The sequence below is a fragment of the Carcharodon carcharias genome, chromosome 1, assembly GCF_017639515.1.
Source record: "Carcharodon carcharias isolate sCarCar2 chromosome 1, sCarCar2.pri, whole genome shotgun sequence".
In the NCBI taxonomy this organism is placed as follows: domain Eukaryota; kingdom Metazoa; phylum Chordata; class Chondrichthyes; order Lamniformes; family Lamnidae; genus Carcharodon; species Carcharodon carcharias.
Window position 1 is genome coordinate 72,710,821 of NC_054467.1, and position 63,146 is coordinate 72,773,966.

General features: G+C 44.5%; 2 protein-coding genes across 2 annotated transcripts in view; one reads left to right on the forward strand and one right to left on the reverse strand.

Moving 5' to 3' along the window:
- fgb (fibrinogen beta chain) overlaps positions 1 to 470 on the forward strand; it is an 11,891-nt gene extending 11,421 nt beyond the window's left edge. The window contains exon 8 of the mRNA XM_041178949.1: positions 191 to 470. Within this exon, the coding sequence (XP_041034883.1) occupies positions 191 to 470 (280 nt within the window). The remainder of the gene's footprint in view (positions 1 to 190) is intronic.
- A 7,844-nt stretch (positions 471 to 8,314) lies between these two features.
- LOC121272376 (fibrinogen alpha chain-like) lies at positions 8,315 to 53,332 on the reverse strand. The gene is made up of 6 exons (XM_041179067.1): positions 53,315 to 53,332; positions 48,258 to 48,374; positions 47,986 to 48,169; positions 47,548 to 47,693; positions 9,445 to 10,579; positions 8,315 to 9,021 (listed from the first exon to the last, which is right to left on the reverse strand). Exons 1-6 carry the CDS (start codon positions 53,330 to 53,332, stop codon positions 8,315 to 8,317), a joined length of 2,307 nt encoding a protein of 768 aa, XP_041035001.1.
- Positions 53,333 to 63,146: the final 9,814 nt, after the last annotated feature.

Sequence of the window (63,146 nt, forward strand, 5' to 3'; positions counted from 1 at the left end):
GGGGTGGAAGGGGGAGAAGCAGTATGTGCCCCCTCTATAAATGCTATTTCTAATAGCAGCGTTGGTACATTGTTCTTCATAACCTTGTCCTTTTGTGTTTCATTTCCTGTGTGTAACTTGATGGTAAATTGTAACAAATAAATGTATTTCAATACAAGACAGGTAACCAAAACTGTTTTAACATTGACAGGGAGCCTGGAAACCCAACCAAACAATGTGCTAGAGAAGATGGTGGTGGCTGGTGGTATAATCGGTGTCATTCTTCAAATCCAAATGGTAGATATTATTGGGGTGGAGAGTATACAAAAGAAGTGGCAAAACATGGCACAGATGATGGAATTGTGTGGATGAACTGGAAAGGATCATGGTATTCTATGAAGAAGATGAGCATGAAAATCCGGCCGGTGTTCTCAAATATACCAGGACAAGGAGCAGGACAAATCCCTCAATCATTCCTTGACAAATCATAGGCTCAAAAATACTATGAACAAAAATAAACTTTATGGCAATTTTCATAGTTTTTCTTTTATTTTTAACCTATTACTGTATTACACACAGAGGATTACAATTTACGTATTCAAGTCGAATATGTATGTGGATTCCTGAATATATTAAAATATGAAATTTACTTAAACATTGTGTAGGATTTTACCCTGAGCCCTGACGTTGGGCCAAAATGAGGGCCCCGAGCCCACACTTGTCGACAGTGGGACCAGCTCAACAATTTTAGCAAAAGCAGTCTTTTAACTGGCCACCTATGGGCGTGTGTCCAATTGAGGGTGATGGGCAGGCTCCTGATGGCTGATGGTCCAATTAGAGAGCCAGCAACTCTAGACTCTTGGCAGTCCAACTGGGAAAGGTGGTGCTGCAGAGGCAGGTTGAGGACCACAACAGTGCCTCAAAATGGAGGTGCCTTCGAAAGATAACTTTAAAAAAACAGCTCTGAGAGGCCAAGAAGAAAGGTGTTTGGGAGGAATGTTTAGGCCAGAGAGGTTGGGGGTTGGGGTTGGGGTTGGGGGTGACCCTTTCCTTCATGCAGACCCTTCAATGGAGCCTCTGGCTGCTATGCCCCCCTTGTCTACCAAAGAGGGACACCTCTATTAAGCTGGCAGCCTCCACACCGCAACAGGGTGGGTCAAAAGATTTGATCCTAATTGGGCCCTTTAAATATTTAATTTGGTTGCCTGCCTCCACAGTTTAGGCAACTGACCTGAGTCCCTGCTGTAACTGGGAAACTTCCACTGTGGTGGGAATGAGTCAGGGAGATGCCTCGATATGGATATCCCTATTTTCCTGGTCTCCTTGCTTTCAAGCTCTTCACCATGGAACTGGGGAAATTCAAGCTATTAGGTCGATAGATTAACTTTCAAAATAATCTAGTTCATTGATTTACAACAGCCCCATTTTGACTGAACTCACACAGCAAGGTTTGGGTAGTCTTGGGTCTACTGTTCTTTTCATATCAGCCTGATTTTACTCCCCATTGAGTTCAATAAAATTGGACAGCATGAAAAATAGTCATCCAACCTGAATCTGCTCCATTCCTTTTGCATGGGCTAGGTTAAAGTTATACTAACATTTCTCAAGCAACCCCCCTTCCCCAAATGGACTAGCTTCCAGTTTTGTATTTTTAATTCTTTCAAGGGATACGAGTGCTACTAGCAAGGCCAGCATTTATTGCCCATCACTAATTGCCCTGATAAGGTGGTGAGTCACCTTCTTGAACCGCTGAGATTCAACTGGTGTAGGTACACCAACAGAGCTGTTAGGGAGGGAGTTCCAGATTTTTGGTGACAATGAAGGAACAGCAATATAGCTCCAAGTCAAGATGGTGTGTAACTTAATGGGGAACATGCAGATGGTGGTTTCCCTATACATCTTCGGCCCTTGCCCTTCTTGGTGATAGAGATCATGGGATTGGAAGGTGCTGCTGAAGGAACCCTGGCAAGGTGCTGTAGAGCATCTATTATATGGGACACACTGTTGCCACTGTGCATGGTGGTGGAGGGAATAAATTTTTAAGCTGGTGGATAGGGTGTGGATCAAGTGGGCTGCTTTGTCCTGGATGGTGTTGAGCTTCTTAAGTATTGTTGGCACTGCACTTATTCAGGCAAGTGGAGAATGTTCCATCACACTCCTGACTTATGTCTTGTGAGTGGTGGACAGGCTTTGTGGAGTCAGGAAAATTCTCAGCCTCTGACCTGCTCTTGTAAACACAGCATTTCACTGGCTGGTCCAATTCAGTTTATGGTCAATGGTAACCCCTAGGATGTTGATAGTGGGGATTCAGCGATGATAATACCATTGAATATCAAGAGGAGATAGTTATATTCTTTGTTTCAGGTGTATTTGCTTAACACTTGTGTGGCATGAATATTACCTGTCACTTATCCACCCAAGTCTGAATATTGTCCAGGCCTTGCTGCATATGGACATGGACTGTTTGAATATCTGAGCAGCTGTGAAGGGTGCTGAACATATTGTGCAATCATCATCATAGAAAATCCCCACTTCTGACCTTATCATGGAGGAAGATCCATTGATGATGCAGATGGACCTAGGACACTACCTTGAGGAATTCCTGCTGCGATGTCCTGGAGCCAAGATGTTTGGCCTTCAACTATGACAGCCATTTTCCTTTAAGCTGGGTATGACTCTAATCAGTGGAGAATTTTACCCCTAATTCCCAGTGACTTCAATTTTGCTAGGGCTTCTTGATGCCACACCAGGTCAAATGCTGCCTTGATACCAAGGGCAGTCACTCTCAGCTTGTCACTTGAATTCAGCTCTTTTGCCCATGTTTGGACCAAGGTTATAATGAAGTCTGGAGCTGAATGCCCCTGATGAATCCCTGAGCATTGGTGAGCAGGTTATTGCTGTGTAAGTGCCACTTGATAGCACTCAATACCGGTGACATCTTCCATCATTGTGCAAATGATCAAATGTAGAGTGAAAGTAGGGGCAGTGAAAGTCTAGAGTGGATTTGACCTGCATTTTGTGTACAGGACGTACCTGGGCAATTTTCCATATTGACAGATAGATACCATTGTTGTAGCTGTACTGTACTATATATGTTATTATAATGGCTGCATTGAATTGGGCCCAAATTCTTTGACCTCCAGGTTGTCATAGATAGGATGTACATTAGGATATGTGTGTCAGGACTCTGTGTAAGTCCTAACGGTGAACATGTGCAGAAATTGCCCTGGAAGTTTAAACTTGCGATGGGCTGATTCTCTGCTGCCCAGGACCCTCTGTGAATGTCTCTGATCCTGAGCTTGGGTAAGATAAGTGGGACTTAACAGGATATTTACCTGGGAAATGTTAGACAGTTTAATACCTGGTCTAACAGCTGTGTAACTCAACCCACATTACCCTCCCACCAACCACCCAACTCCCCCCATTGACCAGACCCAAATATGCCCCCAAAGACTATCCCACTGAATACCCATCTAATGCTCCAACCAGACCCGGCTACCCCTCAACCACCTAACTCCCCCGACTAATCCCGACTACCTCCCTACCCAAATACCCCTCCAAACAGACCCAATGACCCCCCTCCCCACCTGACTATCCCCCCAACCAGACCCAACTACCCCTGACCCACCAATCCATCATACCCACCTACGCCCCTCACCCACCTAACTGCCTCACCCACCTACCCACCTCATGCCCCTATCCATTCACTCACTCCTCCATTCATTCATTTGCCCACTCACCCATTCATTAACACATGCTCATTCATTAAAAGACACAAGACCTTTGAAAACTTACCTGAATATGACAGCTACTGTCATAAAAAGGAAGTGTCTCCTCTCCTTCCCCTGACTCTCCTACACTCAATAGACTTAGCCTGGAGAAGCTGCGCTGCCCATTTCTGCTTCAGATCAGAAGATCCCGGAAGAAATGGGTCGTATTGGTGGGTCAGGAAAAGCTTCATGGGCAAAAGCAATGCCCCCAACATTACCACAGAATGGAAGTTCAAGGCCATAGTTCTTGAGCCAAGTTGCACACCTTATCCAGACATAACCTGAGATTCAACTGTTTCAGGTTATAATTAGGATGAAGCAGGTCAATCTGTCTCTGGGCCTGGAGTCATTGGATTATCTGGTGACAGAGAATATTGAAAAATTGGACAGAGACATCATAAAGAGTGTGGGACGGAGAGAACAGCGAGACTACATAAAGAGGTGTGAGCGGGAGAGAGCAGCGGAACTTCATAAAGAAGGGACTAGAGGGATGAAGTAGCGAGACTTCATAAAGAGGCGTGAGAGGGAGTATCAGCAAGACTTCAAAAAGAGAGCGAGAGGGAGAGGGCAGCGAGACTTCACTAAGAGGCAAGAGGGATAAAGCAGCGAGACTATATAGAGAGGAACAAGAGGGACAGAACACCAAGACTTCCTGAAGAGACAAGAGGGAGAGGGCAGCGAGACTTCATAAAGAACGTGAGAGGGAGAGAGCAGAGAGATTGATAGATAACACAAGGAAGGAGAGAGCAGTGGGACTTCATATAGATGCACGAGAGGGTGAGAGCAGCGAGACTTCATGATGAGGTATGAGAGGGAGGGAGCAGTGAGACTTGATAAACATGAGAGAGGGAGAGAACTGCAAGGCTTCATAAAGACGCACAAAAGGGAGAGAACAACGAGACTTGATAAATGACACGAAAAGGAGAAGCAGTGAGACCTCATAAAGAAGCCCAATAGGGAGAGAGCAACGAGAATTCATAATGGGTGAGTGGGAGAGAGCAGCAAGACTTCATAAACAGCATGAGATGGAGGGAGCAGTGAGACTTCATAGAGAGGCACAAGAGGAAGGTGGCAGTGAGTTTTCATAAAGAGGCATGAGAGGGAGAGAGCAGCAAGGCTTCACAAAGAGCGCAAGAGGGAGAGAGCAGTGAGACTTGATAAATAAGATGAGAAGAAGAGAACAGTGAGACTTCATACAGAGGCATGAGAGGGAGAGGGAAAGCGAGACTTTGTAAAGAGCGTGAGAGGGAGAGAGCAGCGAGACTTCATGAAGAAGCGAGAGGGATGAAGCAGTGAGACTTCATAGAGAAGCGTGAGAGGGACAGAACACCAGGACTTCCTGAGGAGGCAAGAGGGAGAGAGAAGCGAAACTTCATTAAGGGCGGAGGGGGAGAGAGCAGTGAGACTTCATAAAGAGATGAGAGAGATAGCAGCGGGACTTCATAAATAACCCAAGAGAGAGCAGTGAGACTTCATAAATAACACGAGAGAAAGGTAGCAGTGAGGCTTCATAAGGAGCTCGAGAGGGAGAGAGCATTGAGACCTCATAAAGAGGGGAGAGGGAGAGAGCAGCAAGAGGTCATGAAGAGTCGCGAAAGGGAGAGAGCAGAAAGACTTTATAAAGAGGCACAAGAGAGAGAGCAGTGAGACTCATAATGGGCGAGAGGGAGAGCAGCGAGACTTCAAAAAGGTGTGAGAGGGAGAGAGCAGTGAGACTTCATAAACAGGTGCAAGGGAGAGAGAGACTTCATAAAGTGCAAGAGCGGGAGAAAGCAGTGAGGCTTCATAAGGAGTGGAGAGGGTGGAAGCAGCGACACATCATAAAGAAGCACGAGATGGAGAGAGCAGCGATAATTTATAAAGACCAGAGAGGGAGAGAGAAGCAATACTTGATAAATAACATGAGAGGGAGAGATCACTGAGACTTCATAAATAACGCAAGAGGGAGAATCAGTGAGACTTCAAAAAGAGCACAAGAAGGGGAGGGCAGCAAGAGTTCATGAAGAGTCACGAGAGGGAGAGAGCAGCAAGACTCCATAAAGAGCAGAGAGGGAGGAAGCAGCGACACTTCATAAAGAGTGGCGAGGGAGAGAGCAGTGAGACTTCATAAAGAGCAGAGAGGGAGGAAGCAGCGACACTTCATAAAGAGTGGCGAGGGAGAGAGCAGTGAGACTTCATAAAGAGCAGAGAGGGTGGAAGCAGCGACACTTCATAAAGAGGCATGAGAGGGGGAGAGCAGTGAGTCATCAAGAGCTCGTGAGTGAGGAAGTAGCGTGACCTCATAAAGAATGCATGAGGGAGAGAGCAGCGAGACTTCATAAACAGGCGGGAGAGTGAGAGAGCAGCAAGACTTCATTAACAGACAGGAGAGCGAGAGAGAGCAGCGAGACTTCATAAACAGATGGGAGAGTGAGAGAGAGCAGCAAGACTTCATAAGGAGGCAGGAGAGGGAGAGAGAAGTGAGACTTCATAATGAGGCTCGAGAGGAAGAGAGCAGTGAGACTTCATGAAGAGTCATGAGATATAGAGCAGTGAGACTTTATACTTGACAATGAGAAGGAGTGAGCAGCGAGATGCCATAAAGAGACGTGGGAGGGAATATCAGCGAGACTTCAAAAAGAGTGCGAGAGGGGGAGAGCGGCAAGAGTTCATGAAGAATCGTGAGAGGGAGAGAGCAGAAAGACTTCATAGAGAGGTGTGAGAGGGAGAGAACAGGGAGGTTTCATAAAGAACATGAGAGAGACAGAGCAGCAAGACTTCATAAAATGCGAGAGCCGGAGAAAGCAGTAAGGCTTCATAAATAATGGAGAGGCTGGAAGCAGCAACACTTCATAAAAAGGTGCGAAAGGGAGAGAGCAGCAAGACTTTATAAATAGCGCAAGAGGGAGAGTGCAGTGAGACTTCATAAAAAGAGCAAGAGTGAGAGAGCAGTGACACTTCATAAAGAGGTGTGGGAGAGAGAGAGCATCAAGATTCAAAAAGAGCGTGAGAGCAACAAGACTTCATAAAGAAGAGGCTAGAGGGATGAAGCAGCGAGACTTCAAAAGGAGCACGAGAGGGAGAGGGCAGTGGGTCTTCATAAAGAGTGTGAGAAGAGAGCAGTAAGACTTCATGAAGAGGTGAGGGGGCTGAAGCAGCGAGACCACATAGAGAGATGAGAGAGGGACAGAACATCAAGAGGCAAGAGGGAGAGAGAAGCGAGACTTCATAAAGAGGCGCAAGGGCAAGAGAGAGCATCGAAACTCCACAAAGAGCAGAGGGGGAGAGAGCAGCAAGATTTAATAAATAGCATGAGAGGGAGAGAGCAGCAAGACTTCATTAAGAGGCGAGAGGGGGAGAGAAGCAAGACTGCATAAGTAACATGAGAGGGACAGAGAAGTGAGACCTCATAAAGAGGTGAGATGGGCAGAGCAGTGAGACTTCATAAATAACGTGTGAGGGAGAGAGCAGAAAGATATCATAAAGAGGCATGGGAGGGAGAGAACAGTGAGACTTCATAAAGAGGCATGAGAGCAAGAGAGAGCAGCTAGACTTCAAGACTTCATAAAGAGGGCAAGAGTGAAGGAGTAGCGAGACTGTATAAAGAATGTGCGAGGGAGAGAGTAGTGAGGCTTCAAAAAGAGTGGAGAGGGAGAGAGCAGTGACACTTCATAAAGAGGTGAGAGAGAGAGAAAGCAGCAAGGCTTCATAAAGCATGCGCGAGGGAGATAGCAGCGAGAATTCATAGAGAGGCGAGAGGGACAGGGCAGCGAGACTTCATAAAGAGCACAAGAGGGAGTGAGCAGAAAGGCTTTATAATGAGCTGAGAGGGCGATCGCATTGAGCCTTCATAAAGAGGCATGAGAGGGAAAGGGAGCAGTGAGATTTCATAAAGAGTGCGAGAGAGAGCAGCTAGACTGTATAAAGAACGTGAGAGGGAGGAAGCAACAAGACTTCATAAAGAATGTGAGATGGTGAAGACTTCATAGAGAGGGAGAGAGCAACGAGACCTCATAAAGAGGCACGAGAGGGTAAGGTATTCAAAATCATGAGAGTTCTGGACAAAGTAGATAGGGAGAAAATGTTCCCACAGGTCACAGATTTAAAGTAATTAGCAAAAGAAGCAATATGAGGAAAAAAATGTTTACACAATGAGTGGTTCAGTTTTGCCTGAAAATATGATGGAGGCAGGTTCAACTGAAGCATTGAAAAGGGAAATAGACTGTTATCTGAGAAGGAAGAATGTGCAGGTTTATGGGGAGAAGGTGAGGGAATGGCACTAGATGAGATGCTCATTCAGAGAGCTCGTGCAAACATGATGGGCCAACTGGCCTCCTTCTGTGCCAAACATTTCTGTGATTCTGTGAAAAATAAATGAGTGAACAAGATATTGTTCATGGTTAACTATTAGATCACATATTATGATTACCCATTTATTCAGTGTTTGTACAGGTCTTCCAACAGTTTAATCAGAAGTTCAAACATTACAGATGAAACTTATGAAAAGAGGTAGATTTTTTTCTGCAACCAAGACAAACATAAGACTTGAAAAAATCTTTAAAAAACTATTGATAGAAATTCTTTGCCTAAATTAAAGCAATTGGTCGGATTTTCACTTTTACCACCTTAAGGGAGTAGTCGATACCTTTGAAAGGGACCCATATCACTCCATTTTCTATTTCATATGGCATGTTGTTACGAGGATCATACAGGCCACCATGGTAGTAAATTCCATTTAGATTAGCTGACTGACAACTATTGTACCACCAACCCCCTCCATAAAACTGTGCACAGTTCTCCTCCCATTTATCATTGTCTCTGTCATAAGTGCTAAATTTCATGCTTGCATGGGAAGTATGTTCCCCATCCAATGATAGTCCTGTTATTAATGCATCCCCAGCATTCCCAACATAATTAGTGATATTTAGCATATAGCTGTCTGATTCGGAGCCCACAGTTACAGTATATTCAGCAAACGCCTCATTCCCTGACCAGTCCTCTAGTTCTACACGAAGGATACTTTCCTTCTGTGTGAGTAAATGGAGAATGTCATTTCCCAGCCAGATATCTCCTCGGCCTCGATCATCAATGCTACCAAATCCCCTCTTGTACTCATCCCAGGATCGGTTAAAATGAACTGATCCATCCATTCGCTGCTGAACCAAGACCCAACCACCCAGTCCGGTGCTCTGATCACAGTAAGCTGTCACAACGTTGGCTGAGCCAGTGGGTTTTATCTTGAATAAACCATCTTCATCACCAAGTGGATGTTTTTGAATGATGTCATCACAATCTGAAAGAAGGGGTTAAAAAAACATGCGAAATTAGAAATGCCATATAGAGTATCTTAACAGTAGTTTCAGCTGCACAAAAATAAATAGGCTACTCTTGGAACTAATACATATATTCTGGGCATTGACTGTAATTGTCACAAAACACATTCCCCAGGAGACCTCTTGGAAAATAAACAAATCAAATTAGAGACTTAACATTTACAAAGACATATATCTTCCATCTTACTAGCCTTTGAAAGGTGCCTATATTAACATACTTTTAGATTACAAACTATACCTGAGAAACAAATTACAGCCACCTATCAGAAACACCTCTCTGTGGAACTTTGTACAATCCCAACCTATGGATTTGATCTGCATATTGAGTCTACTTTATCTTAAAAAAAGTCAATATTTTTAACTTAAATTATGCTTAAACATACCTTTCCCAATGTAGCCTTTAATCTTCTGTACTTTATCTGTATTAAGTATGCGAGCTCGTACATCGGGAAACCCCTCTCTGGTTTTATCCTCAAATAACATGTTTGAGTCAAAAGCAGGTTGTGTGGTATTTGAGACTTTTGGAAATCCCTTAGAATCCTCTGAACTAGTGAGCTGGTGACTGCTGCTAATGTTAAAAGGTCCTGTGTGAAATGCTTTGCTTTTGAAATTTGTCTCCTCTTTGGTTGAAGGGAAGTCATGTTTTCTGCTGTCAACTGTAACAGAGTCATCAAAATGCCCCAAATTTGAATAATCGGTGGAATCACCAGAGTTGTTGGTCTTTGTGTGAGTTGAATTACCAGAAAAGCCCTCACTTGCTTGCGGCAGTGATAATTTCTTGAAGTCTATTTGTTCTGAATTGAGGAACAGTGCATCAGGAAAAATGTCTTGATTGGATATCTGCATGTCACTATCTTCGGTAAAAGCTTGACTTATGACAGTTTTAGAACCAGTTATGGAGTGGTATTTTTTTGTGCTGTTAGAACTATATAAGGAAGCTGCTTTGACTGAACCTTTTGTGAAATGTAGCTCTTCAATTCCACTATCCACACTATCATACATTAGAGATGTTTCTGCTTTCCTTGTGCTGTTTACTTCATGGGCTAAAGGCACATCAGTATTTCTTGTACTATTGATTCCATCAGGAGCAAAGGACACACCACCAGCCTCCATGCTAACTGTATGGATGTCTACACCTTTGTCAGTGGATACAGTATTTGAAGTTGTAGGGGTAGGAGTTAAGGATGATCCTTCATAATTGTCAGGAACGGGATGTGAATTTGCATGTGGCACATCATTTTCTAAGGAAATTAACCTAGTGTGTATTTCTTCCCAGAACTTAGGATATTCATGATCAACATTATGTGCAGATTTGAAGCCAGTTACTTCATCAGAATTCTTCACCAAACTCATTTTGAGTGTATGTGTTGGCTTGTTATATATGATCCTATCCAGTCTAATGCCTGTCATTGATTGAAGGGATTTCTCCATTTGGGCATTACTTTCTTTGTTGATATCATAAACAATTGACTTGGCACAAGATCCTTTGCAAGATTGTATCTTGATGTCAATATCAACCTAAGAAGAAATAATATTATAATCAAGTAACGCCAGCCACTATTAGAGAAAGAAAAGAAATTTGGTGAGTTTCTATTTCACTCCCTGCCCACCACCACCTCCTCCTCCCCCACCCGTACCCCCCCACCACTCTCCAACCTCTACATCGTGGTTCCCAAAGAGACAAGACAGGGTGATAGTTTGCATTAGATAACCCTCATGGATGAACTGCATTGTTCAGACATTAGTAGAGGCATAAGTACAAGGAAGGAAAACCTGGACTGAATCTGGGGTTATTGGGTGAAATTATTCTTTATCAGTCATATAAAGTAGGTGATAGTGAAATGATAGCCCATTTACACAATGACCAATGCTCTTTTATGTTAATTGGCCCCAAGGATGAGGGGCCTTCGCATATAAAATTGAATGCAAGCAATTCCGAACAGAGAACGAAAGAGACTTCTTTGCACAGACAGCTGTGAGGCTATGGATTTCACTTTCAGGGTTAACGGCTGCAGCAGAAACTATGTCAACATCAAGATTAGGTGGATCAGGGATGAAGAGAAAGGAGATTAAGGGTATGGGAACAGGGTGGTAAAATGTGATTCAGACTCACATGGAAGATAAATGCCATCACAGAGTTTTTGGGCTAAATGGCCTATTTCCTTGCTGTAAACTTTGGGCCAGGTTTTCACGGAGTTCTCTGGAGCCATTTAAAATTGACGGCTGGACGTGATTCTGGGATTCCCACCCCCATTACCTGCACCCCCAATTTTTACTGGCATGGGATAAAGGCGTAGGTAGTGAGCCCACACCTTGCACTCCTGACATGGTGGGCTCCATTGCAAGGGTAGGTATCTCCTAGCCCATTGCAATTTTCATGGAGTTGAAGTAGGTTCTTCATGACTCTTGATTCATGACCCCTCAGAGGAGATGCGAACCACAGTTCTGTTTCAGGAACCTTTTGAAAGATAAGTTCAAAAGGTCTTACCCATGCCCCCCAAGCCACCTCCATTCCAATGCAGTATCACCCATCCCTATGGCCCCTGAGAGCTCAATGCCATCTCATAACACCCACCCAATCCAATGGCCCCTTATAGCCCCATGCCAAATCAATGTAAACTCATGTCCCCACCGACTCCCATGACCTCTTATAGCCCCCAAGCCATGCCCATTCAATCAGTTTACATTATGGAGAGAACCAATGAGCCCTATTGTAGCTGGCATGTGTGAAATTGCTTAATAAATACCCATTCATAATTTTTCAAAAAGGAGACTGGAAATCCTACAACCCTATAAATGTGTCAATCAAACATATAAATGTATCAATAACAGAATCTTTAAGCATTCGACAGCTCTAAATCTTAAGCAAATAAACATTGAGACATTAACAAAAGAGACCACAGAAAAAATAACATTTTAACCTCATATAGACATCAATTAAGCAAAGTCAACAGTTCTCTCCACCTATATAGACAAATCACTTACATAATCCTTTTATAAGAATCTGTGCTCTCAGCCAAGCCTCACTATGTATTCTTGGCTGAGATTAATTAATAAATAAAACATGTTTATATAGTGATGGCAGTGCAAGTAGATGTTGTGTCACAAATGCAGCATGCAGGTGACTGTGGAGAGTTTGGGGATCATAAGACCATGGCCCAGATCTTCCAATCAGCTTTGCTGTTGAGTGCATTGACGCTGTCAGCGAAGATTTCTGTGACCCAACCCTTTCACAATTTTTCAGCCACAACCTCTGATCCTCCCTGTAGTATTTAAGGATCAGCTCAGCCATCACTGAAGAAGATTAACAAATGCAGGAAGAGACAGAAGAAGGGAGGGCAAGCCTCCATTTCATGACATCAGCTGTCGTATTCAGGTATGCTTTAAAGGTCCAAGCCTTTCAGTAAGTGAGTGAGTTAGTGAATGGATGAGTGAGTGAATGGGTGAGTGGGTGAAGTGGGTAGTTGGATAAAGTGGGTAGGTGGGTGAGTGGGTAGCCGGGTCAGGGATAGTTGGGTTGGGTTGGATTTCCAAAAGGCTTTTGATAAGGTGCCACACAAAAGGTTAATAGGCGAAATCAGTATACATTAGAGGTCATATATCAGCATGGATAGAGCATTGGTTAACAGATAGGAAGCAGACAGTGGACATAAATGGAACTTTTTCAAGTTGACAGGTAGTGAATATTGGAGTACCACAAGGGCGGGTGCTGGGGCCTCAGCTGTTTGCAAACTTTATTAATGGCTTAGAAGAAGAGACAGAATAATGCATCTAAGTTTACTAATGATACAAAGTTAGGTAGAAAGGTTTGCTTTTGGGTGGGCACAGAGAGGCTGCAAAGAGATAAAGACAGGCTAAGTAAGTGGGCAACAAGATGGCAGTTGGATTATATTGTAGGAAAGTGTGAAGTTATTCGCTTTGGTTGAAAGAAGAACTGAACATTTTTTAGAGGATGAGAAACTTGCAAGTGTTGATGTTCGAAGAGACTTGGGTTTGCTCGTACAAGGAATGCAAAAAGTTAACATACAGATACTGCAAGCAATTAGGAAGGCAAATGCCATGTTGGCCTTTTGATTGGTGATTGGAGTACTACTAGAGTTGCTGGAGTTGTACAAGGTTTTGGTGAGGCCACATCTGGAGTACTGTGTACAGTTTTGGTCTCCACATCTAAAAAAAGATATACTTGCATTGGAGATAGTATAGCGATTGTTCGCTGGGATGAAAGGTTGTCCTGTGATGCAAAGCTGAGTAAGTTGGGCCTGTATTTTCTGGAGTTTTAAAAAATGAGATGATCTCATTGAAACATACAAGATTCAGACGGGGCTTGAGAGGGTGGATGCTGAGAGATAGATTCTGCTGAGAAATAGATTCTGCTGATTGCGGATCTAAAACACGGGGTCACAGTCTCAGGATAAGGGGCCAATCATTTAGGGCTGAGATTAGGGGAAATTACTTCACTCACAGGGTTGTGAATTTTTGGGATTCTCTACTCCAGAGGGCTGTGGATGTTCCAACATTGAATACATTTTGCAGAATCACAGAATTGCTACGGTGCAGAAGGAGGCCATTCGGCCCATCGTATCTGCACCGGCTCTCCAAATGAGTGTTATGACTTAGTGCCATTCTCCTGCCATTTCCCCACCCCTTGCACATTGTTTCTATTCAAATAATCATCCAATGCCCTCTTGAATGCTTCGATTAAACCTGCCTCCATCACACTTCCAGGCAGTGCATTCCACACCCAAACCATTCGCTGAGTGAAAAAGTTTTTCCTTACATCATAGTTGCTTCTTTTGCAAATCACTTTAAATCTGTGCCCTTTCATTCTTCATCCTTTTACGAGCAGGAACAGTTTCTCCCTATCTACTCCATCCAGCCTCTCCATGATCTTGAACACCTCTATCAAATCTCCTTTTAGCCTTCTCCTCTCCAACTTCTCCAATCTATCCTCGTAGCTAAAGTTTCTCATCCACGGAATCATTCTTGTAAACCTCTTCTGCACTCTCTTCAATGCATTCACATGTTTCCTATAATGTGGTGCCCAGAACTGTACACACTACTCCAGATGAGGTCTAACTAGTGTCTTATATAAGCTCAGTGTAACCTCCTTGCTCTTGTATTCTATGCCTCTATTAATAAAGCCCAGGATACTGTATGCTTTATTAACTGCTCTCTCCACCTGCCCTGCCACCTTCAACGATCTATGCATATATACACCGAGGTCCTTCTGCTCCTGCAGCCCCTTAAGAATTGTACCCCTTATTTTACATTGTTTTTGCATGTCCTTCCTACCAAAATGCATCACCTCACACTTCTCTGCATGGAACTTCATCTGCCACCCATCTGCCCAGTCCACCAACTTGTCAATGTCCCTTTGAAGCTCTATACTGTCCCCATCATAGTTTACAATGTTTCCAAGTTTCGTATCATCCACAAACTTTGAAATTGTCCCCTGCACACCAAGATCTAGATCATTAATATATATCAGGAAAAGCAAAGTCCTAATATTGATCCCTGGGGAATCCACTATAAACCTTCCTCCAGCCCGAAAAATATCCATTGACTATTACCCTCTGTTTCCTATTACTCGGCCAATTTTGTATCCACGTTGCTACTGTTCCTTTTATTCCATGAGCTATAACTTTTCTCACAAGTCTGTTGTGTGGCATTGTAGCGAATGCCTTTTGAAAGTCTTTGTACAACACAACAACAGCATTACCCTCATCAACTCTCTCTGTTACTTCTTCAAAGAACTCCGGCAAGTTAGTTAAACATGATTTAGAGATCCATGCTGGCTCTTCCTAATCAAGCCATATTTTTTCATGTGACTATTAATTCTATCCCGTATAATTGTTTCAAGAAGCTTCCCCGCCACTGAAGTTAAACTGACTGCTCTGTAATTGCTGAGCTTATCCTTACAACCTTTTTTGAACAAGGGCATAATGTTTGCAATTCTCCAGTCCTCTGGCACCTCCCCGAGTCTAGAAAAGACTGAAAAATTATGGCTAGTGCCCCTGCAATTTCTACACTCACTTCCTTCAATATCCTTGGATGCATCTCATCCAGTCCCCGTGCCTTGACAACTTTAAGTACCAACAGGTTAACCAACACTTCCTTATTTTCAATTTTGAACCCTTCTAGTGACAGAGTTTCCTTCTCTTTCGCTATGACCTCGTCATCATCTGCTTCCTTGATAAAGACAGATGCAAAGTATTCATTTAACACCTCAGCCATGCCCCTTGCCTCCATGTATAAATCTCCTTTTGGTCCCTAATCGGCCCTACTCCTCCTTTTAGCACCCTCTTACTATTTGCGTGCCACCAGAAGACTTTGGGCTCCCCTTTTTGTTGGCTGCCAGTCTTTTCTCATAATCCCTCATTGCTTCTCTTATTTGCTTTTTCACCCCCTCTCCGAACCTTCTGTATTCCGCTTGGTTCTCAATGTATTTTCTACCTGACACCTGTCATAAGTCTTCTTTATCTTAATTTTTATCTCTTTTTTCATCCAGGGAGCTCTGGGTTTGTTTGCCCTACCTTCCTCTTTCAATGGAATATATCTTGACTGTGCCCAAACCAATTCTTACTTGAATGTAGCCCAATGTTCAGCTACGGTTTTTCCTGCCAAGCTTTGCTTCCAGCTTTGCTTTTCAGACCAACTCTGTTCATGCCCCAATGAATTCGGATTTTCCCCAGTTAACTATTCTTACTCTGGATTGCACATTATCCTTTTCTACTGTCACCTGAAACCTTACAATACAATGATCACAGTCTCCTAAATGTTCCCCCACTGACACTTAAACTACTTGGCCCACCTCATTACCAAGAACCAGGTCTAGCATCCTTTCTTGTTGGACTGGATGCATACTGCTGTAGAAAATTCTCCTGGTACAATTTGGGAACTCTGCCCTTCATACTACCGCTTTCCCAGTTTATATTCAGGTAATTAAAGCCCCCCCCCCCCCATTATAACTACTCTATAATGTTTCCATCTGTCTGTAATTTCCCTGCAGATTTGTTCCTCCACATCCTTCCCACTAGTTGGCAGTCTATAGACTACACTGAGCAATGTAATTGCATCCTTTTTGTTCCTTAGCTCCAGCCAAACTGATTTTGTCTTTGAACCCACTGGGACATCCTCTTTCTCCAGCACTGCAATGCTCTCCTTAACCAATGCTACAATCCCTCCTACTTTTCTTCCTTTCCTATCTTTTCTGAACACCTTGTACTCGGGAATATTTAACACCCGGTCCTGCCCTTCTTTGAGCCAGGCCTCTGCTATAATTTCCATGATTTCATATTTCCACATGGCAATCTGCACCTGTAACTCCCCAATATTATTTACTATACTCTGTGCATTCACATACATGCACAGTAACTCTGATTTAGGTTTCATGACATTCTCCCTTACTCCAACTCCATCTATTAACTTACTATTCTCTATACTAGTGCTATCTGTCTCTCCCAGTGTTTTGTGCTCCCTGGTATTCCTCTTTAACACTCTCACCTGGTTCCCACACCCCTGACAAGTTAGTTTCAAGCCCTCCCAACAGCACTAGCAAAACGGCCCATAAGGAACTTAATCCCAGCTCTATTCAGGTGCAACCCCTCCGGCTTGTACAGGTGCCATCTTCCCCAGAATCAGTCACAGTGTCCCAGGAATCTAAAGCTCTCCCTCCTGCATTATCTTTCCATCCACATTCATCTGTCTTACGCTCCTATTTCTGTACACACTTGCACATGGCACTGGGGGTAAGCCGGAGAGTACTACATTTGAGGTCCTGCTTGCTAATTTTGAACCTAGCTCCCTAAATTCTATCCGCAGGATCACATCCCCCTTCCTACCTAAGTCTTAGGTACCAATGTGGACCACAACCTCTGGCTGATCACCCTCCCCAGAAGAATGTCCTGCAGCCGCTCGGTTATACCCTTGACCCTGGCACCAGGGAGGCAACTTACCATCCTGGAGTCATGTCTACGGCCGCAGAAACACCTGTCTATTCCTTTAACTAATGAATTCGCTATCACTATTGCTCTTTCTTTCTTCTTCCTCCCCTCCTGCACAGCCAAGCCACTCGTGGTGCCAAAACCTGGTTCTGACTGCACTGCTCTGAGGAGCCAACACCCCCATCAGTATCCAAAATGGAAAACTGATTAGCGAGCGGGACCCCAGCGAACTCCTGCACAACCTGTCTGGTTCTCTTGGACTGCCTGGTGGTCACCCATTCCTTTTCTGTCTGCATGCCCCTAGCCTATGGTGTGACCACCTCTCTGAAAGTGCTATCCACGTAGCTCTTAGCCTCATGGATGTGCCACAGTGACTCTAGCCGCTGCTCGAACTCTGAAACCCGGGACTCAAGTTGCTGCAGTTGGTGATACTTCTTGCACATGTGGTCATCTAGGACACCAGCAGTGTCCATGACTTCCCACATACTACAGGACATGCATTCCACATGACTGAGCTGCCCTGCCATGTCTTAACTTTACTTCCCTTATGTTAGCTTTTAATTACTTTGGTTTACTTATTTTACTTTATTTTACTGGCCCTGACTTTAATTTACTCCCCTATTCCTAGTATTTCCTAATTAAATCCAAGTGGCAACTTCTTTAAAAATAATACGCTTTTCTAATTTACAGCTATTTAAAGACACTCCCTAACAGCCATTTCTTACCAACCAATGAACTTAAGCTTTTCCTGTGATGTCATGCTTGGTTTTCATCCTTCAAATCCAGTGTTCTAGAGCTGAAGCTGAAGCAGCTGTCTCCTGTGCATTCTGCAACCAGTTTTGCTCTCTGCCTTGTTCCCAAGTAAACATAGGCCCCGAGCCCCGCTCTCTCTTTATATCCTCACTGTGTCCTGTGCGTTCTGCAACCAGGTTCGCTCTCTGCCTATCTCACGGGTAAATGTAGGCCTCAATGTCTGTTCTCTCTTTAAATCCTTGCTCTCTCCTGTGCATTCTCAAACCAGGTTCACTCTTTGCCTCTCTCCTGGGTAAGGCTGGGATAGACAGATTTTTGGTCTCTCAGGGAATCAAGGATATGGGAAAGGGCAGGGAAGTGGAGTTGAAGCCCAAGGTCAGCCATGATTGTGTTGAATGGCAGAGTAGTCTTGAAGGGCCACATGGTCTACTTGTGCTCCTATTTTTGTGCTCTTTAGGGGTCTGAGGGTATGGGTAGAAGGGCAGGGCCTGGCATAGGGGCCATGAGGGAGAACTTTTGAAGGTACCTTTTAGAAGGTACCCTCATGCGTGCTAGGGTTTATAACTTCTCTGAGTGCTGTGAACTATGACTCTTTAAAAACCTGGCCCGAATTGATGAAAATTGCAGAGGAGTTGGAGGTGGCAATCTCCGCAATGGAGCCAGCCAGGTTAGGAGTGCCAGATATGGGTTTCTGACTGGAAGCAGCCCACACCCTTTCAAGGCACTCCTGGAAATCCAACAACCCGCCATTTTTAAAGTACTCTCGAGTCACCCCGACTTGTCGAAAATCCAGACCATGGTGTCAGGCAGAGTATAATTCAGGGAATTAGAGGTGCATGTAACAAATGTAATGCAATAATCATGGGGAACTTTAATCTTCATAGACACTAGGCAAACCATGTCAGGCACCCTGATGTGACAATGGAGATCTGCATCATGGTGCCATCGTCTTTCAATGTTCAATGAGGACTCCAGATTCGAGTCTCACATCAATGAAGAGTCTGCACTAGTATGGTTGCACAAGACAAAATTCCCATCTCAGTGCACTGGACCCTTGGCTTCACCTGACACCCCAGCCTCACTGCAGCTGCTTGACTGAGCTGCATGGCGCCTAACGAGCTCCAAGTGTCCTGCTCGTACCGGGAGAGGGTGAGGAGTTGTGGGGGGGTCCTCCGCCAGTCCGCGGCCTCTCAATATTTTTATGGGATGTCTTCTCCTGAAAGGACAGAGCGGCATTGATTAGTCCACACTCTACCTGCAGCACCATTGCAGCCTGGCTGACCCCAGCTGAGGAGCACCTTGCAGGGCAGATCCAAGTTGTGGCCCTCGAGCCACAAGTCATTCAGTCCAAGCAGCCAGGGCTCACCCCCTTGGCCAGCTCCGGCGTGATTGACAGTTAGCACTCAAACTCTAACACCCCTGATCTCCAAGGGGGGGGGTGGCCAATCCAAAACAATTGAACACACTGACCAATGCCAACATGGTACCCACCCTTCCTGAGGGCAGCAGGTCATTGAAGCACTTTCGGCACTGCACCCAGGTGCACTGCACCCCATCGCTGCTGTTCACTCGGGCTGCCAACTCCTCCCATGCCCACTTGGTGAAGTGCGGTGGCCTCCTCTCCCATCCTTGGGGACAAGTGTATGCCTTCTGGCTGTCACATCCTCCAGGAGGGCAGCGAGGCACTCGTCAGAAAAACAGGGGTCTGGATGCCCCCCACCCCCACCACCACCCCCCGCTCCCCCTACCCCAATCTGCGCCCCCCCGCCTGGTGTTTGCTGGACTCCATCCTTGCAGCAGCATTCAGACATCATTCCCTGGCAGCCTTTCAAGGGCTGCCTGGGCTGTTCTTAAACAGCCAATGGACCTGGCAGCCGGCAGGCCTCCGCCCCCCTCTCGGCCCTTCCCAGCCAGTGACAAGCCGCCTTTCACGCTGGGCAGGCCTTAATTGGCCCGTCAGCATAAAATCGCAGTTGGGCCCCGATTATGGGCTCCAACCGCACCCCCCTACCCCCAGCGAGCCCGCTGAACAAGGGCAAAAATTCTGCCCATCGAGTAGGAATAAGCGAGTAATTTTCTGGTTTGTAGGCTGTAATGAGTGGGATAACACAAGGGTCAGTTTTGCAGCTTCAGCTTTTTACGATCTGTATCAACAACTTAGATGAGGGGCTGAGGATAATGTATTGCTGTGATATAAAGTTATCTGGGATAATAGACTGTGAGAAAGATGCAAAGAGGCTGAAATGATTTGGACAGAGTAAATGGGTGCGGGCCAGAATGGAGCAGGTGGAATATAACATGGGAGGTTTGTTAGAAGGAAAATGTTAGTAAGAAAAGTAGAAAAGAAGATTTTTTTAAAATAGTGAGAGTCTAGGAAATGTTGGCGTTCAGAGGCATCTTGGTGCCTATGTACACAAATCACAGAAAATTAACATGGTACAGCCAGCAATTAGGAAAGCAAAGTGATCGGAGTATAAGAGTAAAGAAGTCTTCCTGCAATCATAAAGGGCTTTGGTGGATCACACCTGCAAAATTGTGTACAGTTTTGGTCTCCTTACCTTAAAGAAATCTATACTTGTCTCAGAGGGGTTGCAATGAAGGTTCACTAGATTGATTCCGTGGAGGAGAGAGCTGCCCTATGAGGAGAGATAATGGGCCTATACGGTCTGAAGTTTAGGGAAATGAGGGATGACCTCATTTAAACATATAAAATTCTTAAGAAGGGCTGAGGATGGGAGGCTGTTTCCCCTGACTGTAGGGTTTAGAACCAGTGATCATAATCTCAGAATAAGGGGGCGGTCATTTATGACTGAGATGAGGAGAAATTTCTTCAGTCAAAGGGTTGTGAAGCTTTGGGATTCTCTACCGCACAGAGCTGTGGATGCTCAGATGTTTAGTATATTCAAGTTAGAGAGTGACAGAATTTAAGTTGCTAAGGGAATCATGAGATATGGGGATAGTGCATGAAGGTGTAGTCAAAATAGAAGATCAACAATGACCTTATTGAAAGGTGGAGCTGGCTCCAGGGGCCAAATGGACTATCCCTGATCCTATTTCTTATGTTCTTTTATTCTTAACCATGGTGCAAGAAAGTGGTGCAGGCCTGGAAAGAAGTAAATGCCATATCAGGTGTATTTATATGATCCTTGCTAGCCTTCAAGGTGGGTATAAATGCCCCCCTTACTCCAAGCTCATTATCACAATCTTTTATCGTGATCTCTGTGCCCTTCTATTGGTCTATAGTCCATCACTCTGTGCCTGGTCTGCTGGAGTTCCTGCCCCTCAGCATGGCCATTTTGATGTAAATGAAATCCAAAATTCAAAAAGGGGTCAAGCCTTTACTGGCAATGCTGGGCAGCATCCACCCATACATCCTTTGCCTAAGACCATGAAAGTCAAAAAATCAAACCCATAGGTTTGGATTTGTTGTAAATGTATATTTGTACATAGAAACATAATTTTTCTTCTCAAATTCTGTGCCTGAAGGCAGGTCTGATCCATAGCACTGCAATCTCCACCATGAGTAGGACAGGAAGCTGGATCTGAATCTACCCTGGCCAGTACAGGGATTGAACTGCATGCCGTTGGCACCAATTTGATACCCACTGGCAGTCCAGCCAACTGAGCCAACCAGCCACCACCCCACCACAGAGTCCTAGTTGGTGTGGCAACTTGCACATTTACATACATGTTATAGTATAGAGCTATGAATAGTGATGGTAGTGGCTCCAATTTTCCTTCCATCACAGGGCTGACCAGGAATCTCTCCTGCTCTTACCATCTGCCTTTGGCGTATGTTGGAAGGATTTGCAAGTTGATACTCAATCTAAGATAAAAACAAAGTACTAGATGCTGGAAATCTGAAACAAAAACAGAAAATGCTGGAAAAAAAACCCAGCAGGTCTGACAGCGTCTGTGGAGAGAAAAAAAACAGAGGTAACATTTTGAGTCCTTCTAAATGTTATTAGACCTGCTGAGTTTTTCCAGCATTTTCTGTTTTTGATACTCAACCTTTTGGCTGTGTTATGAATGCACCTTCCTTAGCCATGAACACCTGGAGTGAGACTTGAATGCAAAGCTTCTCCACAAGCATGATACACATACATAAACAGATTATTCCTCAATGAGGTACTCAGCACTATTTTTGATTTTAATCTCTTGTGTCTTTGTTAAGTGCCACTTTGCTTCTGTGGAGTAGATAGGAATGAGGTTAAGGAGAATCATACCAGGGGCAGAACTGTTACCTCAGTGAGGGCAGCGGTCGGGACCAGGAGCGGCCCATGCAACAGTCCACTGCCCGCAATCGGGCCCTGACCACGATTTCACACTGGCTGGTCAATTAGCGCCAGCCAGCGTGAAATGCACGCTGATAACCTCAGCGCTGCTTGGGGTGGAGGTGGGAGGCGCGCGAGCGCTGAAATGTGCACAGGTGCACTCAGTGAAGACTCCCTGAAGGCACAGAGCTGCCTCAGGGAGCTGAAGATTTTTATCATTTAAAATAAAGATTTCAAAAATGTGGAAAAATTGTCCCCTCATATGACTCTGTCGCGTGAGCAGGACATGGTAAAAATGAGTTTTAAATTTTTTTATTGGTTTCTTATTTACTGTCCAAAACCTCATCCCGCACATGGGTGAAGTTTCATTAAAAATGCAAAGGCCACCTGGCCTATTTGCCCGCCCACCAACCGAATGGTTGGATGGGAAGCAAAACATTCAATTTAATTAATTGATTAAGGGCCTTAATAGGCCTCGTAATTGTTGGCGGGCTCACGTGAGAGGCTTGCCTACCGACCAAAACATTGTGAGAGTGTGCGATCACACACTATTTCACTCACATTTGGGTTGGGCATGAGCCTGACCATGGGACAAAAAATTCTGTCCCAAGAGTTGCACAAACGATGGACAATGATTTGAGAGATGATAGCACATGTAAGGACTTGGGAGAGAAAGTGGACTTTAGGAATGGGTTGATAGTAAAGCAGAGAGGAAAGGGTGGGTTTTTTGAAGAAGGTACAGGGGGTGGGATTGATTTTTTTCCCCACAAGCTGACACAAAAGGAAATGTGATTGGAAGTGTCATGAAGACTTTAATCACAGAAAATGGTTCTTCCTCAAGGAAAAGGGAGATTCTGGAAGAATTTAGGTTTCAAAAGATACTGTCCCTTAACTGGTTAATGCAGGATTCTGATAACTATTCCTGGGAAAAGCATCCTTTTACAAGAAAGGGTAATTAAACAGTTGAAAAAAATCTGTAAACTTCTTGACCCTGGTGAATTGTGTACAAAGGGGGTCACATGGGTTTATGGCTCTGAAAAAAGCCCATAGCTGGAACTGTGTTTTAAAAAGTGGGTTTTGCTTTTGCTTTGAGAAGAGAAGGACCAACTGCTTGAGAAGAAAGACAGCAGCCTTTTTGCAGTCCAGAACTAGTTCACAGCGAGAAGTGAATACAAACTGCTCCTAAGTTGCTATGTGCTTGGATAAAGTATCTGCGAGTGTTCCTCGAGCCTGCCTGAAAAATAGTGTCAGAGTCATTGATTGTTTTGCGGATCAGTGTTGATCAACCATATAACCTGGACACCATTCCATGTACACCATCATCTATCCTTTGCCTTTGAACCATTGACTTTCAACCTTTGGCTGAATTCCTCCATTTCAATTTTTATTCTATTGTGCATGTGTGTGTTTGGTGTGTGTGGTGTGTGTTTGTGTGTTTATGTGTGTGTGTGTTTGTGTGTGTGTATGTGTTTGTGTGTTTGTGTTTGTTTGTGTGTGTGTTTGTGTGGTGTTTGTGTGTGTTTGCGTATGGTGTGCGTTTGTGTGTGTGTGTGTGTGTGTGACACTTCGGGTAACTTGAAGGATAATTAGCATAATTTCATGTTCCATACTGTATGTTGATAAACTTTGCTTTTCTATTTGACAAGGTTTCATAATAAACTAATAGGTTTGTTGTTTATTGAAAGAAACCTGATTAAAGTCTTTTTATTCTGGTCTATCAGTAACAGAGGTAAATAATTGGCCACTTTGGTAAGTGAATTAAACTTTTAAACCAATACTACAACCTGTGGAGTTGTGGGGCTTGATCAACTGCGCACTTCTCCTATCCCGGTTATAACATAGATTGCGGGCCCATGCAGGATTTGAAATTTGGACAGTGAATGATTGGACCCAGAATAATAATAATTGGAAGGATGAGGACAGAGACCCGGTTTCTTATACATTAGTAAACCAAAATGGCTTTGGAAGTTGCTAAGGCTTTTCCAGAGTAGAGGATTTAACTGTCACTGGTTTATAAAAAGTAACAAGGCTTAGCTAACAGAATTGGTGGATAATTTGGAGCTAGAGTTAACCATAGGGGTGGGGAAAGAGGGAATGGTTGAGGTAATAGTGCAGCATTTGAAATTGTAAGGGATAAAAGGGAGACCACGTTCTCCAGGGAGTCGGTTCATTGAGTTAGCTAGGATTCAGTTGCAAATGAAGCAGCTTGAAAATAAAAAGGAACTGAAAAAAATTTGAAATGGAGGCAAAAGAAAAAGGATATGATAAAGAATGAGAGATTAAAAGATTTGAATTAGAAAAGGAAAGAGAAAAGGAATTGGAAATGCAAAAACTTGACCTCCAGAAAGAGGAGTTAGCAAGGGCGAAAGGAGAGTAGGATTGAGATGCAAGGGCAAGAGAGAAGGAACAAGAAAGGAAACTCCAGCTTAAAAGTCTGGACTTAAAAAGAGAGGCCTCAGATGCTGAGGAAGGTTCTGATGATGAAAAAAAAACCACCTCCAACCCAAAGCCCAGTGGGGAGATGTTTAAATTTGTACAAGCCTTCCCAAAGTTTGAGGAAAGCGATGTAGAGGCATTGTTTATTTTGTTTGAGAAGATAGCTAAGCAAATGAAGTGGCCAAAAGAAATCTTTTGCTCCTACAGAGTAAATTGGTGGGTGGAGCTCATGAGGTTTACACTTCACTTTCAGAGGAGATTTCTGTGGACTATGATGCAGTAAAAAAGGCTATTCTTAGTCCGTATGAGTTGGTCCCTGAGGCATACAGGCAGAAAATTCATGACATAAGGAAACAGCCTGGACAGACCTATATTGAATTTGAGAGGGTAAAGCAAAGTCATTTTGATCATTGGATACAGGCATTAAAGGTAGAGACAATGTGTGAAGCTCTTAGGGAGATAATCCTCCTGGAAGAATTTAAAAATTCACTTCCTCCTATAGTTAGAACCCATGCTGAGAACCAGAGGGTTGCAACAGTTAGACAGGCAGTGCAGATAGCTGAGGATGATGAGCTGTTCCACAAACCCAAATCCTTTTTCTGTCACCTCCACACAGCTGAGAAGGATAGAAGGTTGGAAGGTGAAAGGAAGGCAAGTAGCCAGGGAAGAGAAGGGACAGCTGGAAATATCCAGGAAACTTCTACTCAGGCCAGAAAGGAAGGTGCTGAGAGTGGAAGTGCTATTCGAAGGCCTAAGTGTTTTCATTGTAACAAGGTGGGACATGTTCATGTGGATTGCTGGAAGTTGCATAGGAAATCCATGTGACTTATTGGGGTACGTCAGGGTGATTCAAGAAAAGGAACCCTGACTGAAAATACAACAAGTCAAGTTGTAGTGTTAACTGTAGCTGTGTGAACCCTGCTGTAAGTTCAGGACAGGTGAATAAGATACATGAGAATTATAAAGAATTCTTATCGAGAGGAAAAGTAATCCCTTATCCCTCAAATGAAACAGCTAAACCTATAATTATATTAAGAGATTCAGGAGCTACTCAAACACTGTTGCTGGGGAAAGGCATAACTTCTCCCCAGAAAGTGTATTAAAAACCAAAGTTTTAATAAATGGTATTGGTAGGGAGTATCACACCTTTGTACCGGGTACGTTTGAAGTGTGTCCTAATGTCTGGGACAGTGATGATAGGGGTTGTTCAGAAGTAATCTGTCAAACGAATTGATTTACTCCTGGGAAATGATTTAGCTGGAGCGAAGGTCATAGCTTCTTCCATAAATACAGAAAGCCCAAGTGAGGTTAAAGTGATGGAGAAGTTACAGGAAAAGGTTCCAGGAACCTTTCCTTCCCCTGTGATGATCTGAGCAATGGTTAAAAAAAGTCCATCGTCGCAAATCAAAGTGATGCCACAGACTGATGTATGGCTAGCTGAGATCTTCTTTAAAGTCTTAGATAATCTGAAAGAGATGTTTAATAAACCTTCTCTAGTTGAGGCTCATGAAGCCGATCCTGAGTTAAGCAAGATAGCAGAATCAGCCCCAAGTGAAACTGAGGCTGAAGAAGTTCCAGAATATTATTACAGTAAAAATGGAATTCCAGTGAGGAAATGGAAACCTCCTGACAGACCTGCAGATGAAGAGTGGATGGCTGTTCATCAGGTACCAGTACCACCCAAATATCGTAAAGAGTTATTAAGGATAGCACATGAAATTCCTATGGCAGGACATATAGGGGGGGATAACTCAAGAGCAGATAAACTGGCATTTTTACTGGCCAGCTCTTCACAAGGATGTGGGCCAGTTTTGTAAAATGTGCCATACAGGCCAGATGGAAAACCACAACATGCAATCAAACCAGCACCCTTCATTCCCATATCAGTTTTTGAGGAACCATTTGGTAGGGTGTTAATAGACTGTGTGGGACTGTTACCAAAAATGAGAGCAGGACACCAATATATCCTAACTATTATGAATATGACAATTCAATTTTCAGAGGCTATCCCTTTAAGAACAATTACAGCTAAAGCAGTAGCAGAGAAGTTAACTCAACTTTTTACTCGATATGGATTATTGATTGAGATCCAGTCAGCTCAAAGTTTCAATTTTATATCAAACATTTTTCAAAACATAATGCTTGAATTTTCAGCTCGGCAGGCGGGAGCATTCGGGAAATGAACTTGACTGCAATCGGCCCGCAAGCACGATTTCACGCTGGTCAATTAACCACCAACCAGTGTGAAACATGAGCAGAAAAGCTCAGCGCTGCTGGGGTGGGGTGGGTGGAGGGCAGGCAATGGCATTTCTGCAGGTGAGGGCGAGTGCTGAGAGGAAGCTCCCTGAAGACCGAGAGCTGCCTCAGGGAGCTGCAGACCCAAAAACCATGAAATAAAGTTTTGACAATCAGGAAAAAATGCACAAGCTTCAAAATCAGGCACCTGAACATATAGATGATAAAAATGCTGTCCATAGACTTTTGTTTTAATTTTATTTAAAAACGGAAACCTCATCCTGCCCTTAGATGAGGTTTGATTAAAAAGGTAAAGGCCGCCTGGCTGATTCGCCTGTCCACCAACCATAAGGTTAGATGGACCAGGAAAAATTGGAGACAATTGCGCCATTTGTGAGTAGTTTGGGTATAAAACAGTTAAAGTCCACAGCCTACCATCCACAAACACTGGGAGCTTTAGAGAGGTACCATCAAACCCTCAAAACAATTATTAAAATATATTGTTATACATATCCCCATGATTGGGACAAAGGAGTGGACTTTCTTTCATTTGCTACCCAAGATTCACCAAATGAATCTACTGTAGTCCTTTTAAATTAATTTATGGACATGAGGTAAGAGGTCCCCTAAAATTAATCAAAGAAAAGTTTTTAAGACAGAAGGACAAATCCTTTATGTTAGATTATGTGTCCATGTTCCAGGAACGGCTCATGGGAGCCTGCAAACTGGCTCAAGAACATCCACAAGTTTCTGGAACAAAGATGAAGGAATGGGCTGATAAGAAAGCTATGACCCAAACATTACAAGCAGGGGATGAAATGTTAGTGTTATTGCTTTCACAGGGGGAACCCCTGAAAGCACAGCTCGATGGTCCATACAAGATAATTAGGAGGGTTGGTAAAGTAAATTATTTAATAGACACACCAGATCATAGATAAAAGAATTGGCTGTGTCATATCAATATGTTGAAACAATACCATCGAAAGGAGGAGGATAAGAATGGGCAGGTATGTCAAGTAGTAAGCATAGTGGAGGATGGAAGAGACATAGTGAGGTAGAAGTAGACTTAGACAGTTCACAAATTGAACCTCTTACTATACAGTTAGCTAGCACTGAAATATTAGGACAGTTAAACACCATATTTTCATGCCTAGAAGCAGGACAATGAGAGGATCTAGTGAGGTTACTTATGGAATTTAAAGTGATCTGTAGGGACAAACCAGGATGTACAACCTTAGTCATACATGATGTGAATGGAGGAGGAAACCCTCCTATAAAACAGCATCCTTATTGCTTAGGGCCAGAGAAACAGGCTCAAGTGAAAGCAAAGATCCAGTACATGTTAGAAAAACACCTCATTGAACTCAGCCAAAGCAGCTGAAGTTCCCCTGTTGCGTTAGTGCCCAAGCCAGATGCTATAACCAGATTCTGAGTAGACTACAGAAAGGTCAATGCAGTAATAAAAGCGGATTCCTACCCAATTCCTCGCTTGTAAGGCTGTATTGACAGAGTTGGAAGCACTGTTTCTTATCAAAATAGATCTGTTAAAGAGATATTGGCAGGTTCCTTTAACAGCCCGAGTTTAAAAAGTATCAGCCTTTGTCATGCCAGACTGTCTTTTCCAATGCCGAATGATGCCATTCAGACTAAAAAACGCCCCAACAATTTTTCAGAGGCTAATGAACCAAGGGGTGGCTGGTTCCCTTAACTGTGTGGTTTATCTTGATGACGTGCTGATCTATAGAGACACGGAGAAAATCACCTCAAACAGCTAGAAGCCCTGTTTAAAATAACACAGTCAGCTGGTTTGGTAATAAGTGAGGTTAAAGAGATGGAGCAGTTACAGGAAATGGTTCCAGAAGTTTTTCTTTTGTGTTTGATGACCCGAGCATTGGCTAAGCATAGTCCATTATCAGAAGTCAAAGTGAAGCCACGGACAGATACTTGGCTAGCTAAAACTTTCTTTAAAGACTTAGATAATTAAAAGAGCTGTTTAGTAAATCTTCTCTAGTTGAGGCACAACTAGCCGATCCAGAATTAAAGCCGATCAGCCCAAACTGAAGCTGAGGCTGAGGAAGTTCCAGAATATTATTCTGTTAAAAGTGGAATTCTAATGAGGAAGTGGAGTCTTCCTGGCAGACCTGCAGATGAAGAGTGAATCACCATCATCAGAGTTCATCAGGTAGTGGTACTGCCCGAATGTCGTAAAGAGTTATTAAGGATAGCTTATGAAATTCTTGCCATAAGTGAATTTGTGAAAGTGTGAGTAACTTATCTAGGGCATATCATGGGCCAGGATAAGTGTTGCCAAGAACAATGAAAGTACAGGCATTGGTGGAAGTCCCTGCCTCTAAAACTAAGCGGGAGATCATGATGCTTTTGGGGATGTGTGGATTTTACTGAAAATTTGTACCAAATTTCAGTACTATAGTTGCTCCAACAACAGACTTGTTACAAAAGGAAGCCAAGGTACCATGAACTGGAGAATGCCAGGCATCTTTTGAAAGGCTGAAAGCAATTCTGATCAATGAACCAGTGTTGACTGCTCCAAATTTCATTAAGCCCTTCAAAGTAGCAATTGTTACAAGAAGATGAATTGGGCATAGAAAGGCCAGTGGGATACTTTTCCAAAAAGGTGAATCGACACCAAAAAAGATACTCTACATGGAGAAGGAAACCCTGATCTTGCTATTGGCTCTTAGACATTTTGATGCGTATGTCCATCATGGCTACAAGGAGACACTGGTATATACTGATCACAGCCCCTCACACTTGTGGGAAAATTTAAAAACCCGAAATATTTTGATGGCATTTATTATTACAACCTTATCAATTAAAGATTGTCCACATTGCAGGGAAAAACAGTATAATTGCTGATGCTTTGTCTAGAATTTAATTTGCCTTAAATTTTCTTAAGGCCAAAATGACTCAGCAAGTAACTGTATTAGCTTTGTATAAAAAGTGAATGAGAGTGTGGGTGAGTTTTCATATTTTTGTTTATGTTTTATTACGCTTTGTAATGAAACAAATATAAATAGGGCATTTCATTTCGTCAAGGCGGGAAGTGTCATGAACACTAATCACAGAAAATGGTCCAACTTCAAGGACTAAGGACATTCTGGAAGAATGTGTTTTAAAAGACACTGTCCCTGAAAAGATTAATGCAGGACTCTGATAGCTATTTCTGGGAAAAGCATCCTTTTACAAGAAAGAGTAATTAAGCAGTTGTAAAAAAACTGTAAACCTTTCAACCCTGGTGAAGTGTGTATGGCTCTGGAAAAAAAAATCATGCCTGAGACTGTGCTTTAAAAAGTGGGTTTTGGTATTGCTTTGAGAAGAGAAGGACCAACTGCTTGAGAAGAAAGACAGCAGCCTTTTTGCAGTCCAGAACTAGTTCACAGCGAGAAGTGAATACAAACTGCTCCAAAGTTGCTATGTGCTTGGATAGACTATCTGCGAGTGTTCCTCGAGCCTGCCTGAAAAATAGTGCTAGAGTCATTGATTGTTTTGCGGATCAGTGCTGATCAACCATATACCTGGACACCATTCCATGTACACCATCAAACATCCTTTGCCTTTGAATCATTGACTTTTAACCTTTGGCCAAATTCCTCCATTTCTATTTTTATTCCATTGTTTGTGTGTGTTTGGTGTGTTTGTGTGTGTATGTGATGTTTGTGTGGTATGTGTGTATGTGTGTGTTTGTGTAGTATGTGTGTGTGTGTGTGTTTGTGTGGTATGTGTGTGTGTGTTTGTGTGGTTTATGTGTATGTGTGTGTGTTTGTGTGGTGTGTGTGTGTGTGTGTTTGTGTGGTATGTGCGTGTGTATGTATGTGTGTGTTTGTGTGTGTGTGTGTGTGTTTGTGTGGTATGTGTGTATGTGTGTGTGTGTGTTTGTGTGGTATGTGTGTGTGTGTATGTGTGTATGTGTGTTTGTGTGGTATGTGTGTGTGTATGTGTGTGTGTGTGTTTGTGTGGTATGTGTGTATGTGTGTGTGTGTTTGTGTGGTACTTGTGTGTGTGTTTGTGTGGCATGTGTGTGTGTGTGTGGTATGTGTGTGTGTGTGTGTATATGTGTGTGTGTGTGTGTGTTTGTGTGATATGTGTGTGTGTGTATGTATGTGTGTGCGTGTTTGTGTGGTATGTGTGGTGTGTGTGTATATGTGTGTGTGTGTGTTTGTGTGGTATGTGTGTGTGTGTTTGTGTGGTATGTATGTGTGTGTGTGTGTGTGTGTTTGTGTGGTATGTGTGGTGTTTGTGTGTATGTGTGTTTGTGTGGTATGTGTGGTGTTTGTGTGTATGTGTGTGTGTGTGTTTGTGTGGTATGTGTGGTGTGTGTGTGTATGTATGTGTGTGTGTGTTTGTGTGGTATGTGTGGTGTGTGTGTGTATGTATGTGTGTGTGTGTTTGTGTGGTATGTGTGGTGTTTGTGTGTATGTGTGTGTGTGTGTGTTTGTGTGGTATGTGTGGTGTGTGTGTGTATGTATGTGTGTGTGTGTTTGTGTGGTATGTGTGGTGTTTGTGTATATGTGTGTGTGTGTGTGTTTGTGTGGTATGTGTGGTGTGTGTGTGTATGTGTGTGTGTGTTTGTGTGGTATGTGTGTGTGTATGTATGTGTGTGTGCGTTTGTGTGGTATGTGTGGTGTGTGTGTGTGTGTTTGTGTGGTATGTGTGGTGTTTGTGTGTATGTGTGCGTGTGTGTTTGTGTGGTATGTGTGGCGTGTGTGTGTATGTGTGTGTGTGTGTTTGTGTGGTATGTGTGGTGTTTGTGTGTATGTTTATGTGTGTTTGTGTGGTATGTGTGATGTGTGTGTGTATATGTGTGTGTGTGTTTGTGTGGTATGTGTGGTGTTTGTGTGTATGTGTGTTTATGTTTGTGTGGTATGTGTGGTGTTTGTGTGTATGTGTGTGTGTGTGTTTGTGTGGTATGTGTGGTGTGTTTGTGGTATGTGTGTGTGTGTTTGTGTGGTATGTGTGTGTGTATGTATGTGTGTGTGCGTGTTTGTGTGGTATGTGTGGTGTGTGTGTGTATGTGTGTGTGTGTGTGTTTGTGTGGTATGTGTGGTGTTTGTGTGTATGTGTGTGTTTGTGTGTTTGTATGGTATGTGTATGTGTGTGTATGTGTTTGTGTGTGTGTTTGTGTGGTATGTGTGTGTGTGTGTGTGTGTGTGTGTGTGTGTTTGTGTGGTATGTGTGTATGTGTGTGTGTGTGTTTGTGTGGTATTTGTGTGTGTTGTTTGTGTGGCATGTGTGTGTGTGTGTGGTATGTGTGTGTGTGTGTGTATATGTGTGTGTGTGTGTGTTTGTGTGATATGTGTGTGTGTATGTATGTGTGTGCGTGTTTGTGTGGTATGTGTGGTGTGTGTGTATATGTGTGTGTGTGTGTTTGTGTGGTATGTGTGTGTGTGTGTTTGTGTGGTATGTATGTGTGTGTGTGTGTGTTTGTGTGGTATGTGTGGTGTTTGTGTGTATGTGTGTGTGTGTGTTTGTGTGGTATGTGTGGTGTTTGTGTGTATGTGTGTGTGTTTGTGTGGTATGTGTGGTGTGTGTGTGTATGTATGTGTGTGTGTGTTTGTGTGGTATGTGTGGTGTTTGTGTGTATGTGTGTGTGTGTGTGTTTGTGTGGTATGTGTGGTGTTTGTGTGTATGTGTGTGTGCGTGTTTGTGTGGTATGTGTGGTGTGTGTGTATGTATGTGTGTGTGTGTTTGTGTGGTATGTGTGGTGTTTGTGTGTATGTGTGTGTGTGTGTTTGTGTGGTATGTGTGGTGTGTGTGTGTATGTATGTGTGTGTGTGTTTGTGTGGTATGTGTGGTGTTTGTGTGTATGTGTGTGTGTGTGTGTGTGTGTTTGTGTGGTATGTGTGGTGTGTGTGTGTGTATGTGTGTGTGTGTTTGTGTGGTATGTGTGTGTGTATGTATGTGTGTGTGCGTTTGTGTGGTATGTGTGGTGTGTGTGTGTATGCGTGTGTGTGTGTTTGTGATATGTGTGTGTGTGTTTGTGTGGTATGTGTGTGTGTATGTATGTGTGTGTGTGTGTTTGTGTGGTATGTGTGGTGTGTGTGTGTGTGTGTGTTTGTGTGGTATGTGTGGTGTGTGTGTGTATGTGTGTGTGTGTGTTTGTGTGGTATATGTGGTGTTTGTGTGTATGTTTGTGTGTGTTTGTGTGGTATGTGTGGTGTGTGTGTGTATATGTGTGTGTGTGTTTGTGTGGTATGTGTGGTGTTTGTGTGTACGTGTGTGTGTGTTTGTGTGGTATGTGTGGTGTTTGTGTGTATGTGTGTGTGTGTGTTTGTGTGGTATGTGTGATGTGTTTGTGGTATGTGTGTGTGTGTTTGTGTGGTATGTGTGTGTGTATGTATGTGTGTGTGCGTGTTTGTGTGGTATGTGTGTGTGTGTGTATGTGTGTGTGTGTGTTTGTGTGGTATGTGTGGTGTTTGTGTGTGTGTGTGTGTGTGTTTGTGTGGTATGTGTGGTGTTTGTGTGTGTGTGTTTGTGTGGTATGTGTGGTGTGTGTGTATGTGTGTGTGTGTGTTTGTGTGGTATGTGTGATGTTTGTGTGTATGTGTGTGTGTGTGTGTTTGTGTGGTATGTGTGGTGTTTGTGTGTATGTGTGTGTGTGTGTTTGTGTGGTATGTGTTGTGTTTGTGTGTATGTGTGTGTGTGTGTGTGTTTGTGTGGTATGTGTGGTGTGTGTGTGTGTATGTGTGTGTATTTGTGTGGTACGTGTGGTGTTTGTGTGTATGTGTGTGTGTGTTTGTGTGGTATGTGTGTATGTGTGTGTGTGTGTTTGTGTGGTATGTGTGATGTTTGTGTGTATGTGTGTGTGTGTTTATGTGGTATGTGTGGTGTGTGTATGTGTGTGTGTGTGTGTGTGTGTGTTTGTGTGGTATGTGTGGTGTGTGTGTGTATGTGTGTGTGTGTGTTTTTGTGCGGTATGTGTGTGTGTATGTATGTGTGTGTGCGTGTTTGTGTGGTATGTGTGGTGTGTGTGTGTATGTGTGTGTGTGTGTGTTTGTGTGGTATGTGTGGTGTTTGTGTGTATGTGTGTGTGTGTTTGTGTGGTATGTGTGGTGTTTGTGTGTATGTGTGTGTGTGTGTTTGTGTGGTATGTGTGGTGTGTGTGTGTATGTGTGTGTGTGTGTTTGTGTGGTATGTGTGGTGTTTGTGTGTATGTGTGTGTGTGTTTGTGTGGTATGTGTGGTGTGTGTGTGTATGTAGGGGTGTGTGTGTTTGTGTGATATGTGTGGTGTTTGTGTGTATGTGTGTGTGTGTGTGTGTGTGTTTGTGTGGTATGTGTGGTATGTATGTGTGTGTGTGTTTGTGTGGTATGTGTGGTGTTTGTGTGTGTGTGTGTGTGTGTGTTTGTGTGGTATGTGTGGATGTGTGTGTGTGTGTTTGTGTGGTATGTGTGATGTTTGTGTGTATGTGTGTGTGTGTTTATGTGGTATGTGTGGTGTGTGTGTATGTGTGTGTGTGTGTGTGTTTGTGTGGTATGTGTGCTGTGTGTGTGTATGTGTGTGTGTGTGTGTGTTTTTGTGTGGTACGTGTGTGTGTATGTATGTGTGTGCGTGTTTGTGTGGTATGTGTGGTGTGTGTGTGTATGTGTGTGTGTGTGTTTGTGTGGTATGTGTGGTGTTTGTGTGTATGTGTGTGTGTGTGTTTGTGTGGTATGTGTGGTGTGTGTGTATGTGTGTGTGTTTGTGTGGTATGTGTGGTGTTTGTGTGTATGTGTGTGTGTGTGTTTGTGTGGTATGTGTGGTGTGTGTGTTTATGTGTGTGTGTGTTTGTGTGGTATGTGTGGTGTTTGTGTGTATGTGTGTGTGTGTGTTTGTGTGGTACGTGTGATGTTTGTGTGTATGTGTGTGTGTGTGTGTGTGTTTTTGTGTGGTATGTATGTGTGCGTGTGTGTGTATAATTTCATACTCCATAATATGGGCAGAAATTTGCCCTCAGATGGCGTCCGGCCCCCAACAGCTTGGCGGCGGCCGGACAGCCGACCCCCGCCAGTGAAACAGGGCCCGCCACCATTTTGAGTGGGCGGGCCAATTAAGGCAAGCACATGAAAGAGCGCACTGCTCCCTGAGGCAAAGTCCTGTCTCAGGGAGATTCGTAAGAGGTAAGAAAAGTCAAAAAATGTCAGACGAGATGGGACGTGTTAATAAAAATGACATAAACTTTATTAAAGTTTTTAAAAATGGACATGAAACCTCATCCCGCCAGTGGATGAAGTTTCGTGAATAATCAGAAACCCGCTGGGGATCCTGGCCTGCCCACCAGCCTTAAGGTTGGACGGGCAGGTCTTTAATGATCTTAATGAGCCTGTCAGTGGCCTCAGTTGGCCATTGACAGGTCAGCGGACGGACAGCTGGTTTCACTGTCCGCCCACCTTCCTAAAGATTTAAAGGGTCCAGGATGACATCGGGGGTTCCTCCCGACGTCATCCCGTGTCATTTTCCCCTTGGTGAGTGGGCCCCACTCCCAAATCGCCGACGGGAAATTCAGGCCTATATGTTGATGAGCTTTGTTTTCTATTCGACAAGACTAGTCTTATAATAAACTAATAAATTTGTTGTTTATTAAAAGAAGCCTGGTTAAGGTCTCTTTTATTCTAGGTCCAAAAGTAGTGGAGTTAAATAGTTGGCCATTTTGGTGAGTTAATTAAACTTTTAATCTAATGTTGTGTAGTAGAGGGGCCAGATCAACTGCGTACTTCTCCCATCCCGGTTGTAACAGAAGTGGTTAGGGAGATGTGGATGGCTGTGGAATCTAATGAAGTGGTTAGACTTGGCCTTGCCTGTGATTGATACCAATGGAGCAGAGAGGTCAGGGGAGATGGCAAGATTGAGAGTGTAACTGTCAATATAAGTGGAAGAGGTTAACTAGTGTAGCAATCCAGGTTGAAAAGAGTTGACTTTTTTTTAAAAGAAATCAATTGAAAATGGAAAAACAAAAGCCCCAGAAATTGTTATGGATGTCAAGACAAGGGGAGGAATTGTCTCAGATTTGCACTGAATGCGGTAGTGGGTGGGAAAAAGAACATATTACCCGCCGGCCACACTGGCAGCTTTTTACACTGTATCGTCCCAATCTTGCCTTGTTAATCCTGCATTTCTGGGAAAAACGTCATTTTGAGGGCGGGCGGCCTTGCATTCACCCACCACGCCATGACTTTGCCGCTTCATCATGCCAGGCACCATACTTAAGCTCAACCATGTGCAGACCTCTCAGTGCTTCCAGCCCAGGACTGCTGCAAAGCAGACATGGCACCAAAAGGCAAGAAAGCTCCAGCCCACTGATTCAATGATGCATCCCTGGAATGTCTTTTGGATGCCATGGAGGCTGTGATGTCCTCTACCCCTGCCCTGGCCACAGGAAGGTCAGCAACATCATCATCCCAGCTTAGTAGGCAATGGCAGTGGTGAAGGGTTCTCAAAATTCCCAGATTTTTTATATCATCAGCAAGGATATGACTTTTGGACTTTTATGGCAGAGGACCCAACTGCTGAGTTAAGTGTAGAACCCTGCAGACAGAAGGTTAGGCCCATGAAGGCCTGGGACTGGACATGCCTGGGCTTGTTGAGTGCAGTGTGGATTGTTGCCTGCAACCAGACAACGAGAGAAGACAGAATACGCATTCTTCCCTTTAAAACAATCAACCCAGAGAAAGACTTCATCTTACACGAAACTAAAGCCCATCAAAATCTTGCATAAATAATCGCTACTAACTACCAAGGCAGAAAGGCAGCAATCAATGCAATTATGTGAACCTATCAATACTTCACATATACAATGGCTTTCAGTTCAAGACTAGATACGGGGACAGGAAGACAAGGATAAACATCATGCGAGCCCATTAAAAATAACCAGACAAAAATCACCTGAAGAAGCCCACCAAAATCAGACAAAGAACTATTCAGATAAGAAATTCAAAAAACAGTATAACTGGGCCACCAGTTACGAAGAAGGGAGGGTGAGCAGTTTTGGAGCGATTGAAGCAGAGTTTAAGCAGAGAGAGGTAGATGAGTCAAGTGGTAGAAGGAGATCTGGAGGTTTGCAGGCCCATAGGCAACATCAGGGCAAGGGGCACAGGGTGGCAGGCTCAACCGAAGATAACAAGGCCACAACCGCAGTCCTCTACGAAGATCAACCCCACAACCACACCTTACCGCATCAACGGACTCCACCCAACTGAAGAACCTTCACAGATTCCACAGACCAGGACCACGTGGGGACGGCAGACCCCAGAGGACACAAAGAGCGTACCCCAAAACTGCAACCAGCTAACCTAGCTGGATTTCGAACTGTCAAGGAACCCTGGTTGGTGAGCATGATCCCTGACCTCTCCTAGTTCAATTTAGTTACGTTTTGGGGGTGGGACAAGGGTAAGGGGATTAGTAGCTTGATTTTCCCTCGTTTTGCCGTGTGTTCCACGTTCTTAACTAAGTGTACTTTGTAGGTCTGTATAATCTCAGTGTAATCCTAATGTTATAAGTTTATTTGTGACTTCAATAAACTCAGTTTTTTTTTGCACCAAAACCAGTTGTCTGCTGCACTTTGTCACAACCCCCAAATAAGTCCAAGGTCTAGAACCCAGGGAGTAGGAGCAATTCAGACTGCTCAGAAGTCAGAAGTGAAGCTGACACATACCACCACCCCCTACATAATGGCGACCGCGACAGGACCTTGGCAAAAGAGATGCGATGCAGTGGACACTGATTTCGAAGAGAGAACTTTAATGGAAGCGAGGATTTCAAATTACGTGTTCTGTAAGGTGAATATGAAAAAAAGATGGGTCACTAATCTGTTAAAGGCTGGGCGCCCGATAGACGCTGCAGCTAAATGGACAGAAGGGAAGGATCATAAAAAATCCATAGAAAAGGCCGTCTGGCTGATGTGCTACAAGAAACAGATCCAGCTTTCGGACAGGCCCATTGAAGCACAGGCAGCTGAGACTCGGGAGTCAGCCCTGGAAGCCCAGACAAAGGCCCTAGCAGGGGAAAAGTTACTGTTGCATTGCAGGCTCTGAACCAGGTAAGGGTGCAGTTAGTGGGGGAGCATAAGGCCCAGCAGGAATATTTACAGTGTCAGGTCACCGAAGCCAAAAACAATGAGCTGGGATTGCGGGAAAAGAATGCCTGCCTAGCAAGACAAGAGAGCAGGAAGAGAAAGTAAAAGGCTTACAGGCAGCCTATAAGATAGTGAGCGCACAGGGGTTTGAGGATGCAGACCATGGCCCTGCCAGAAGCAGATAGAGTGTGAACCTTGCTCTAAGGACGGCAAAAGGCATGGTGTGCCTCTTAAGCCCTTGTGCAGCCCAGGTCGACTTCACAGGGAACCTGGGGAGGACAGTTCAGACACCACAGGTAGTGCCAAGGAACTACCCAGTTGAGGAGCAGGAGGGCCCACGACCACCACCTGTAGTGCTAAGCTTTAGCGAAATCTGGGAGGAGTGGGGGGGCAGAGGGAAATAGGGGCAGAAGCTGAGGAGGAAAACCCCCGAGCAAGAGAGGCTGGGACCAAGGCCGATGTGCCCAGCCCAGCAGCAAAGGTTCGGCCCGCCCGCTGGTAACAGGGATGAGGGACCCCTCCAAAACCAGTTCGTAGTTCCCCATGGCACCCAACAGCTTAGGGCAATGGTAAGCCATTTAACTAAACTTGTGGCAAATGGGGATCCCTCGGTCCACTTCAGGGAAGTGGAACAAGCAGCAAGCATCAACGAGTGCAATGATGCTGAACAGGCCAAAATGCTGCTATTCCCCCTGGAGAGTGAGCTCTTCCAGTCCCTCTCAGACCAATATAAGATGGGACAGTGTGATTATGGGGAGCTCAAGGAGGAAGTTCTTGAGGCCATGGGGATGAATGAGGGAAGTCCTTTCTCCCAGGTGGAAAAAACAGTGCAGCTCGTAGGAGAACCCCCACAGGCTTTTGCAGACAGGTTCTGGCCGGTGTATAAGAGCTCATGCAGTGGGACGCCTAACCGGGCCATCTTGGACCAGGATCAGTGGGCCCACTGGCTCCGTTGCCTGATGGCAAACAGCTTGCCACAGGTCAGGGCTGTGGCAGGAATGTGGTTTGACCCAAAGAATCCCCTGACTACCAAACTCACAGTGATCAGACTATTGACCATAGCTTACCGTAATGGTAAAGGAACCAATGCTCACCCACCTAAAGGGAAAGTGCATGAAATGAAACCCGGCCTGGGTAGGAAGGAGTGGCATCAGGAAGGGAATAACCCTTCCAGCACAAAGCTCAACTGTTACGGATGTGAAAAGAATGGATACTAGAGGAAGGAGTGTAAGAATCCTTGGAAAGATAACAAGGGAAAGAATTCCTCAACCCCAGCCCAAAAGGCAGAGACAGGAATCCCTCCCACCACGGTCAAGTGATTTTTGGACACTGTGAGAACCCTATTGACTGGCCCAGGGAAGGTAGCAGCCACCACCGGCACGCTGACCCCATTAGCCCCATCTAATCCACAACCCAGACTAGAGCCAGTGCAGCCTGTTTACTTGCGTTCCCTTACCTATGACTTATGGAAGAGATCCCTTGTTGAGATGGAGGTAGAAGAGGTAAAAGGATTCTATCTGTTGGACACGGGAGTATCATGTACCATGATCCATTCAGCTAACCCCACCACCTCACCTCTATCTACCGGCGTCCCATACAGTCTGTCAGGATTCACAGATAAAGAACAGGCTGGCTCATTTTCCATCCCGCTGACCATTTGTTTAGGAACACTCCGCTCTAAGTGGACCTGTATCCTAATGAAGTGAGAAGTGGAGGGTGGAAAAGGGATCCTGGGAGCTGACTTTATTGTAGGTCACAGGATCCTAGTGGATTTGAGGAATCACTGCCAATGGGGGGGCAAAAACAGGAAAGGAAGGCAGAGTAGTAGTCATCCCAGGGAAAAAAGGGGAAGGGGACCCTGTGCACCATGAAGCCTAAAGAGGGTTATAACCTCGAACTCACGGTCAGTAATACCCCAAGGGAGTTCCAGGCATTTGTGTGAGCCCACCTAGCCACATTTGCCACACACAAACACGACTGTGGGAGGGTCAACGGGTTTAAGGTCAGTGTAGATGGGGACCCTATGGCCCAACTACGAAAGCAATATAACTTCCCCAGGGAAGCGGAGCCAGACATGGAAGCAGCCATGTCCTCCTTAGAGCAACAGGGGGTCCTGAGACCAATAGCCACCAACATAAGTCTCCTCTGTGGCCGTTTAGAAAACCGGACAACTCCTGGAGGGCCACAGTGGACTATTGGGTGCTCAATAGTAACATCCCAGCCTGTGCACCCACGGTAGCAGCAGTTGCCAACCTGACAGGAAGTATCCCAGCATCCGTGACCTCTTTCACGGTGTTGGTTATCTCCAATGGGTTTTGGTCCATCCCTTTAAGGAGAGAGGATCAGTACAAGTTTGCCTTTACCTTTAAAGGCCAACAGTACACCTGGAACTGTCTGCCTCAGGGCTTCCACAATAGCCCCAGCATTTTCCACCAATGCATGGCAAACAGTTTAAAGGGCTTCAGCCAACCCAGACGGCTGGTACAATATGTGGATGACCTGCCCCTATTCACCAATTCGAGAGAGGAGCATGGCCCACTTCTGACCGAACTGCTGGAACTGCTCGGGCAGGAAGGTTTTAAAGTGAACCCAAAGAAAGAGCAGGTCAGCCAGCAGGAGGTGAAATTCCTGGGCCTGACAATACGCACTGGGGAAAGGGCCATAGATAAACCTAGACGGGAAGCAATACAAGAGTTACCAGTCCCCAACACAGTCACGGGAGTGAGATCATTTCTAGGGCTAACCGGGTATTGCAGAGACTTCATTGAAGACCATGTGGCCACAGCAGCTCCTCTGGTCCGATTTCTGCATAAGGGAGTGGAGTGGGTTTGGGATGAGGGGTGCCAGGCAATATTTGTCAGGCTCAAGAAAGATCTGCAGACCACACCAGCTCTAGGGGCCATAGATGGAGGGAAAGAGTTCTTTCTGGAGGCAGCAGCCAGTGGGGACAGCCTGAGTGCTGTGCTGCTCCAAGAGCAGCATGGCAAGCTGAGACCGGTTGTCTACTCCTCCAGGATACTCACAGATGTGGAGAAGAGCTACTCCAATTGTGAAAGGCACCTCTTGGCCACACATTGGGCTGTGAAAAGATCGCTGATCTTCACCGGCACCTCTCCCATCACTCTCCTCACCCATCACACGCCCACCCAGATGCTCCTGGATGGGAGAATCAAGGATGGGACAGTGAGCAGTGCCCGCATTGCTCGCTGGACCCTGCTTCTCTCACAGATGGACCTAAAAGTAAAAGGGCTCCGCGAGCCAAAGCTCGCAGCTAACCTGGTGTATCCTGGATCAGTCCACCGGTGTTCCACAGAAGGGGTTTGGGAAGTAGACATAGGTTTACGGGCCGGGATACACCCCACAGGCCGTGGAATCTATGTGGATGTCTCCAGCACAGTATCTGCTGGTGAGCGACTTACTGGGTGTGGAGTTTATGACCCAGCGGCAAACCTTGCCCTGGCAATTAAGCTCCCCAGCACCATGAGCGCCCAGCAGGCTGAACTGTCCGCGATAATGTACGTGGTTACACACCCTGAGATCTTCCCCACCCCGTACACGATTTGCTCGCAAAGCACGTTCACATGCCAGCCGGTCCGGCCACGAATACACCACTGCTGATGGGAGACCCCTCACAGTGAAACCTTGCTGGAGAAAATCTTAGCAGCATTAGGGGAGGAAGAGGAGGTTTTCGTCCATAAGGTGAAGGTCCATTCCTCCACAGAACGCCAGAGTGAGGGCAACCGGCAGGCTGACGTGCTAGCTAAGAAGGGTGCCCGCACAGGCATTTTCTGGGACCATATGGGTCCCGTCCTATGGCAGCAGTCATGGGTAGGAATGGGACATGGGGAAGTGCAGGGGTAGCTTTAACCCTGGACCTTAAGACGGTCCAAACTCAAGACCCCGTCCTCAAGGCAGTCCTCAGTGCAGTGGCAGAAGGGAAAAGAGTAGAGAGCCTTTACAGCACAGCAGCCCGCTCTATAAAGGGAAGCATGCTGTTTAAGGGAAAGCAGTGGGTAGTACCGCAGCAGCACAGGAGGGAATTCCTTCAACAGGGCATCCCGAGCCTGAGACCACCTGGCAGCAGGTGGAACAGGCAGGATGGTGGCCAGGACTCAGGGAAGATGTTTGCGAGTTCTGTGCCAGCTGTCTGGAGTGTTTTGTGAATAACCCTGACCTGCACAAAAGGAAAGTACCTATAGGACACATCAGGAGGGTAGAGAGACCATGGCAGTTGATCCAGGTTGACTACATCAGGCCCCTACCCATCGCCCAGGGAGGCCTAGTACTGGTGGATGTGTTCACAAAGTGGGTAGAAGCCTTCCCCTGCTGAACAGCCATGGCTCTGAGTACAGCCAGGATCCTGGTCAGGGAGGTGTTCTCACGTTGGGGGCTACCATGTGGAGTCCGACCAAAGGAGCCACTTTACCGGGCAGGTCATGCAGAATACCCTTATGGTACTCGGCATAGAGGGGAAATGGCACATTACACACAACCCACAGTCCTCAGGGATTGTAGAGAGGATGAACAGAACCTTGAAAGAAAGGCTGAGGAAAGAGATGGTAGACTCACCTGGAAAGTGGGTAGAAGTCTTACCGTTGGTCCTAATAGGGATCCGAGCCAGCTAGTCAAAAAGCACAGGGTATTCCCCACACGAGCTCATGACTGGTACGGTTATGCGGACCCCCACCCATGTGCTAGCCCCGGTGCTCATGGAGGGTCAGCTCAGGGAGGCGAACCAGGACAGCTTCATCAGGAATCTGTCTGAACACCTTAAACAGGTTCATTGGCAAGCTGCTAGCAACATGGGAAAACAGCATTGGAGTAACCGACTGCTGCTAGAACCCTGTACACACCACAAGTGGGAGATAGGGGATCAGGTTATGGTTAGGAATTTTGCTCAAGGAGGCAGTCTAGAACCATTATACATGGGGTCCTACAGCATTGTAGATAAGGCAAGCCCCATAGTATATGCCATAAAGCTGCCTCGGCGCACCAGATGGTTCCACATTAACCAACGTAAGTTGTTTAAATCCGAGAGAAGGGAACAGCCAGTTGGGGCAAGGACTAAGGATAAAAATCCTCAGCCTGCAGCAGGAGCAGTGGCTTGTTTTAAGGGAAGGCCCATCCCACCCACTGTTTGGGACACTCCCCCGCTCATCTGGGATTCAGATGAGTTGAGACCTGAGGGCAGAGAGTTACCTGCCCCTGACACAGGTTTAGAAGAGGTACAGCCTGAGGATAGAAATCCCCAGCCAGCGGCAGTGGAGATTCCACAGACCTCACAAGAGGGGTCAGTGGCTCGGGTTGAAGACCCACCAGCCAGAAAACCCCCACCAGCCAGAGTCCCTAGCAGGTCCCCGTGAACACCACAGCCAAAGAAACCGTGGTCACCGGCTCCCCAGTTTAAAAGGGCAGCCCCTCAAGTAAGGGATCGATCTGAGGACAGAGGTCCCCAGCCAGCAGCCACAGGCTGCGAGGGACCAAAGGTACAGGACAGGGCGGCCACACCGAAGGGAGTTGTGTGCTATAGCCCAAACAGGGATTAACCTGGCTGCCCGGGGACAGGCGGCAGATGTACATAGCTTCTGTTATTTAATTTTGAGATTGTTAAGTTTGGGTGTTTTAGTTAAATTTTAAATAAGGTGGTTGGTAGTTTAAGTATTATTGTTTAAGAGTGTTTGTATTGAGTCGAGATCACAAGACTCGACTATGCTTTACCCAAGCCAGCAAATCTGTTCAGGACCTGTCTATTTGCTCTTATGTCTCCCTACAGAAAGGATTTCGATAGGATGGGGGGCATACTCCTACACTCCCTGATAGGAACGGCCGCTGGGAGGCGAGGTGACATGGAGGACTCCCACAATTTTGGGTGCTCAGGGGAGAGAGCACCGGTTGTGACTGCGGGGGGCATCGAAGGTAACGTGGAGGAGATCACTACCTATTCCCATGTGGGAAGATGGCCAGGGTGGCTGGGATCTAACTCCACCCGATACTCCAGTCAGACCGGGTTCACCTAGAGGGAGGCCTCCCTCCCCTGCCCCAGCATACAGGCTGTGGCCACACGTGTCAGGGTCACTGAGGGGAAATGTGTGTGCCTGACCTGCAGAGGACAGATTCCCCTGGGAAAGTGGTGGTGGCTCAGGAAGCTGAGCAGAGACAAGGGGGGCGGTACAGCTGACTGGGGGCGACTGGGGAACGACACCCATCCGACCACTACCGGGAACCATGGAGGGGTGAGTGTGTGCTGGGACAAGTGGTGGAGATTGGAACAAGGAATTTATGTCTGCATGTGGGGATCATGGAAGACCTGCTCCACGGGCGTATCCATTATCTTTTCCAGCATGGCTGGACAAGGGGAAGGGGGTGGAATGGGATTCCCATCTACACACTTGCATAACCCCATCCTCTCCAGCCTCAGTTAAGGCCACTGAACTCGTGGCACGCACCCAAAAGCCCCTGCCCACAGCCCGACAGTAAGGACACATATGGAGAAGTGCCCTGCTACCACCAAGGGACCAGGGAATGAGCTGGTACTAGTACCGACAGAAAAAGTGCTATACTCGGGGTACACTATGTGGTGGCTTCCGTGATTCTAAACCTCACAGAGGTACACTTACCTGAATGGTGCCCCAAGGAGAGAGAACAGCTATACCAGGCCCTGTTAAGAGAAATGTTCAGGAAATTCTACAAGTTCGATTTTGCCAATGTAGACAAAACAGAACTGTACACTAACCACACTGAGTACTTTACCAATGCAGGGAGACAAAGATGGGGAACCTAGAATGATGTTTTCACAGTATTTAATACAGGATCCTCTGTGATAAACAGTCTGGATGACATAGAATTGCAGACACAAATATATGGTTTAAAAACACAATTATGAAAAATCTTAACAGAGGAGAACACAGTGATAGACTCAGAGCTACACGAGGACCAGGCCATGACAGTCCATTTAAAGGAGGTTATTGCTGAGTTGGAAAGGCACGCCAAAACAGTGAATGCACTCATTCGAGAGGATAGGAATGCATCAGACCAAGCAGCACAGAATGAGGTGTGCGTGCTGTACGGGGCATGGTTGCTGGGCGAGGGCCGCAGCAACCTGGAGGATTTAAAACAATGTTTAGTCTCCTCCCGGATGAGCAACAAGCACCTTGCAGCCCTCCACCCATTTGAGAATTCACTGAGAATTCACTAAGCCTGTGTCAGTTCCGCCTAGTCTCTGAAGCCTACCCTGTCCCAGTAGATTGTGGGAGCTCCAACCACACCATGGGTATAGTAGTGAGGATGCCGGTCATGGGTGGGATAGCCCGACCTGCAACAGTATGTAGGGTGAAGAACATTGGAGTCATTCAAGGGGGTGCACACGTCCATTTTGCAGCGGTCCCACCTTACATCATAAAGTGGGAGCACATGATGACAGGTACAGACCTCTCTGGGTGCCGGAGCCAGGGTGCACACACAGTACTGTGTCCCCAGCACTTGAATGCCTATTCCAGACCACAGTGTGGGTTTAAAACTTTTGGTGCACAGCCTATAAACTGTATCATGGAGGTAACGGCACAAGGCCATGTTCCCCCACAGGTAGCATATATAGGGGGTGGGACATATTGTGCCACCACAAGTGCGCCCCGCTACCAGCTTGGACAGCACATCTGGTGTCCGGTAAGTTACAGCAGTTTTTGTTTTAAACCCGAGGCAGAAGTTCAAGTGGCCCAGGAACGGATTGTCCCCATTCCTGAACCCTCCACTGTTCACCTCACTGTTAGGGAAAACATTACCAACCTGCAGAGCTCTGTCACACATTTCGGTTATGAAATTCCCCCTCTACCAGAATATATTACTAAACTACTAAAAGCTGTAGAGTTCTCACAAAAGAACTTCTATACTTTGGAAGAGAAAACATACAAGATAGAGGGAGAGATTCAAGGTATCACAGTCCCACCCTGGTGGGACATTTTTGAAAACATAGAGGTCCCTTCATGGATCAGAATGGCTTCCCACATCCTCGTGGTTTGCCAGCTGGGAATAGTTTGTACCTGTTGTGCTCTCAGTGCAATGGAAAAGGCAAAATCCTAGAATTCCAAAATGAAAGGACCTGGAAGAAGCATTATGCTAAGGTGGAACCCTGGTTGGTGAGCATGATTCCTGACCTTTCTTAGTTCAATTTAGTTAGGTTTTGGGGGTGGGACAAGGGTAAGGAGATTAGTAGCGTGGTTTTCCCTCATTTTGCCGTGTGTTCCTCATTCTTAACTAAGTGTACTTTGTAAGTCTGTATAATATCAGTGTAATCCTAATGTTATAAGTTCATTTGTGACTTCAATAAACTCAGTTTTTTTTTCTTGCACCGAAACCAGTTGTCTGCTGAACTTTGTCACAACCCCCAAATAAGTCCAAGGTCTAGAACCCAGGGAGTGGGAGCAATTCGGACCACTCAGAAGTCAGAGGTGAAGCTGACACACGTCACCATCCACTACAGATGTGATCAGTGCCAATGCAGCACAGAAGAGGCTGCCCATCCAGTGCAGAAAGAGGATGAATGATCTCATCCATGCCGCCAGGGTATGGCAACCATCTTATCACTCTCAGCTCATACACTCACAAGCCCATTACACATTCACTGACAGCTCACTCACTCCCAGCTCAAGGGACATCGCCACTCACTCTCTCACACACATCCTCACATCTCCATCTGGCCTCATCTCCTCTGGAGGCTGCATCCTCAGCCCTCACCATCTTGAGACCACTTGCACAGATCAACATATGTCCTCACACACACCCTGTGATACTCCCCTTCCTCAGTACAGCCCTACCCTGCAGCCCCTTCCCTTGTCTGGGGCCATTTCTATCTCTTCCCCAAACAAGCCTCAGCCCTGCAGCCATTGAAAAGCTACCCCATGCCTTATGGCTGGTCTGGTAGGTAGAGACCTGCCTGTGAACCCCCCTAAAAGTGATGTGGTGCTGCTTGCGAAGCCTGGCGCTGATGACCTCAAGTGCTGCCTGAAGCAAGGTAGGCAAACAAACCCAAATTCCCGAGCGAAATGGAGCTCGCCAGGTGCACGTCGATTATGGACAGTTGTGAAACACATCTGCATGCTGTGCTCGAATGATTCAGCATGGGGGAGGATGATTTTGGTTAATTGAGCTTATAATGATATGCAGATGTATTACGATGAAGTTCCTGGCATGCAACAGTGGGAAACATGGCCCGCCGTTGACAGGCAGAGCAGACGATTGCAATCTGGTTTCACAATGTTCTAAAACCGATATTTGGCCTTCTTGCCATATTGTCCACTCACGCTACCAAACATGCCTGAAGCCAGCGGGCACAAAAATTCCACCTGGGAGATGAACACCAATTATGGTTACATTTCTGATAGTCAGTGGTAACAGCAGTGATGATTCAAGGAGACGTCCCATCACCGCCTTCTTAGGACAGCCAGTGAATGATTGGCAATAAATGTTGTCTTGCCAGCATTACCCAGATTCTGAGAACAAATTAACAAGTAGCTGCCAACTTAAAAGAAGTTCTCTCTCAATGGATTTCAATGTTGCTGGAACAATTCAATATTCAGAAAAGTTAGAATTTTGGGAAGATATTCAAACATGTGTGAAGAAGATAAAAAAAATACAATCATATTCAAACAATTCTGCCAGATATTAAGTTCATGACAAAAACTTCATATTAATGATGAAAAATTTTGTAAATAAGACTCACAAACCTCCATACTTCCAACAGTCAGAATAAAAACATTGCAGTTTCAAAATAAATAATCTTTACCTCCAGTCTTGAGATAACTTGGAATTGTTCTAATATGTTATTTTGTAGTAGTTTTAATTTGTGACTTTGATCATTGGTTTTGTTCTGCAAGGTGGTAAGTCTGGAATTCAGACGATCCACCAGCTGATAGTAGGTGTCCTCAAATCCTAAAAATGACAAAAGAATTCTGCTAGATACAGACATGTTTTCAAAAAGTTTTTATAGAGTTCTCCGTGCACATTTTGTAAAGAAACCAAAAATTTAAACTAAATCCAAATGAATGTTGGAGAAATAGTTCCACTTCCTGAAGCAAAATTGAATGAGAAGGGAATTTCAAATGTTACAAAATCCTCTTATGATGTGATATTCTGAAAATTTGAGTTAGTAATTCAATTTTAATTTTTGTGGAAATAAAAGCTGAAACTTTCTTTAAGAAACATGAACTGAGGAACCACTCACTTCCCATTCTATTCAGAGTCTGTCTGATTCTGTTAACAGCCTCAGTCACAGTAACATGAGTATTCCCAAATGCTTTGGAATACATCTCCAACATCTGTCGAATGTCCTTTATCCTGGCATCATTTTGTCGATTCTCAGTCTCTATTAGTCCTTGCATTCTGCACCCAGATGGACATTTAAGGCCCTATTAGAATAATGCAGGATGTTACTCTTTTAGTTATTTGTAATGTTACGTTTCACAAAAAAAGTTAGCTAACAACTGCACCACCTACCCAGTCATCCTTTGTACAAATTGGCCATTCCTTCTCTAAACACTGTTTGGATGTAAATTGTTCACCACTTTCGACAGGCTGAGGACCACGAGGTGCGAGGATGGACTTGGACTGAATCTTCAAGTGGAAGAAGTCAAAGAAAAGGGCATTGGTTTTACATATGCAACACTGGCCCACAAACATTAAACTGCTATTTTCTCTTGACTTTAGTGTGAAGATAGAATGCTCCCTTTGATAAGTTTGCATGGCTTTACTAATTTACAATCATGATGACAGAGTATTTATGACATGGTTCAGTATGCCTTGCATAATAAAATATACAAAAATATTCTTGTAAACGTTGGAGATATTTTCATGTTTTCATAGTTGTGTCATCAAAACAAGCAATTTTTTAAAAATCCATCTATGGGGAAAACAGAATATGTCACTGTCAGCAGTGAGATATAAATGTCTTCACTTTCAAAGGTGGCAGAAGGAGTTGCTATTTTACAGATATGGGGTAGTTCATCTTCACCAAGTGGGTGGTAATCTAGTGGAGCACATTGTCTGCCTGTTGTGGCATCGCTGATTTATTTCAAGATATCAGAAACATGAGAATATAACATCTATCCCTTATATAATTTAGACTGTGACTCCCTGAGAAGTAACTTGAAGTTATACTGCTAGGCAACCCTCTGCCAATCATAAGGAGCACCAGACAAACATCCAGACTCCACGATATCTAATTTGTAATGTCAGGCAAGAGCAGGTGGGAGTGTCCACTTTCTCCTGACATTGATGTTCTGGAGAAGGTTCAGTCTGCCACCTTGTCTTTGTACCAGAGTGGAGTTATACTGAATTTGGTGCAAAGCCAGACTGTTATGAGATGATCTTTGGATTTTGTCTCTACCTAAGTGCATTTGATTTTCCTTTGGAACCTCACTTTCATGTTTTACTGCCATTTTCAGATTAAAATGCACCCAAAACTACTTTGCATGTGTGAAAGTAGTTGTATAACTGAAGCCTTGACTTCATATGGACTAATAATTGTTTAGTTTTAGACTCACCTCACTGGAGATTATCATAATTATATTAGATATGATAAAACCCTTTCAATTGATTTTTTTTCATGGAGAAGTATTACATTCAAATGACAGGAACTATTTTTCCTTCAAAGACTGATTCTTAAATGCTCCAAACCCACATCAAACAGCAATTCCCAATCACAGTGTCCCTATCTCCACAAGACCAATCTGCAAAGGAATATGTACAGCACCTCACTTTACCTCATTAAATTTACCTAATTCTTTACAGATTAATTATTAACATGTTATACAAACAAGAATACTCGTGAAGATCAATGGGATTTGATTTATATCCTACTCTTGCTGCTGTTCATAACTCCTTTGTACCTTTATTATACAGGAGTTATTAGGTCGGCCTACTCTCAGGATATAAATCAGAACCCATGGGTCTTCATGATGTATCCTCTGTGTTTGACTTAGTCATAAGGAAAACTTACCCAGTCAACTAACATGAAGCATACAAACAAACCAAAGGCCTGTCCAGCTCTCATCTTTCTAGCTCTGCAGCAAAGCTTTGAGGAAATGTCACTTCTCTCCCTTGTATCAAATTTCAAACCTACAAAATAAGGATCAGTCAGTGTTAGTGGGAAACCTGTTTACCCATACTGTGGAGACCCTGTTGATCATTTACCACCCAGGTCTTGCCGAAATTCTTGGATTTTACTGATGCTTTGTTGACACATCAAAGGTCAATAGCTTCTAAAGTCTGTAAAAATTTTGTACAAATACAACATGGAATTGATGTGGTGGTTCCGCAGGGATGTTCTTAATTTAGGTGGCTCCAAAAAGTGAGAATTAAATGAATGAAACTGGGCACTTTGGTAATCTTATATTCTTCCTCATCTCTGTGCTAGGTGTCAGCCTTGGTTCAGTGGTAGCATTCACTCCTTTGAGGTTGATGGTTATAAGTTCAGACCCCAGGGATTTCAGCACATAATCTAGATGCTATGTTTTGGATGATACCTTAGACTGATGTTTTCTCTGTTCCCGGAAGTGGACGTAAAAGATTCTATGACACTATTTGAAGAAGGGCAGAGAAGGTGCCCTGGCCAACACTTGTCCCTTAGCTAACAACACTATAACAGACCTTGTTTTGCTTAAGTTGGTAGCTGTGTTTCCCTATATTACAACAGTAACTATGCTTCAAATGTACTTCATTGTCTATGAAGTGATTTAGGAATTCCCCTCCTTGTCACACACCATCCTGACTTGGAACTATATTGTCATTCCTGCACTGTCCTTGGGTCAAAAACCTGCAACTTCCTCCATAACAGCACTGTGGTTGTACCTATACTACATGGATGGTCAAGAAAATTAGAGATAATTAGAAAAAGGAAATAAATGGTGACCTTAATTGTCATTGATGCTCACATACCATGAATGAATAAACAAAATACTTGCAACTGGGAAATGGAGGAAGATTTTATGTTCCTGCTGTCATCAATGGCATTTATAATGGCCCTCCACATTTCACAGTCCTATCCCCGCCAAAACGGGGCCGTAAAATTCTACCCAGTGTGTTTAAACGGGGTACAGAGCTATGGTTTCTCCATTCACTTGTATCTGAACCAGAAAAGCAAGCCATAAAAATTTGCCTAGCAATTGGGAATGAAGGTCTACGTAGGCTGAACATGTCAGGATTAACAGCAGAAGACTAAAGGATCCCCAGAACATATGGACTACATAGGAAGACTAGTTCAGAATCAAGTTAAACCTCTGTATTCATCAACCAGAGTTCATACCATTGCAACAACAAGCTACAGAATCCATAGACCACTTTGTCAATGCAAAGAAAAGGGTACATACTGTGATTTTACAGATGTCGAGCTGGCAGACAGAGTTGTTGAGTTGGTGATCACATCCACTTCCATGGAAGAATTCCAGAAAGATCTGCTAGACAAGCCCAAAACATAGAGCATTGAAGGGCTATTTAAGGATAGACATAAATTTGAAGCGATCCTTGCAGGTCAATAAAGGTTACAGGTCCCAAGTACAAGCTCAAACCCAGTAAGCCATGTGGAAAGTATGGCCTTCTGCATGCACCAAGGGAATGCCTATTTCCATCAATACTCAAGGGCATGTGGCAGAAAGGCAAGTGGCAGAAAGAGCCATTGGCAGTGACAGTGCACTAGAGCAGTGACTGATGCAGCTGTAAAGAGCCATACACTGATCCAAACAGACCGCACACAATGGGTACCTAAAAGCAATAAGAATGACCATCTGGTATCTGTACGAAACATATACATGAGAAGATTGACAAACCAGAAAATGACGATAATGTGCACAACGAGATGAAGAGCGGTGAACGCAGGTTTCACACCATCAATCTCATGGAAAATATAAATATCCTCACACCATCCAAGGTGTTTGCCAAGGTTGAAATGATTTATCCCAAGAAAGTTGGTAAGTACTCATTATTGGCTAAGACTGACACGGGGCAAGTGCAAACATACTACCCCTGCGAATTCTAAAAGACATGTATCCACAGATATGGAGGGCCATGGCAAAGCCTACTGCTATGAAACTTTCAGCATACAATGGTTCACTAATTCCATGCACAGGTTCCATAGTCCTGGAGTGCAAGCACAATGAATCCTCCTGGATGCTGCAGATGTTCTAGATCATGGGCCAGAATTTTACAGCCCGTGGGTGTGCACACGCCCGACCCAAATGGACGTGAAATAACACAAGATGACGTCAGGCGAGCGTCCCAATGCCAATGAGCACTCGTGTGATATTTCTCTCTGTGTGCTCGCTTCTGACCACCGCGTGCGCCCGCCCACAATTAAGTGGGCAATTTAGCCCACTAACAATGCAATCAACAGCGATTCTCCGTGGCCTGTCCACATTTATGGTTGGCGGATGGGCCATTCGCCCAGGCGGCATTCACATTTTTGCTCAAACCTTGATCCAGGGCGGGATGAAACCTCCTTTGGGAAATAAAATAAAAAGCGATATCTGGGTACTGTTCTTTTATTAGGTGTGCTTTCAGGTGCTTGATTGTGCTGCATGGACTTTTTTACAGCATTTTTCATGTCCTTTAGCCTGTGGGGGTCTGCAGCTCCCTGGGGCAGCTGCCTACCTTCAGGGGGCTTTCTCGAAGCAGCTTCGGTTACATTGGCGCCTGCCCTCTTCACACCCCTACTCCGGCAGCACTGTGCATTTCAGGGCACGTTTCACGCTGGCTGGCCGTTAATTAGCCAACCAGTGCAAAATTGTGGTCGGGGCCCGATTGCAGTCGGTGGCCCATTTCCTGTCCACTCCCAGGCCTGTTGAATGCGTGGGCCTGACAACCAAAAAATTCAGGCCATGGAGACTAAAGGCCCAGCGATTGCAGGCTCACCTGTATTCCGTGGCCTCACACTAATGATAATTGATGGAATTAGTCAGACATTACAAGGTAAATCAACTTCAGAAACTAACCCTATCACCTCCGTTCATGACCTACCATCAAAATATCCGGAGCGTTTCAACAAAATTGGTAGTTTCAAGGGAGCTGCAACTTTACACTTGCAGGAGCATACAAGTCCATCAATTGATCTAGTACATTTTGTGTAATACAAATGCCAGCAGCTACAGGGAGAAAGGCAAAATATTCTACATTACAGAAACTTTGGAAAACTATCATTGAAGAATGGTCTGATGCAATTCAGCATGTGCAGGAACACATGAGAGCATTGTGGCCTTACCAGGACGAGTTAGGCATCTCCCGGGAAGTCATTTTTAAAAGCAGGCAGGTCAGCATACCAGAATCTCTGTGACCTGATATTATTCACCCACTTCATCACTCACACATGGCATAGTTCGGACTAGAAGAATTAAAAGAGAGACAGTCTATTGGCCAGGAATGGACAATGACATTGAAGTCATCATCACAAAGCGCGAGGCATGTCAAGAGCATGTGCCAAGTCAGCACAAAGAACCACTGACCCAATGCAAAGTTCCTAACCAGCCTTGGTCCAAAATTGTATCCACCCTCTTTCATGTCCATACTATTGACTTCATCGTCATTGTCGACTACTTTACCAAGTACCCCTTTATTAGACAATTGGACAATATGTCAGACACAATTGTTGCAGACACTCTTAGTGCTATTTTCAGTTTATTTGGCATGCCCAGAGAGCTCATTACAGGTAATGGTCCACAATTTATTGGTAAGCCATTTCAGGATATGTGTGAGAAATGGAACATCAATCACATTACTTTTCTCCTTATTGCCCTCAATCTAACGGCCTAGCTGAATAAATGACTGGCATGATGAAATCTCTAATTCTCAAATGTAGACAGACCAGGCAAGATCTACACATTGCAATGTTATATCTGAGCATGACACCATTAAGTGCAACTATTCCATCACTGGCAGAGCTCATATTTGGCAGAACAGAGCGTACCAATTTACCTACTCTTACCAATTCTACGCTCTCAAAAGTTAGAGAGCACTTTTAAAACTGCAAGCGAAGATGACCAATGTGTATGATAAAGATGCGGGTCCAGATTTGCCAAGTTTAGAATTGGGACAACAAGTTTCCATCCAGGGTCCTACAGAAGGTACGTGGCCATCTACCGAGGTGACAGGGATTTGTTTGGAACCATTCCACACAAAGGTGCAATAGTGAGATGTAACTGAGGGAAAATTAGATCCATTCCAGATCCCCATCCACTGTACAGTCTTTTTACATTGAGGACAAGGTCTCAATTCCAACCAGGAACAATATCCAAGAATGACAATCCCGCAGATCACTGTGAGCAATTAAAGAAGCCTCCAGGCAAGGTTACTATTACAAGATCTGGACATACCACCAGATTACTTTACGCTTTAGAGACTCATAGAGTCATCAGTTCTATACACTTAAGTAATGGTAACTAAACATGAACATGTATTGTAAATAGTTATAGTTTGGAAGGGAGAAAGTATCTTTAAAAAGAAAGGGGGATGTTGTCATATGCCGTTAAGGATTGCATCATGACATCACTAGAAGGAAGTGTGCCATGCGAACCAGTTTTAGTTTCACTTTTGCTTTTGAACAAAGCACAACACAGACAGCTTTGCAGCTGATGTGTCTTCAAAATATATAGCTCTGTATAAATGTCCCCATGTGCTTAGTCTCAATAAATGAACCCACAACGTGTTTACACAATCCCTTATGTATGCTGCTTTTATATTATTATAAAAACATGACATCTACTGGGGCATAGTAGTCATCAATTCCAGTAAGTGCTCTGCCACCAGTGCAAACGCCCTATATGAGAACACAGCTCCTCATATATTCATGCAAACCAGTGCTAAAACTCTGAATGGACTGCTTCAAGGCTATTGAGTGAGCCTTCATCCCTATGCAGGGCATCATGATGCTCTTGCAGGCACTCCAAATGGTGCTGCATGTGTTCCTGCATGAGATTGGCCATTCACTCATGCTTGGAAGTCATGCCTTCGAGCTCCTGAGACAAGGTAGAGCTCACTGCAATGAACACCTCCACTTGAAGTACTTGGAACTATATCACCGTACCTTCACTGTCACTGGGACAAAATCCTGGAACTTCCTCCCTAACAGCACTGTGAGCATATCTGCATCACATGGACTGCAGCGGTTTGAGAAGACAGCTCACCACCGGCTTCTCAAGGGTAATTAAGGAAGGGAAATAAATGCTGGACTAGCCAGTGACGCTAACACCCTATGAAAGAATAAAGAAAATGGCCCTATCTCAGTGCCTAGTGGAGCATCATTGTGACTTTCCTCCTTCCTCTAAGGGGGACTGTGCACAGATGACTCTGGCTCTGATGCCTCCTGCACTCTGGTGCAGTGCCATTTGAAAGAGGAAACTCCCAAGCCTGGTTGTGAAGGGAACACTGAGACTAGAAAGCTCTGGTGGAGACTGTTTAATGCTCACCACAGAGCTTACTTTTCCACTCTAACACAATCTCCCCAGTGCTGGGGAAGGACATTGAATTTGGGACATTATCCCTCCTGAGTTATTTTTAAAAGCCTGTGAGATTAATTTGGGGCTATGAATATACTATACTTCAAGAAACCAAGGGTCAACAGAAACATCCAGTGGCAACAACTGGAGAGGGAAGAGATACTTCGTATATCTAAGTTAAGAAAGAACTGCTGATGCCAGGCTAAAGAAACTTGCTGATTGGTTAAAAACATCCAGCCTAAAAGAAGTATACTTTGAACATCTTAGTCTTTAAAACTCTCAGTCGGTGAGTGAGAGAGTGTGTGGGATGTATCTTAGAAACAGGCAGCAAGGAAAAGACCCACTCTTTCCCTCTCTCTGCCCCACCTTTTTGTTAAACTTTCCTCGGAAATGTCTCATCAGGATAACTTATCTGCTTTATTTTGAAAATCTGCAAAGTTGTGATAAGTAAGAGTCATCAAGAGCAGTTTCCCAACAAATCCATCTGAAAGAACTTCCAGACTATTGTGACCAAAATTCTATTAGATCAACTGCATCAAGATCTCTTCAAATTCTATCCTTTTAAAGAAATGTTCCCATCCTCCAACCTTTGCAGGAGACAGTGTTTGTTTTGTCCTGTTCTGAGTGTGTGTGTGTGTGAGTGCATGGGTCTTCACATATCTTTTTTTTTAACAATGGGGAAAATAGTTACACTTCTAAACTACAATTTGTATGTAAATCAGTTTATTAATTTGTTTTTTAAAAGTAGTTTGTTTTATAATAAATCATTTTTTTGTGTTTACTGAAAGAAGCCTCATTAGAGTCTTTTTATGTTGGGAATCACTGTATCAAAGGTAAACAATTGGCTAGTTTTGTGGGTGAATTAAACATTTAAACTATTGATACTGTTATGATCCCCAGCTGAGGTTACCACTGGACAAGCCTGATCCCAGGATTGAACCCAGCTTGATAGATCCTAACTTTTATTTGTTTGTTTTAGACACATGGAGAGGGGCTACTGAACAGAGTCACCAAAGTCAGCTAATGAACTTTTAACAAAAGCATAGAACATTTATTAAACAAGAAAAGGTGAACTATATTACAACACTCCTTCACCCACATCTGTATCTTTACAGATATATACAGATTTGTAAGGTTTAAAAAAGTTACAAAACCTATCATACTTAAATGTTCACAGTAAGTACACAGTCCTTGTAAACTTATGGCACCCTGTGGTCAGACACCAACACTCTGAAATCAAGTGACAGATTACACCTCAAACAGATTCTATGGATTTCTCCTCAACTCCCCCCAGACACTTGTGAGCCAACCAGTCTCACTAAACTCGGTCTTCCACATGAGGTTTTCCAAACTTCACTTTCCAAAAACTTGCTTTTGAATCTTCTCCCAAACCGACACTTTCTCTCAGATGCTTTCCACAAGGGTTCAGCTCCAGGGTTTCAAACTCTCCTTCTGATGTTCCTCTCCCCTGGGTCACCACAGACATTCAAGCTGTCTTCCACACACTCTCTCTCACTGACTCAGCTGTCAACAGTACACCACTGCTTCACATGCCCATAGCAAAGAATTACAGCACTTCAGCCATCTGTTTAGACCCTTTGGCTTCTCACAAGTCTTTATCTCTTTACCTCTCCTCACTGTCCAAGGGCCCAAACACTCCTTTCAAATGAAGCAGCATTTCACTTGCATTTCCCCCAACTTAGTCTACTGCATTTGTTGCTCCCAATGCGGTCTCCTCTACATTGGAGAGACCAAACGTAAACTGGGCGACCGCTTTGCAGAACACCTGCGGTCTGTCCGCAAGAATGACCCAAACCTCCCTGTCGCTTGCCATTTTAACATTCCACCCTGCTCTCTTGCCCACATGTCTGTCCTTGGCTTGCTGCAATGTTCCAGTGAAGCCCAACGCAAACTGGAGGAACAACACCTCATCTTCCGACTAGGCACTTTACAGCCTTCCGGACTGAATATTGAATTCAACAACTTTAGGTCTTGAGCTCCCTCCTCCATCCCCACCCCCTTTCTGTTTCCCCCTTCCTTTTGTTTTTTCCAATAAATTATATAGATTTTTCTTTTCCCACCTATTTCCATTATTTTTAAATATTTTTAAATCTTTTATGCTCCCCCCACCCCCACTAGAGCTATACCTTGAGTGCCCTACCATCCATTCTTAATGAGCACATTCGTTTAGATAATATCACCAACTTTAACACCTATGTGTTCTTTTGTTCTGTTGTTTGTGACATTTTTTGATGATCTGCTTCTATTACTGCCTTTTGTCCCTACAACCACACCAACTCCCTCCACTTCTCTCTCTCTCCCCCCACCCAACCCCCCCCCCAACACATCTTAAACCAGCTTATATTTCACCCCTTTCCTGGACTCACTCAAGTTCTGTCGAAGGATCATGAGGACTCGAAACGTCAACTCTTTTCTTCTCCGCCGATGCTGCCAGACCTGCTGAGTTTTTCCAGGTAATTCTGTTTTTGTTTTGGATTTCCAGCATCCACAGTTTTTTTGTTTTTATCTCTTTAAGATTGATGCCTGGAGCCTTTCTCTGCTCCCCACTCTTAACGTCACTTAACAGGACCTTTTCCAGGTTCCTGTCCTTCCTTTGACTAGAAGGTTTGCTTGTGACTTTCTCCTGTTCCACTCCCCTGGATTTTGGGGACTTTCTCCTTTACTTTGGGACTTCCTTTCTATCCCTTTTGCTCCAGTCTCTCCCTGGCAGCTGCTTTGAAAACCAACTGAACTCAAACAGCTTCCAAAACAAACTTATTTCTAGATTCTTCTACGTGTGTGTCTGTGGGAGGGACCTGCCTCTCTAGATGCCAGTTACTAGGCAACAGCCCAGTTCCTCAACTCTTGTTTGTTTAACTTAGCTGCAACAGTCATAAAACTCTCATTAGAAATGCAGGCACCTGAAACTAAAATTCAATTTGACCTTTCTTAACACACAGCTACAGAAATACAAATCAAACTTAAAACGTTAAAGCTAAAACTTATTCCTAACACCCACAAATACAATTATAACTTACTTAAACTATCTCTATGTCCTAACATTATGACCTGTGGAGAAGTGGGATTAGAATTAACTGCACATTCCTCCCATCTCAGTCCGTAACAACAATGATAGTTAACCAATCAATACCCAACCCCTGTTCATCTTATTACTTTAAACTACTGGGTGTTTAACATCTATCAAACAGAGCCTATTGGATACAAACGCCCTGCACCATGTGCCACAGACTCATCATGCACTCTACATCCCTTCACAACTGTGTTGATGGAGTGGGCCGGCCAGATTTTACAATGTGTCTCTTCTCCCTTCTGATGCCTGAGAGATGAAGTGACCCGGGGCATGGGTGAGAGGTGCTGGGAATGGTGTGAGGCACAAAAGGAAGTAATTACGGTTAGCCTTTCACATTCTGAAAGCACACTCAGATACATACCATTGTCTTTAACCATAACCATGGTGCTCCTATCATGAAACCCAACCTTTGCATTCACCAGGTTTGAATTCACCAAGGCTCCTTAGACAGCACCTTCCAAACCCATGACCATTACCATCTAGAAGGACAAGGGCAGCAGATAGATGGGAACACCACCACCTGGAAGTTCTCCTCCAATTCACTCACCATCCTGACTTGGAAAAAAATCACTGTTCCTTCACTGTTGCTGAGTCAAAATCCTGGAACTCCCTTCCTAATAGCACTGTGGGTGTACCTACACCACATGGACCGCAGTGGTTCAAGAAGGCAGCTCACCACCACCTTCTCAAGGCAACTAGGGATAGGCAATAAATGCTGGCCCAGCCAGCAATACCCACATCCCGTGAATGAATAAAAAAATGCACATTTGCCTTCTCTCTGTAGTCTCTCAAAGTGGCTTTGACGCATTTAAACTTACCAGAATACAGCAGCTAGTGCTGTGAAAAGGGGATTTGGCTTGTCTTCCCACAACACTCCTACACTATAGGGAAAGGACTCCAGGAGCAGGTATGCTCACATTTCTGAGGTGATTCGGTTCGGAAGTCCAGGTGAGAAATGTGGATCTCCAGTGCAAGGTAAGCAAATAGGAGTGGAGTGACAATCCGGCGCTGATTACCTCTCCTCGGGAGATTCAGCCCAAGGTTTCAAAGTTTAGCATTATCAATAAATGCTTCCAGTAAATTCACAGCAAACACAGCCCATAGTTAGTCTCTCAAAGAGACCACAGCAAGGATCTTGGAAAAAGTACATTTTTGTTGGTGCAACTTAGAAATGTACTGACCTCTACCTTGCTGAGGCTGAGCGCCAACTCTCAGACATTTCTCCCTACCTCCCCTGGATCATCCTCCACCATTTCCATCAACTGACCAAGGATCATGACCCCATCTCTGAACATCAAGCCATTGTTTCCAAGACTGTTACTGACCTCATCTCCTCTAGAGATCTTCCCTGCACAGTATACAACCTCATAGTGTCCCAACCCCACACAACCTGCATCTGCCTCCTTCACAAAATCCAGAAACAGGGCTGTCCTGGTAGACCCACCATGTCAGTCTGTTCCCACTGAACTAATTTCTTCCTGTCTTGACTCCATTTTCTTTCCCCTTGTCCAATCTCTTCCCACCTACATTCATGATTCCTCTGATGCTTTACATCATATCAACAACTTCCAGTTACCTGGCCCTAACCGCCTCCTCTTCACCATGGGCGTCCAATCCCTCTACACCTCCATCCCCCACCAGGATAGTTTGAGGGCTCACTGCTTCTTCCTTGAACAGGAGCCTGAATAATCCCCATCCACCACCACTCTCCTCCATTTGGCTGAACTTGTGCTCGCACTGAACAATTTGTCCTTCAACTTGTCTCACTTCCTCCAAATGAAAGGTGTGGCTATGGGTACTCACATGGATCTCAGTTATGCCAGCCTTTTTGTGGGGTATGTGGAACATTCCTTGTTCAAGTCCTACCCAGGCCCCCTTCCACAGCTCCTTTTCTGGTATATTGATGATTGTATAGGCGCCGCTTCATGCTCTCATCTGGACCTGGAAAAAAATTAGCGATTTTGCTTCCAATTTCCACCTGTCTATCACCTTTGCATAATCCATCTCTGACACCTCCCTTCCCTTCCTTGACCTCTGTCTCCATTTCTGGTGATAGGCTGTCTATCAATATTCATTACAAGCTCATCAACTCCCACAGCTACCTCGACTACAGCTCCTCACACGCTGCTTCAGGTAAGGGCCCTATCCCATTCTCCCAGTTTGTCCATCTCCATTGCATCTGTTCTGATAATGCTATCTTCCAAAATGCCATTTCTGACATGTCTTCCTTCTTCCTTAACTGAGGTTTCCAATGCACTGTGGTTCACAGGGCCCTCAGTCGTGTTTGACCCATCTCCCGCACCTCTGCCCTCAACTCTTCCCTTCCCTTCAAGAACAATGATAGGGTCCCCCTTTTCCTCACTTTTCACCCCACTAGCCTTCACATTCAAAGGATCACCCTCCGCCATTTCCATCAACTCCAGCATGATACCACCACCGAACACACCTTCCTTTCACACCCACCGTTAGCATTCTATAGGGATCATTCCCTCCGTGACACCCTGGCCCACGCCTCCATCGCCCCTTATCCTTCATCCCCTCCCCACGACATCTTCTCATGCAATCACAGAAGTTGTAACACCTGCCCCTTTACCTCTTCCCTCCTCATCGTCCAAGGCCTCAAACACTCCTTCCAGGTTTGGTTAAGAGTTTTGGGTACGTTGGGTAAGAGTAATCATTGTGTGATAAGTTTTAGATTAGCAATAGAGGAGACTAAGGAACAAATTAATGTAGAACTTCTGAACTGCAAGAGGGCTAACTTCAATGGGATGAGAAGGGATCTTGCCAGGGTAAAATGACACCAAACATTGACTGGGTCACTCATTTAAAATAGAGATGAGGCAAAACATTTTTCTCTCAGAGGGTTGTAAGTCTTTAAACACTCTTCCTGAAAATACATGGAAGCAGAGCCTTTGAATATTTTTAAGGCAAAGGTGGATAGATTTTTGGTAAGCAAGGGGGTGATAGGTTATCGTGGGTAGGTGGGTTGCAAATTTGAGGTTACTATCAGATCAGCCCTAATCTTATTGAATGGCGGGAGCAGGCTCGAGGGGCCGAGTGGCCTACTCCTGCTCCTTGTTCATATGTTTGTATGTAACACTGTAACAAAACAATGGAGTCCTTTAAGGAGGTGTTTCAGCTACAGGCTAGGTATATTCCAACAAGGGCAAATGATAAGGGAACCAAAGCCAGGGTTTGTTAGATGACAAGGGAGATAGAGAATATGATGAAACAATAAAAGAGGGTGCATGATGCATTTCAGGTGAATTCTTCAAGTAAGAATAGTTAAATAAAAACACAATAAAGATGGCAGGGCAGGTGATGTGTTGCACCTGTAGCATGTGGGAACAGGTGGACACCAGTGTGAGCCACAGAAACCATATCTGCAGTAAGTGTCCACAGCTCGAGAACCTTCAGCTCTGGGTTGATGAGCTGGAGTCTGAGTTTTGGACACTGTAATACATCAGGGAGAGGGAAAGTTACCTGGACACATTGTTCCAGGAGGTTAGGCATTTCAGATTTGGTTCATGGTCATATACAGGAGGGTGTGACTGTGTGTGAGGCAGGCAGGGGATCCAGACGTTAGCACTGGAGGAGCCTCAGGCCCTGCCATTGCCCAACTTCCAGCAGTTTGAGGTTCTTTTAGCTTGTGTGGATGAGAGCAGGACTGCAGGGAGGATTAGCAAACTGATCATTGCAGAAAACCGTTGAACTGGAAGAGTTAAAAGGAATGTAGTTGTAGTAGGGGACAGTATTGTTAGTGGGGATAGATACTGTTCTCTGCAGCTGAGAGCATTAGTCCCAAAGGCTGCGTTGCCTGCCTGGTGCCACTGTTGACAACATCTCTTTCAGGCTAGAGACGAACTTGGAGCAGGAGGGGAAGGATCCAGTTGTCACCAACAACATAGGTAGAACAAAGAAAGAGGTTCTGCTGAGTGAGTATGAGCAGCTAGGGGCTAAATTGAAAAGTAGAACCAAAAAGGTAATAAAGTCTGGAATATGACCTGAGAGATGACCAAATTGGTACAGACAAATAACATCAAAGAGTTTAATATGTGGCTCAACTATTGGTGTGGGAGAAATGGGTTTCGACTCATGGGGCGCTGGCATGGGGGGAAAGAGGGAGCTGTACTGTTGGGATGGTCTTCACCTGAACTACACTGGATCCAGTGTACTAGCAAGTCATATTACCAGGACCATGGAGAGGGATGTGACAGGAGAATTAGGAAGTTAAAGAGGGAGGATAAGGCAATAGTGAAGGGTGGCAATATGGGTAATGGTAATCATAGTGTGGCAGGAGGAGACAGAGTGCGCAGACCTAAGATTACACGATCAGATAAGGTCAGCATTTGCAAGAATAATAGAAAGACAGATTAAAAGGCTCTGTATCTGAATGTACACAGCATTTAGAAGTAAATGGATGAATTGATAGCAGAAATAGAAACAAATAAGTATGACCTGACAACCATTTCAGAGTCATGGTTGCAAGGTGAACAAGGCCCTAAATGTTCAAGAGTGTTTGACATTTTGGAAGAACAGGCATCTAAGAAAAGATGGAGGGTGACTCTGTTAATTAAGGATAGCATTTGTACACTAGTGAGAGATGATTTTTAGTTCAGAAGAGGGAGGTGTCAAATCAGTTTGGGTAGAGATAAGAAATAGTAAAGGTAAGACATCACTTGTGGGAGTATTTTATGTGCCCCTTAACAGTAGCTACATTGTGGGACAGAGTATACAGGAAGAAATAGTGGGGACTTGTAAGAAAGGTAGTACAATAATCATGGGTGATTTTAATTTTCATATAGATTGGACAGA

Excerpts from the sequence above, each read along its gene's own strand:
- LOC121272376 (XM_041179067.1), bottom strand. Across the intron at positions 48,170-48,257 it reads TTTGTACAAAGGATGACTGG|GGCCTTAAATGTCCATCTGG; the intron begins GTAGGTGGTGCA and ends TTATTCTAATAG. Across the intron at positions 9,022-9,444 it reads TAAAGGCTACATTGGGAAAG|ATTGTGATGACATCATTCAA; the intron begins GTATGTTTAAGC and ends CCCTTCTTTCAG.